Consider the following 71,273-nt stretch of genomic DNA (forward strand, 5'->3'; position numbering starts at 1 on the left):
ACAGACACCCTGTGAGGTAGGTGGGACTGAGAGAGCTCTAAGAGAGCTGTGACTAGCCCAAGGTCCCCCAGCTGGCTTCATGCGTGGGAGTGGGGAAACCAACCCGGTTCACCAGATTAGTTTCCGCCGCTCATGTGGAGGAGTGGGAAATCAAACCCGGTTCTCCAGATTAGAGTCCACTGCTCCAAACCACCGCTCTTAACCACACCACCACGCTGGCTCTCAGGCCAGCTTTCCGTGTGGGTTGGGCCTGCAGTATACAAAACTGCATCTTCTGCGCATAACGAGGTTATAGATCCCAAGTCACCATAAACTGGATGCTGCCATGGGCAAAGGAACAGCTGACATGAGCTACGTGCCGGTCATCCCTCCAGCAGTATTGGGCAGTCGTGCTTCCCATCTGGAATTAAATGTTGTGAAAGCCGTGGAAGTACCTTTAAAAAAAAAAAAAAAAAAAAAGGCCTTCTCCTTGAGTTCTTGCCTGTAACGCTTTAGTGCGGGGATCCCCAACGGTTTTGAGCCTGCATGCACCTTTGAAATTCTGACACCATGGTGGGCACAGCCATAAAATGGCTGGCACAAAATGGCTGCCACAGGAAGCAGATTATTGCCATAGCTTTACCCCAGTCACACAGTGAAGAATCTTGTGCTGTGGTGGCAGTTGCTGCCAAAAGCAACATCTTTAAAAATCTGCACCGCCAATCAAATCTCCCGTATCCATTCAGAAGCCTTGCTGGGCAAAAGCCTTACTCGGCCCCACCCTTCCTAGGCTCCAGAAAAAGTCTCGGCGGGCTCTATGGCATCATGTTGGGGACCCATGCTTTGGTGAAATTCTTCACTTGAGGGAGGCCATTGCTCTGTGAACTTCCCCATCTCAACTCTTTGGCTAGGGGTGGAAAGAAGGTTGCTGCGTGAAGAGTGACAAGGTGAGTTTGACTAGTTGTTATGGAGAACTGGTCTCAGAGATGCCATTTGGGGCAAATGATCCCATGGCATCCATAGCCCTCTCTGAACCTCAGTGTATCTTCCCAATCAATGGTTTGAAGATAATTTATGTTTTTGGAGTGGAGTGGGAATAGCCCGAGAGGGTAATTATATTATTCACACATTTCCAGTTTTACAGTATATGGATGGCTGCATTACTGCTAATGCTGAATGTGAAGGCTGATGAGTAGGCTGAAATTAAATCATATGCTGTAATGAGATTTCCTCAGTTAATACAGGAGCTAACTCCATTTCAGATCTAAATGTTCATTGCTTGTTCTGTAGTCTAAAACTCTTCTACCCAGTTCAAGTTAAAAATGGCAATGATCCAATTCTCATAGGCTAAGGAAAAATTGGGGAGGGGCTGTGGCTCAGCGGTACAGTATCTGCTCAGCATGCAGAAGGTCCCTGGTTCAATTCCTGCTATCTCCGGTTAAAAGGATTAGGCAAGAGGTGATGTGAAAGACCTCTACCTGAGATCTTGAAGACTCTGCCAGTCTGAGTGGACAATACTGATCTTGATGGACCAGTGATCTGATTCAGTATAAATCAGGTTCATGTGGTAGCATGGTTATTCACATCCTTTAGAGATGCACTGTTTTCTTCAAGACTCTTCTGGATCTTTTAATTATAAGCAAAATAGGAGTATTTATTGGTTTATTTGATATTTCTGAAGCGTGCTTGTGCCATATATTGGCAATGAGTTATGAGATGACAGTTTGATGCCACATTTCTGTGTAAGCAACAAATCTGAGAGCTTTTAAAGCCTTGTACCAAGTACTCTAAAACTGCCCCATGACTCAGCCTTTCCAGATCTCCTGATGTTTTTTATCCGTGCAGAAACTTTGCTATAGTTTAAAAAAAAATGAGTTCTAAATGCTGGCATGTGCTGTAGCATAAGGTTTTGGGGCCAATAACTCCTTTGTCAGTTACATGGAGTGAATCCTTAGCCAGCAAACGTGTGTGTGTAAAGTGCCTTCAAGTCGCAACCGACTTATAGCGACCCCTTTTTTGGGGTTTTCATGGCAAGAGACTAACAGAGGTGGTTTGCCAATGCCTTCCTCTGCACAGCAACACTGATATTCCTTGGTGGTCTCCCATCCAAATATTAACCAGGGCTGACCCTGCTTAGCTTCTGAGATCTGGCGAGATCAGGCTAGCCTGGCCCATCCAAGTCAGGGCAAGCCAGCAAACATACGCCAATAGAAATGTGAACAGTGGGATTAAAAGGCCATGCCAGGCAAGAGGGTATAGTAGCCTCTGCAGAAATTGCAGGGAAGGGGAAAAATAACCCAGTACATGCAGGAAAGAGGGCCAAGTGTTGGGAGCACCACTTTTCAAAGGGGGTGCAACAAAGGTAGAGACATTTCAAGTAGGCAAGTGCTCACGGCTAGACTGTTGAACTGGGGTCCGGAAGACCTGGGTTCCACTCCCCACTCTGCCATGGAAACTCACCTTGGGTCAGTTGCACACTAACCTACTTCACAGGATCGGGGAGAGGCTGTGGCTCAGTTTGTAGAGCATCTGCTCGGCATGCAGAAGGTCCCAGGTTCAATCCCTGGCATCTCCAGTTAAAGGGACTAGACAAGTAGGTGATGTGAAAGACCTCTGCCTGAGACCGCTGCCAGTCCGAGTAGACAATACTGACTTTGATGGAACAATGGACTGATTGAGTGTAAGGCAACTTCATGTGTTGAGAAGATAAAAAGGAGGGGAGAGTGATGTAATTATCTGCTTTGCATTCCTGGACAGGAAAGTGTGAGTATAAAATAAGTATGGGAGCCAACCAGGTTGGGCTGTGCCAATGACACGTGGGTGAGAGAGAGAAGGTGAATAAACTAGAGCGATGAGGGGTTAAGTGGCCGTGGAGAAGATAAAGGAAAGAGTGAAACCGTAGATCTTGCAGCCTGTCGGTGTATTGCCGCATTATCTATTCCCATGTCTAACTGAGACATAACTGGGCAAAACTTCCTATTGTGTAAATAAGCACAGGGTGGGGTCGTTCCTTTGCATAGTAGCAAAGCACATACATTCTTCACTATCAGGATCTGTAGCAGTTAGACTCATACCTGCAGCTGTGTGTGTGGTTTATTGGTGGGACTGTAGGACTATTCCCCATTCCCCATGGAAGAAGCTTAGAGCAGGGCATAGCAGAGTCTCCAGCCACCCTGCAGGAGGAGGAGGTGGTGGTGGTGGTGATTTGGCCTAAAGATCCCACCATTTCTCCGTGTCTCTGCAGTTCCTAAGGGGCAACGCAGGCCCTGTGGTGCCCGCAGTGCTTAAAGCCTTCTGCTGCGAGGAGGAAAGCATCTGAGTCTCCCTGAAGGAATCCTGTCTTTCCAACTTTGTATTCTTTCTCGCTCTAGGTGAGTCATGCTGGCATTTTCTCTGCAGGGGGCTACCTGGATATGGAGGTGCAGAACTCCCATCGCCATCCTCCAGCTGTGAAACTGTTCCTTGGTTTTAAACAGCTTATTGTTATTGGTTTGAAACAAAACTTGGGAGAGCTGTGATTCAAAAATATTGCTGCCTCTGTTGCTCCTGATTCTTATGGGATAGGGAGGGTTTCTTTCATCTGAAGCCAGACTTTCTGAGGAACAGAGAGAGCCTGAAATAGCTAAGATTCATAAATTAATTTGGCTTATGTTTTTGAAATGCCACAAGATACTTTTGCTGTTTCTGTAACAGGCTAATGGAGTGGTTGTTCTAGGCATATTGAAGTGGTCCCCCCTGTATAGCTGTGTGCAATAGATATTATTTGCATGCTCTCAAAAATATTCCTGTTGGTGCTGAATTCTTAATATGACGAAGCTGCTTGATACTGCAGGGGTTTTTTGGAGAACGTAGATTTAAGGTGCCCCCTAGCGGCCAAAAAAAAATGTCTTGTTTAATTGCTGATTTCATTCCGAAATCATATTTAAAAAGGCACACCTGTTTTTAGATGTTCACTGGTACCCTTCTTCTAAGTACATTAGTATTAAGTGGCACTACTGCATCTTCTTGATTTTGCTTCAATCTATTTTTACTACTGCAAATTTTCTTGCTCTCATTAGCTATGGTGTAGACCGCCTGAAAGGCCAGGCTTCTGTACAAGGTGTGGGCCTCTTGGCACGAGGGGAAGGGTGAGAGCACAAGGGCTCTTGGTCCTGGATGCACAGGTGGGAGCCAGCCGTTTCACACAATGATTAGAAAAAAATTCTGCCACTGCAGGAGGAGACACCACTCATTTACCTGTAACCCAGTAGGAGAGCTGGCGTCAAACACCTGTTGGTCAATACTAACGTACACCTACCAAGACTATAGCCCTGGACTTCTGTATGGCATTTCTGTGAATGGACGAATGCACTATTCCAATGCAGATGGGAACCGGTAGATGGGGGGTGGTGAGCTCTTCCAAAGGTGGCCAGTATTCAGCAAGGATGCTCACTGCCTATGTAACCTTCGTAGTGCCCCAAGAGAGGGCCCTTGTGTCCACCACTTCATCATTAGTATTGTGTAATATCAGATCAGTGAGGCACAAAACTGCATGCCTGTCCAAGTTGTTACGGGCAGAGAAAATTGACTTGGTTTGCATAACAGAAACATGGCTGTAAGAAATTGATGTCCCAAACATCTCTGCCCAATTCTGGGGTTTTCTATTAATCCCATACTGGTGGCCAGGGAGGAGGGGTGGTGGTTCTCCACTGTGAGTCCTTCAACTTCAGTAGAATCCTAATGCAAACTATTATTGGTATTGATTGTATGCTCCCGATGTTGGGGACTAAGGATAGGTTAGGCATATTGCTTGTGTAGCAGCCACTTAGTTCCCAGGTAGCTGCTCTCTGGTGTGGTGCTGGAGATGCCTAGACCAATTTTTCTAGGAGACTTCAACGTTCATACAGAGGATACTTCACCAGGGCTGGCCCAGGGCTTTATAGCTTCTTTGACAGCCTTGGGCATCTCTCAAATTATGACAGGCCCAACACATAAAAGAGGCTACACTTTGGATTTAATCTTTCGTACTGAGCCTTTAAGGGAGGGTCTGGTTTCAGGGTTGGAGATCGACAGTATTCAGACCATGGTTCAAACTATCTACACAGGGCATGGGTGAATGTGACCATGATACTCTGCAGGAAAAGGGTCCCAGTTGAAATTCTCTGGCCTTGGAGGCTTATGGATCCTACTGAATTCCAGAATGTTCTAGGAAATTTCAGGATTTCAAACACGTGCTCTATAAAGGCTGCAGTGGGAGCTTGGAATGTGAGGCTGTTAACAAGATTAACCCTCCTCGACCTCTTGCATCCTTGGAGCGGAACCAGGCTCTCTGGTTTACCATAGGGCTGGATGGTCTGAAGAGACATCTAGAATGGCGCTTGTGGAAAACTCATACTGAATGTGATGGGATGTTATGTAGAGCTCATTAGAAGATCTATGAAGTATCCCTGACAACAGCAAAGACAAGCTACTTCTGTACTGCTGTTGCATAAGCTAGTTCATGACCATCCCAGTTGTTGAAAGTATCTCCGTATCTGCTGACTCCTTAATCTGAGTCTTTGTCTCAGGAACAGACAGTATGCTGTTTGCTCAGGTTTTTGCTTACTTAGGGCTCCTTCCCTGGGTCACTCAAAGAGGTAATTACTATCTGTTACTTTAAAAACCATTTCTATGGAAAAACGATGTGGCCAGTTATTGCCAAGCCTGTAATCTGCCCTTTCTGGACAAAGCGATTGAGGGAACAGAAGCTGACTAACTTCAGGTGGTCTCTGATATCTCTCTGGCTTTGGTTGATGACCTCCATCTAAATGTTGGCAAAGGCCACGCCTCTTTGTTGTACCTATTGGACCTACTGGCAGCCTTTGGCATGTTGGCCCATGCCATCTTGTTGAGGTGCTTGGGGACAGAAGTAGGTGTCAGGGGATGTGCTTTGGATTGGTTCAAATCATTCTTCACATATCAGACTTAAACAGTTGCTGTCAGAGACCAGTTATCATCATTAGGTTCAATTCAAGGTATTGGCTATCACACACAAAGCCCTTTGTGGTCTTGGACCCTCATATCTGCAGGACTGCCTCTCCTCCTGATTTCTGCCATGACATCTTCACTAATCTGAGCAGGACCTTCTTCAGGTGCCATCCTGCAGATGGACAGGATCAACAACTGCCTGTACACTTGCCTTTTTTGTTGTAGCCCCCACCTTATGGAATGGCTCGCCTGATGAGGCTGGGAAGGCTCGCACTGTTCCACCAATTATGCAAAACTGAATTATTCAGGAGGACATTTTTACAAAGGTAATAGAGATTTATTATAACTGTATCCTGGGAAAAGAGTAAACTTTCCTGTGCCCTGGGAAAAAACTAGTACACTGGGAAAAAACGTACCAAATAACTAGAGAGCTCATAAAATGGCATTTACCTCTCTAAAACCTTCTAAACTAGATGCATATGAAAATAATTGCAGGTTATCTACTAATGAGCACCACAATATCACAAACTACTGGCATGTAGTTTTTGGCACATGCTGTTTTAATCAGCAAGGTTGGAATTGTACCTGAATAAAGAGTCATAGACATGTGAACACTCCTGGAATCAGGTTATGAACAGCAGCAATTTCCCAAGTGTGACAGTTTCTACAAATATTCAGAGGGCAACCTGAATAGTTCCTCCTGCTGCACTATAACGATTAGTTTCATCTATTCTTTATATCCCTAGATAAGCCCATGTTCTGTGCAAAAATGACATTTAATAGCAATTCCTGTGAGTACAGACTTATATGTACAGGCTTATCCTTTTCACTGTATCAATTGGACCCTTTCCAGAGCTGAGCATTTTTAGGTTCACAGTATCTTCCTTTCTGGCCTTGTTCATTCTCTTTGGAGAATCCTTAGGTTACTATAAAATAGTGACAGAATATTGATAAGTACCCTGTGAGTATACACACTGGTCCAGATTCACATTGTGTTCCATAGTCTTTAGACAAACTTCAACCTTAAAGTTTAAGCGCTTGCAAATGTTGCTCTTGGCTTTAGCACTGTGCTGTATTTGGACCGACGAAAGATTCCTTCAAGCTTGTTTTGAACTAGTCTCCTAGAAAAGAACCACCCAAAATTGGCTGTAGGTTTGGATTTCCTGAAGCAAGCTGAAAGTGTACAATTTCCAAGCAGACACTTAATTATACCTCTGTCTTAGCCTCTCTCCTAAACAACAGCCAACGTATCTTGCAAAAACTGCTAGTCTACTAGAAAATCCAGAACTCTGTTCTTTTCTTTCCCTGGCTCATGATTAAACCAAGAAAGATGAAGCCCTAAGTCACATCATATGCAGTACTGCCACAGATCTGTGCATCTGGGGCAGAAAAAATGATTAGCTCCATAACCAACTCCATTCTCTTTTACCGAGCTGGAAGGTCTGGATTCATTAAATAGCAGAGGCAATATTGTCCTGTCTGTATGTTACATCTGGGGTTGCCCTGTGGGCTGTGTCTGGTGAGGGGAAGGAATGTGATGCCATAGAGTCCAAAGCTGTCATTACTTCCAGAATCTGCAGTCCACAGATTAGTTGTAATTCCAGCTGAACTCCAGGCCCATTCTTGAGGTTGGTAATTCAGGGCCTCAGGAGAGTGAAATATGGCCAGACTCTAAAGGCCCTTTGTTCAGATGGCATCATTAATATTTGTTGCAGTTCTGCATGATTGGGGAGCAAAACTGAAGCTACTGTGAAAGCAACCCAAAAACTCTAATTGTGGACTTACAAACAACCTCATGCTTCTTTGGATCCTGCCATTGGGTTTTCAACATCCAAGATGCAAGTATTTGTTCCGTGTTTGTCTTGGCAATCTCTTCCTCCAGCTGTTCAAGAAAGCTAGTTAGATGTCTGATTCCAATACTCATGAAAATAAAATATACAACATTAATTCAAATAGTATTTATTGCAAAGAAGGATAGAAGTTCATGTTTCAAAAGGCACAGGTTTGCTACTGGATGTCTACTCATCTTCACCTTATTTCACAACAGCAGCACACTGGACATTTCCCAATCCCCAACTCACAGCATTGGCAGGAATGAAGAAACTCTCAGCCTAATAGATATGATGTAAGGCAAACAAAAGAGACCTGCTGTTTTCAGAAGCAGCCTACATTTGGTAGTCTTGGTCTTACCCTAAGGCATTTTGGGTCAAGATGCAAATCTGTATTGAGGATTGAAACAGCAAGAGCTTTTCACACAATTTAGTGTGCTGACCAATGCTTCTCTAAAAGAGTTCAAAGCTGCTTGTGTAGACTGGATCAAATCAGCTGTATTAAAAACACTACGTAGGAAAAAAATTAATACAGACATTAGAATATAGGATTTTTTAAAGGTAAACATAGGAGGAAAGAAAAATGCTCCTAACTTTTACTTCATAATATGCCACAACTACAACCTTCAGTCAGAATGAATCTACACTTGTCTTTTTCTTTCTCCTTGTATACAGTTAAAACAGGTATCCTCCAAGTAAGATGTTCAGATGAAACCTGTAGCTTTTTGAATGTGTGCAGTTTTAACTGACTGGCAGGCCAACACACGCAAAGTTAGGCGCACTTAAAATCACAGCCTTGTCCATGCCTAACACCACGTAGGATGAGACCGTAAAATATTAACCATTCCAACAACTGTTTTTGCCAGTACAGTTTCATGGCAACAAGATGTGTGGAAGTTCGCAGGCACTTCTCACAACATGGCTGACACATGGCCTTGTTCCGTTCCTGACGGCATTTTTCCCACCATAAAGAAAGGCACTTTTAAGTACAAGAAGGCTACAAGGCTGGTAGAATAAGCTGACAAATTTCTTTGCTATGCACACAGGCCCCCAGCAGAACCCATGTCCTTCAGGATGTACGTTGTGTGCTTGAAAACACACTATGGGTTCAATCCAGCCAGATTTTCCACTCAATCTCTCTCCTCCCCCCACCCCCCGCTTACTATAATTTTTTTTTTTTTTGCACATGGAAATCAGAGCTTTATAAGAATTGTTACTGGTATTCACTGGAAGTTTACATATTTTATTCAGGCTTTTATATGAGTGAGTGTCAACCAGCACACTGGGCACAATGCCAATACCCTCCCACCAACTGCTGGCCAGTTTTATAGATCACACCAAGATCAACACCTCATTCTGGGTTTGGTTGTTTAAAGAGATACTATACGTGATTAGTTAACTGTACTCAACAGCAAGACATTACAGTATTTACATTTTATTTGCCTTCCATTTCCAGTCACCAGTTTCTTTTCATGCACCTAATTTTGTTCCCTTAGTCAAAAGGATAATTGGATGTGAAATATGGAACATAAAATTGAATAAATTATTCCAATCCTGTAATTAAACATTCAAACAAACAAACAAAAGACATCGAACAAATGAGAGATGGCCGTTTCAAAAAGCGACAGTCTTTCAAAAGCCTTTCAGATCGTTCCTTTCAAGAACTGACAGTGCAATATGAAGTCGCTCTGTGAAAGACTCAGCATTAAAAAGGAAGTTAAATGGAAAGAGCAGTAAACGAATCACTTATTCACTCCAGCCACAACCCAACAGAGAATTAGGTGTCCCGCGTTATTTCAGCAAAAGGCATCTGCCATTTTTTCAACAATTTCATGCATTCTAGTCTGGATTTCCTCTGTCACTTTTGCAACTATATTAGAATTGGAATAGTTTAACTCAAAGAAGAAATACATGGGAGTTCCACCCTTCTATTATGTATCTTAGACAGCATTCAAAATAACAAGAATCTTGTGACACCTCAGAGACTAACACATTTACAATAGAGTTATACTGCTTGGTGCTTTATAATTCATATACCTACATAAGATTATGCTGAAGTCATCTTTCCATACATTAATGTAAAGAAGAACTGGCAACAATATCTGCATTGATATTTAAGGTGCTATGGGGTTCCCCCCCCCCCACTCCTTATGAGTGAGAAAGAAAGTATTTGCATGAAGGAAGATTTTGGACAGAAGTACAGATAACCAACAGTGTAAAATTATTTGAGGGCCTGCATTTCCTTTATGCAATCAGAGCTGAATGGGGGCCAAAATGGACCATGAATTTTTAACCACCCCAAATCGGAAAAAGCTTCTAGAAAGGAGATCCCCATTATCCCAAGGCAACTCATTCCACTGCTACACAAGAGGGGAAACTGTAGCATTCAACCTAACCTAAGCTCTACGCCATTGCTTCTACCCTTTGCAACAAACCAGTTTGGAAACATGTTTGCCCTGAGCAACAAAGCCACCATGGACTAAAGGGAAAAGAAGCTGGGGAGACTTGTAAGAATTGGGCCTCTCCCTTGCCTGCTGTTGAATCTTATTTCATGCTGACCGAGAGAAAGAGAGTCATGCAGCCTCAAGGCCAAAGGATAATACTGTGATTACCCAGTAATATAAGTCTCCTCTGGTTTCTTCAATACACACATTTTTAAAAAGCCAGAAAAGTCTATACCTGAAGAAGAAATAACCTTTCTGCTATCAGCTTGGAGTAATAATCCCAGCTCTGCTTAAAAAAAATGAACATACAAAAAGCATCAACAGCAACCAGTTTTGGTCTATATCAAACACAACTGCACTGTGCATAACACATGAAATCTGGCCATGGTGTTTGCTGTAAACCTGCGAAATACTGTTATGATGCCCAGGCTGCCAGCTGCTTCATGTCGTCGTCATCCTCCACTCTCTTCCTTGAAGATACTGTAGCAAAGGATGAGTAAAGAACAATTCACTATAAAGAAGTAAAAAGATACGAAGCCTATGACTCAACTGGAACCCTCTCAACAGAAATGTGGACATGATGCACCTTAACCTTTAACCTTGGGGAGGGGCCGTGGCTCAGTGGTAGGGCATCTGCTTGGCATGCAGAAGGTCCCAGGTTCAATGCCCGGCATCTCCAGTTAAAGGGACTAGATAGGTAGGTGATGTGAAAGACCTTTGCCTGAGACCCTGGAGAGCCGCTGCCGGTCTGAGTAGACAATACTGACTTTGATGGACCGAGGGTCTGATTCAGTATAAGGCAGCTTCATGTGTTCAACCCAAATTCCAATGAAATCAACTGAAAGTCATACCTGCCGGTATCAAAGAGCACTTAGTACAACTAAAACCATTCAAAGAGCTTTGTTCTATGAGGTGGGCCTGGATTCATTGTCAAGAACTTAGATTTGGATACCCTTACCTGTGGCCAGTTGCTGATGTTTATGCAATGTTCCTGTGCCTCCTACCTACCAGTGCCAAACTACCAGTGCAGGTCTCTATTCATATGCCTGCCAAAGGCAAAATGCCTGTTGCCATTAAGTAGACACAATGACTTAGATCCTGCAAACTGCCAGAAGAGGACGCTAATGGTCCAGGATCTCCCCCACGTCAAACTATTTCCAAGGTAGGGATTATTTCTCTTTGGTACCTCACAAACAGGCAACTCAACACAACTAGGAACTTACCAGGTTGCGAGGGCAGCGGCATGGACGGTACACTTGGTAATCGGACATTTCTCATTTTGTTGTTGAGCTCTTCTTGCTCCAGTTCCTCCAATTCTGCCAGCAGCTCATCCTGAAAGTAAGATGGTGGCCCGTTACCATTCAAGAAATAGGGTCAGTTTTAAGAGTTTGGCACCTCTGAGTAACTGCACTGAGTCAGGGGGAGAGAAATGAACTGAGACGTTTTCCCCTGTTCCAGAGTTTCCTCTCCAAGAGAGTGTAAGCTATTGTAATTACATGTTTAGAAAAAAAACAGTACTCAGCTCTATATGCAAAAATATCAGTGTATTACAAAATAGTGGGAGACAACAGTGAAGTGCAAACAGAAACTTACAATCCTAAACACAGATTATATACACATATATGGGGATATCTTCTGTAGAGTCTAACAAGATTTCAACAAGGTCTTTAGTAACAATTGTTTGTAAAGACTAAACAATATCAAAATGCGGAAGTATCGAAAGCAAGGGAAACAGTCCCGTTTATCTTGGAAGAATGGTGTGATGAGTAAAGTTGGGAAACGTCTTCTGAAATTTTCAAAACGTTTTTCGCAGAATTATGCTTCTTCATCCTGTAATAATGAAATTCATGGCGCCATGTATTGGGCTGCTTCTGTTTTCTTTCAAAGGTTCTCTTGTTGTAATTACATAGGCTTGCATGAATCAGTTTCACATCTCCGTTTCCTTTTTTGGTTTGACATTCCATGCCTTCTAAACAGCAATCAGCATGCTCAGTCTGCCTCAGGCCATGGAGGGGGGGGAGACTACTTACAAAGTCATATTTTTCTACATATTTGGGGAGTCTCCACAGAATGCGGAAACCCTGCAACCTGGAGGTACCACACTACCCTGTACTGGCAGGCTCTCAATGATCAATTTTGCCATTGGGGAAAGAATTATATCAAGAGCATCTCTACTTATACCACTCTTGTAAACAGCCACTCACATAGTTCCAGGCAACCTGGTTGCAAAGCTTTTGTGGATGGAAAGATGGGGTTCTTTTGCTCCCTTTAGGCTTTCAACATACCACAAACATATTTGGTAGGTGTGAGAGAACAGTAGTTATTTTGTAGACTAGTAATTTAAAATGAAGGAGAGAATGTTATAAAGCATTTTGGGGGCCCGTTGGGGAGAAAATGATGTAATTAAATGATGTAATTAAACCTGCAGATAATTTACTTACAGTGTAAAAAAAAAACAACCAACCACCAATACAGCAAAGAACCATTTGTATGCTCAGGCATACAACAACTGAGAGTTTGATACCAGTTCCTTCAAGAAGTTGCCTCACCAGGTGACCACCTGGTACCCCACAGCGTCAGCAGAGACATCAGAGTACCCCAGCAACCAATCTTGCCCCCCACCTCTTGAAAGAGAAACATCTTGTTAGAGGCCAAAAGCCTCTATGGAGCACGTGCAGCTTGCCACATTTGCTTTAAGAGGGAACGGGAGTTGACCAGTTAGAGCAGCTAGAAACTTAGAGAGGTTCCTCAGTGGAACAGGCTTCCTCAGGAGGTGGTAAGTTCTCCTTCCCCAGAGGTTTTTAAGAGGTTAGATGTCCATCTGTCTGCAATGCTGATTCTATAACTTTAAGCAGATGATGGGAGGCCATCTTCTGGCCATGGAGTAGGGGTCACTGGGGGTCTGGGGGGGAGGTAGTTGTGAATTTCCTGCATTGTGCAGGGGGTTGGACTAGATGACCCTGGTGGTCCCTTCCAACTCTATGATTCTATGACACGCTCAGCCGCCCATTCCCCAGATTGCAAGACAGGAGCTGAGGTTGTGGCTCTTTAGCATACCCCATTGGGGTGGGGGATGGAGTCATGGCCTTAAGGAGGCCCCACCTGCAGCACAAACAACTTATAATCCCCCCCACACACACACAAACTGCAGGACTCTTCCTTGTTCCGTTTGAAAGAGATGAGAATGTGGGAATGACTGAGGAGCATACGGGAGCTGAATGTCAGAGTTGCATGCATCTGCTCTGGAGGCAGCCATGTATGTACAGGCAGAGTATCCCTTATTCGGACTGATCCTAAAACCAGACCCTTGGAACAAGCATGCAGACAGATCCGTGCTGCCTGCTTTCAATGTTTCCTCCCAACTAAAAACATAAAATACAGTGTACACTGCATCCTAGATGGCGACTGAAAGCCTGCCGTTGTTAGTTTGTTGTTTGTTTTCGCTCTTGTTTAACAGCAGGTACAGGTATTCTGGTAAGATAGTTTCACCTTTGCTTTCTGATGGTTCAATGTATGCAAAATTATAAAAAAATATTGTTTAAAATTACAGTCTATGGGTATGAAGTTTATATAAAACGTAAATGAATTTGGGTCCCATCCCCAAGATATGCCATTATGTATATGCAAAAATTCCAAAATATTCCAATATATGGAAAGATCTGAAATTTGGACCACTTTTGGTCCCAAGCAGTCTGGATAAGGGATAACTCCACCTGTAATATCTAATTCCACTGCAATGTAGCACAGTGTGGCGGACAGACATAGGCATAATTCACTCAACTGCACTGGTGTCTTTTAAAAAAACAGTGGGAGTATTAGCCATGAGATGGAAGTCATGCTTCAGGGGGGAAAACTCTTTTAAAATATGGACCAAACGAAAGCAAATGGGAGCCAAATTTTAGATTCATTCCGAGCACCTGGCAAAACCAGGCCACAGATTTTTACTCCATTCGTACTATTAAGCTTCCTTGGGGAGAAAACTGATCTCTGGCATGGCTCTTATTCAGAGCTATGTAGTCTGAAATCTAATTTTTCACCACTTGAACACAGACGGCTTCTTAAGTCAACTGAGGTTTGAAGAGCAAACGTGCTAAGTGCTTGGAAATGAGCTTGACAAGATTTGATCAAACACAAATAAAGAATGATATTTCAGCAGCAGCCCTGCCTCCTCCTTCGTTTGGTTGCATTACTAACCTCATCGAAATCATCGCCAACTTTTCTCGTAAGGGCTTCCGTTATCTCCTGTGCAATATCTTGCTGCTCAGTGATATCTTGCATCATGTCATCAATTTTGTCCAGATCCCTGAAGAAACAAACATCCCAATTAACCAATTTCCCTGAAGGAATTCATAGGTCATAACATGACATGGAAACAGCCCACAGTGGAAGACCTAATACTTTGCATGCAAAGATCTCAGTACAGCTGCAGTGTATGAAGGAGGAGGAGGAAGGAGGAGTTGGTTTTTATATGCTGACTTTCTCTGCCACTTAAGGAAGAATCAAACCGGCTTACAATCACCTTCTCTTCCCCTCCCCACAACAGACACCCTGTGAGGTAGGTGGGGCTGAGACAGTGTGACTAGCCCAAGGTCACCTAGCTGGCTTCATGTATAGGAGTGGGGAAACCAACCCAGTTTGCCAGATTAGCCTCCGCTGCTCATGTGGAGGGGTGGGGAATCAAACCCAGTTCTCCAGATCAGACTCCACCGCTCAAAACCACTGCTCTTAACCACTACACCACGCTGACTCCTGTAGGCTTAAAGCACAGCCTTCAATGAACTATGTCCCAGGTCATCCAGAAATAAAGCTGTTAACAGTCTAGAGAAAAAAAATGTCCTATCCCCTTAACAGAGGCTTAATGGGATATTTATATTGTCTCCATGCCATGAAACATTTCAGCTGCCAATTTCTATTGAAGGACAGGGCATTATTCTCCAGGCCTGTTGACAACCCTATTCAAAGGATGAACCAAGGTTGGTAATCAGCTGGAGGCCTACCAGCATTGGGGAAGATCATTAGTGACGTAGTGAGATTTTCAGCATTGCTCTGACATAATTCCAGGCACAACCCAGAAGTAATGTCATCACGTTACCTTAGCATTCGACCCAAACTCTTAGAGCTTGGGCTGAACGAATGCTAGCGAGTCATTCCCATATGATGATGTCACTTCTGGGTTATGCCAAATAGTCATCACTGCATTTCTGTCACAGGCAATTTTCTCCTCCATCTCCCCACACCAGCCCACTGAGTAAAGGAAGAGGACTACCAGTGGGAAGTCTGCCATTCTGGGAGACCTAGTACAGGAGCGAACCAATATAATGAAGTGCAAAAAATATTTTTATGAGCTACTGTGTCTAACAATTACGCACAAACAATTACACATACATATTAACAAGAAATCTTATACATCAACTATACAACCCATCTCATGGACAGTAAGACAAGGAATATATCTGAACAAGAGTGCAATGTCTCTCACTGTATGTACATCAATCTTCTGTATAAGTATCATACAGGTAAATGAGTAGTTCTGACAATAATAGGTTCAAGGAGGATTTGCTTCAAGGAAGATACGGCCGTTTCAAATTCTTTGGATTCTTCATCAGTCTTTCAAGCATATTCCTCTGTTATTGCACATCCATAGTAATCAATTTCAAAGTGCTGCATGCATAACAGATCCCACGAAGGGTATGGTTACCCTTCGTGGGATCTGTTATGCATGCAGCACTTTGAAATTGATTACTATGGATGTGCAATAACAGAGGAATATGCTTGAAAGACTGATGAAGAATCCAAAGAATTTGAAACGGCCGTATCTTCCTTGAAGCAAATCCTCCTTGAACCTATTATTGTCAGAACTACTCATTTACCTGTATGATACTTATACAGAAGATTGATGTACATACAGTGAGAGACATTGCACTCTTGTTCAGATATATTCCTTGTCTTACTGTCCATGAGATGGGTTGTATAGTTGATGTATAAGATTTCTTGTTAATATGTATGTGTAATTGTTTGTGCGTAATTGTTAGACACAGTAGCTCATAAAAATATTTTTTGCACTTCATTATATTGGTTCGCTCCTGTACTAGTTTCCTCATCGGTTGATAATAGTACAGTGGTGTCTATTTTCTCCCCCAATTCTGGGAGACCTGGCAGCCTTAGGATGATCTGAACGTGGGACATGAAATAAAATATTGAAGCCCTGCTAATGGCAGACATAGTGAACATAACCAATGGGTACCTTGAATTGAACTGGCCCCTAGCAAAAGCCAGCCTTAATAGGAAAAATGAAACTGCTTTTGCAAGGGACTGAATTCCAGCACTTCCTTAAAAGAAAAGCTGGACAGGCCAATAGCACCCATGGCTACAATCCACAGTGCTACCACAATATCAGAGGACCTAGCCAAAAAGGAAGCCAAACTCTAACAATAGCCAAAGAATGTGGCCATAATGACAAAAGGCTATTTCCTAAAATAAAATAAAAAATTGACTCCTTCCACTTACATATTTTCATGTACTTTTTTCATTGCTTGGGCAGCATAGCCCATGTTCTTGAACACTTCGGTGTTTGTGTAGGAATTTTCAAGTGCTTCGCGCTGGAATTCAATGGTGGAAAGCGTCCCATCAATTTGGCTCAACTGTTTCTCGTATCTCTTTTTTCTCTTCAGTGCTTGCAGTGCCGCTGTTTGTAAGCAAGGAGAAGACGTCAGCTATGTATCATTTCATATTGTAATAGAAAGGCAGATGCTTCCTATATTTAGCACTGAACAAGGAAGGAAGCAGGCAAGATGGTAAACCCTGAAGGGTAAATGAAGGAGGCCTAGAAATCTCTCAGGCTCTTATGAGGGTCCTCTCTTAATTGTCCTAAAGAACCACCTGAATCTGAATTTGTATTCCATACATGTGCAAATTGGCACAGAAAATTCCATCCCAGGGTCCTTTTGGCTCAGGTAAACAGTATGGGGAAGGTGGGAGCCCTTCCTCCCTCTCACCTAGAGTTGGCAACTCTAGCTTGGGAAATTCCTGGCAATTTTGGTGTGGAGCCTGGGAAGGGGAAGGACCTTAGCAAGAAGATGATCCCATCGAGTCTTCCTCTGAAACTGCTATTCCCTGCTGCCCAAGGACAAAAATTGAAAAACCCAATTGAATGCACACAAATCTTTCATAAAATCATAGAATCATAGAGTTGGATGGGACCATACAGGCCATCTAGTCCAACCTCCTGCTCAATGCAGATTAGCCTAAAGCATCCCTTACATGTAATATCCATTACATTTCTATTCCATTCCCACCCTCCATCCAACGAGTTCAAGGGTCCATGGTACCTGACACCCCCGCTTTGCCCTCAGGATTACTTTGCCCAAGGTCATCCAGTGAGAGTGTGGATTGTCCCAGTCCAACACTGTAACTGCTATACCACACTGTCTCCCATTACAACATATCAGAAATCCTAGGCTCTTCATGGTACCATAAGTCTCACAAACTAACACCGTTCCCAGAACTGGTCAAACATGACAAAGCTAGTCGCTCAGTGCGATTTGCTAGAATCAGTGTGGATTCAGCAGCACTAAAAAAAGTTCCACTTCCAATAACATAATTCAAATCAATGTAACTATGGGGCAGAGGAGATACACTGCATGGCATCCAATTATGCTCAGACTCTTAAATCTGTCCTTCTTGCGGTAATTTACTCCCATACTTAAGGCCTACACCCCACGAGAACATATTCAATCTCATGTCTTCATTTAAATTTCCTGTCTATAACATCTCTCAATCCAGACTCTGCAGCACAAACAGGCTTCTTGCACATCAGTAAAATAAAGCAAACCACTGCCGAATGCATACATGCCCTGACTACAGTGCAAAGGCCAGTCATTTCCAAGTGCTTGGATTCAGCAAGCTGTGCGTTGCCCCCGCTAAATTTAGAAACACATACTTGAAATGTAGACGATTATGGCTGTTCCTAACAGGCCGCCGAAAAGATGACAAAGTGCTCAACTGCAACCATCGTCCTCTCATCTTGCAAACAACCAGTGGTGCGGCAGGTAAATAACAACCTTGTATTGAGCCAAAAAGGTGTTGACCGGCAGCAGCACAAAAGCCACGGATAGAGGGAGCTCTCAGGAACAAAGCAGCCATACTCTGAGGACTCTATAAACTTCAAGATCCACCCAGTCTTGTTTGACTGGCTGGGCCACTGCAAGGCGTTCCAGGTACACATCATGAACCTCACTTCAACACCTTACGTCATTGGAAATGCACATTTTTAGTAAGAGCGAGGCCACTCTCTCTGATTTTTATCCTGAATCTAGACAGATTTTAAAAAACACACACATTTTTTTGATGCACATAAAAGATTGTCCTTCGTTTAGGAAAACTTAATATTGTTCGGCATTAATACAGTAACAACAAGAGTTTGGCAGTCTCAGAACGCATCCTTAATTACCAACCAAATTAATAAAATTATATCCCATATTGTTTTAGGTATGCCACCTGTATTCCTTAAATTCAAGGCAGCAAAAAAAAGAGAGCCCCTTAGGGTCAGAAATATGCTTGCTTGGTAGCACACTTGTGGGGTCGGAGCTAGTTCTCTCATGGCCAGTGAGGAATCTTTGAGTAGCAGTCGTTGAAGCAAGAGGACATTTTCTGTCATAAACCCCAGTACCATTATAACCTTTTTTAAAGTTCTTCTGTTCATTCGATCTTGTTTTCTGTTGTTCTAATTAGACACCTAAATATTTAGATGTGATATATCCACACAACAACCACCTTAGAGGTAGGTTTGGCTGAGAGTGTGTGACTGGCACAAGGTTGCACAACAGAGTAAGGATTTGAACCTGGGTGGCCTGCATGATCAGATTCTAGTCCAACACTCCAACTCGAGGCTCCCCAATGTGGTGCCCATGGTTGCCATGGGGCCATCCAGTACTTCCATTGGTGCCCGCCAAGCTTGTCAGAAAGTGGGTGAGGCCATTGTAAGGAAGGGCTTGTCATAGAAAAAGAGTTGGTTTTTATATGCCGACCTTCTCTACAACTTAAGGAAGACTCAAACCATCTTACAATCACCTTCCCTTCCCCTCCCCACTAGAGACACCCTGTGAGGTAGGTGGGGCTGAGTGTGACTAACCCAAGGTCACCCAGCTGGCTTCATGTGGAGGAGTGGGGAAACCAACCTGGTTCACCAGATTAGCGTCCGCTGCTCATGTGGAGGAGTGGGGAATCAAACCCGGTTCTCCAGATCAGACTCCATCGTTCCAAACCACCGCTCTTAACCACTACATCACGCTGGCTGAAATGAAAGGGTTTTCCACTGGAGGGTCAGGGGGACCGGTAAGCACCGGGGCTTTCCTTAGTCAGTGTGTGACTCTATTTTTCCTTCAGGCTTTCCTTCTTCCCTGGAGGTATGAGGAGGGAGGTATTCCATTTAGGCCCACCTCCTATGGCAGCTAGGGTTGCCTGGTCACCCCTGGCAACCATGAGGAGGCAGGGAGGACTTACCAGGTGGTGGGATCCCTCTGACACACTGACATCACCAGTGACGTGCTGACATCTCTTCCTGTGCGCACCAGAAGTCATGTCAGTACATTACTAGCAAGCCAGTGACGTTCTAGCATTTGGGCAAAACTCTATGGCTTAACCATCGAATTTTGCCCAAATACCAAAGTGCCCCAGCATCCCCCAGCAGTGCACTGATGTCACTCAGGTCAGGATGCTGATGTCTTCCCCATTTTGGTGCCATTCCCCCCTCCATTGGTCAGGTGAGCATCACGGGGGAGTGCCCCCTGGGGGCAGGAGATCCCTCATCCCCAGCAGGGGCATGTCAACCCTAATGGCAGCCATTTTGGGGTGGTGCTCACCACCCCCTCTCAAAACTCCAAATGTACTCACAGGCTCAAGAAAGTCGGGTGCCCCTACTCTAACTTCAACACCACACTGGCTTGCCAACCAGAAGCAATGATCAGGCAGAAAGGTGGCTTATGCATGCATCAAATCAATCAGGATGTACACAGAAATAATCGGAATTGTTAAAACTTGTAGGCTCTTCAGCCTCAATGTGTAATGCATTGTTACTTGTAAGTAAATTCCACCACCTCATTTAAACAAGATGAAGTTGTCAGGAACCACCATAGCCCTTGCCCAAGGGATCCTCCCTGGCAAATTGTGGTTGAAGGTGAAAAGGAGTTCCCATTTTGCAGGCCATTCACATCTTTCCTTTCAGAGCAGCCACACGGAACCACAGTGATGAGTTGTTGTTTTTTGCTATCTTTTCCTACTACCAGGATCCTTGATTTGAATAGGATGGGGGCTTATTTTTAAACTAAAACAATCGGGGTGCTGCTAAACCCTGGACACATACAATCCCTGTGCTGGGTTCCTGCATTTCAGCATGTTTTTCCAGCATTTTGTCTGATTGGAGCCTTAGCAAGGAGCCTTTAAACAACAGCATTTGTTCGTTCAGTACATGCAGGTTTGTATTCATTTGCTGCACTGTCAACATTCCTTAATCATGAGGCTGTATTGTAGAGAATATGAACTTACTTCACAGGCACTCATAAAGACTTGGAAGAAGAAGACTGGAAGAAGATTTCCATTCCAAAGAGTTCAGAAAAAGAAGAGGGCCAGTTAAGAGTCAAAGAGTAATCTGAGGAAATAAACATAATACCACAGGTCATGTAATCTCAAGACTGCTATTATTCTTACTTCAGAACTATGATAGAGAAGCACCTAAGCTCTTGACTAGAGTTCTGTGGAGACTTGTGTTAAGGTAAGTACCCATTATGTACATTCCTGTTGTAATCTAAAATAAAGGGAAAAAAAGATTTCCCTAAGAGAATGGAGATAAAGCAAGCGTAAAGCCTACAAGGCATGCCACAGTTGCTGACACATGCATTGCTCAAATTCAGAGCTAGAAGCCAAATAAAATTTGCAGTACTCTCTACTAATGTCTCCAAGTATCAAAACACTATTTATTTCAGCAATGCACAATGATCACTGCATGTGTAATATCTGCAGGCGTAGACTGCATTCTCTTTCTTTTACAGTTTTTAAAAAGTGGGCATGCAAAATATTCATCACGTGCAATTAGTGCAGATGAACACGGGGTGCCGCCTAGGCCTGCTGCTCCTTGCCACTTTTCACCACCTATCCCACCTAGGGACAGCTTGGGAACCCCACTGGGCATGCACAGCTCCGAACACTCTCTTTAAAGTTGGAGCATTAGGTGGTCCAACTCCTAGACAGAGGTGGTGGGTGGGTGAGGGGCTAAGACCTAGAAGCAGCAAGGCTTGGGTTGGAGGAGGAAGCGAGGCGATGACTGTTGTCCTTCCAGGGTTGACATCTCTGGCTTGGGAAATTCCTGGAGATTTGGGAATGGTTCCCAGGGAATAGGGTTACCAGCCTCCAGGGGGAATGTGGAGTTCTCCCAGAATTACAATTGATCTCCAGACTCAAGAGATCAGTTCCCCACAAGAAATGACAGCTTTCAAGAGTGGACTCCACGGCGATACATCCCTGCTGAGCTCACTGCCTCTCCAAACTCCACCCTCCCCAGACTACACCCCCAACTTTCCAGGAAGTTCCAAACTCAGAGCTGGGAAATTATCCAACCTACCTGAAAAGGCAGTGGTAAGGTGTCAGCTCTGGAACAGGGAGAAGTGTACCGATGTCATGCCAGCACACGATGACATTTCCAACAGAAAACAGAAGTGACATTATGACGTTTGTGGAGGATGCTCCAGGCGTCAGCCAAAACTAAAGTGTCCCCCACAACATCATAACACCACTTCCAGTTTTCACTGGAAAACTATGCTGGCGTGCATCTCCTGTATCCCCACTTTTCTCCCCAAATTAAGGGTACTACGTAGAAAGCCTATCATATCAAATAAAACACAATAATACCAATATACATATACATGAAAGAATATTGTTGAAGCTCATAACTTGTGGAATAAAGAGGTCTCTTTCCCTGTAAGGAGAACATATTTTGCAGATGCAGTGAGAATATGCAAATCTCAGGGCTTCCTTTACTTTTTTTAGTATGAAAATTCAACCCAGGTAGGGGCAGCCAGGTTGTCCATCCTTGACCTTTGTTCCTTACCACCCTCAATAGGGTGGTGGAGGGATTGGGCGGTGTGTGTGTGTGTGTGTGTGTGTGTGTGTGTGTGTGTGTGTGTGTGAGAAACAGCCTCTGGTGATGCCATGACATCCCTTCCAGCTGCATAACCAGAAATAACATCACAGTGCTGTGGGACGCTGAAGGATTCACCCAAAATTTGAAGGTTGTTACAATAGAGTTTTGGGTGAACCCTAGAGTGCCTCACAATGAGGTGATGTTACTTCCATTTATGCAGCAGCATCATGGGATGCCAATTTGGTACGTCTCTTTCGTCCTCTTCCCCCCGCCCCCCAGTCCTTGCCAGGGCTCTAGTGCTGGCAAACTCTACAACCAACATAGATTAACTGCACTTCATGAATAAAAAACAAATGCTGTCTAATATGTGTTCAAATTCTCAAGAACTGTTCATCAAGAAAATAAAGAAGGTCAGAGATCAGTTCCCCTGGATAAAATGGCTCCTTTGGAGGATGGACTCTATGGCACTGCACCCCACTGAGGTCCATCATCCCAAGCCCTGCGCTCCCAGACTCCACCTCCAAATCGCCAGAAATTTCCATCCCAGATCTGGCAATCCTATAACATGGAGCATTCTGTAGTGCTGTGGTAATAGCAAGTGCCTCACAGACACTGATATACATACTCCTCACTTAACAAATGTGGTAAGTTCTAAGGACAACACTGGCCAGGTTTGGTTTCCTTTGGCTTAGAGTAGTAGACTTCTCATGACCTTTCAAACAATTTGACAAATTTCTGTGCTCAACAAAGAATTATATATTTATTGCAAAACTTCTGAAAGAAAAATACTTGGGTTGCTGCAGTCAGCTTTTTAAAATATCAATTGTTTTCGGCATGGCAATCTCCTTTGTGCAAAAGATTATGATGCCACAATTAACTGAACAAATCCTGCAAAAATTACATTAAATGCTTAAATTCGGTAGTGTTGGCATCTGCCAGAATGCACTACTACTGAAAATGAGGCCATATGCAATACAGCTAGGATTGCCAGCTCCAGGTTGGGAAAGACCGGCAGATTTTGGGGGTGGAGCCTGAGGAGGGACTTCAATGCTATAGAGTCCAATTGCCAAAGAGGCCATTTTCTCCAGGGGAACTGATCTTTATCTCCTGGAGATCAGTTGTAATAGCGGGAGATCTCCAGCCACCACCTGGAGGTTGGAAAAGATCCAAACAGCACTACAAAGTAATATCAACACAAGATAAATTTATAAAGGTGCAGGTAAGTGCAAGGAGTGAACATATGTACAGAAATTAAGGGAAACACAATCAGGATTTTTTTGCAATTAGCATAAATAGTCCAGCAAGATATGCAAAATGACAAAAGAAATTGTCCAATGGATCACATAAAAACAATATAGCTGTCCATGAAAGACTTTCCTTTACTTCTCGGTAGCTGGACACAAAATGTCAAGAATGAGGACCACAGCGAGGAGGTGCCAGAAGAGGTGCCCGGACGTGTCGTCTAGATCATGCACACGTTTCGCACATGGCTTCATCAGCTACACATATCAGAAAAGTTTATAACAATCATATCAATTTCAAAGAGGGACCGAGAGGATTTCTGTATAGGTCTCCAAAGCATATAATGAAAATTCATTATATGCTTTGGAGACCTATACAGAAATCCTCTCGGTCCCTCTTTGAAATTGATATGATTGTTATAAACTTTTCTGATATGTGTAGCTGATGAAGCCATGTGCGAAACGTGTGCATGATCTAGACGACACGTCCGGGCACCTCTTCTGGCACCTCCTCGCTGTGGTCCTCATTCTTGACATTTTGTGTCCAGCTACCGAGAAGTAAAGGAAAGTCTTTCATGGATAGCTATATTGTTTTTATGTGATCCATTGGACAATTTCTTTTGTCATTTTGCATATCTTGCTGGACTATTTATGCTAATTGCAAAAAAATCCTGATTGTGTTTCCCTTAATTTCTGTACATATGTTCACTCCTTGCACTTACCTGCACCTTTATAAATTTATCTTGTGTTGATATTACTTTGTAGTGCTGTTTGGATCTTTTCCATCATCTATACAGCACTGAGCCTTCATTCTCTCCAGGACCACCTGGAGGTTGGCAACCCTAAACATAGCCCATTGCTGAAACTTTACCTATTTGTACAGGGCATGGCAAAATTTAAGAGAGAAAACTAGAATGGGCTGAAGACTCATGGACATGGGAGCCAAAATATACTGAATGGACATATTTGATCCACAAAGAAAGCCAGATCTGTAATACAGTTATTTATTTGATTTCTAGGCCGCTCTTTCCTTGCCAAGGCCAGACTCAGAGCGGCTCTAGTTACATTTAGAGCTGTACATACTGTGTGCTTAAACACACGCATAAAAATCCTATGCCAATAAACGCACCTTTCCCCTTATATCTCAGCAATGGGAAGGGATAAGGGCTTTTTAAAAATTAAAGCTGGAAATTCAGAGAACGGGCAGTTCATGGCAAAAGATTGTTATTAACAATTTTATTTAAAACCCTAAAAAAGCCTTCTGGTAGTCCAATGGAGGGAAATGGCACCTGATAGAATAAACTGCACACAAAACTCCCATATGGATGCCTCTGCATTCACAGTAGCAATAACAGGGAAATAGAATCCTCATCGTGTTATTTTGGCTGCAGTTGACTAGCACAGCTACACTTCTGGTATATTGTTGTGGCCACTGTAACAAGCTAGTTATGACGGTCAGCACAACATACAGAAACCTCAGTTTGTCACAGACTTCAGAGACCCAATTGCATGGTTTGCATTAAGAAATTTAAAAGTTTTTCCTTTCATTTTTTTTAAAGTAAAGTTAACAAGCCGTTCCCTAGAAGGTGAAAGCAACTGCATAAGTAATAAGATTTTCCCAGCCAGCCAGCCAGCCCAGATCACTTCAGCCTTGATGCAAGGTTCTTGAAACCAGGCTTCTAGGCTTGTGCTGTGCTAACATGAAACTCTTGCATCACTGCCCAAATGTAAACAACAAAGCCATCACAATAGCCAGATCATACACATGGAATGCTGAGACATCACCAGGAGATGTACACAAGAGAACATGAGCAGTCCGGGCATTTTAAAGACGCATCAGCAGCTGCCAGAACTAGTTACCCCACATTTTCCTAGAGTTCACACCATCAGCTTGTCACAGTCCTTTTGGGAGACTACAATGGTTATGTATTCTCTGAGCAAGAATAAATATTTTCTGTTAACAGATTCATTCCTCCCCAATAATGGGGCTGGACTAGTGTCAGAGGCAAACCATATTTAGTAATCAGTAGGGAGGATGTTAAGCATGGTTTAGTGGTTAAGAGCGGCAGACTATAGAGAACTGGGTTCGATTCCCTACTCCTCCACGTGAAGCCTGCTGGGTGACCTTAAGCCAGTCACAGTTCTCTCAGAACTCAGCCCACCTGGAGGCCGGCAATGGCAATCCACCTCTGAACATCTCTTGCCTTGAAAACCTCACAGGGTCACCATAAGTCGGCTGCGGCTTGACGGCACTTTACACATACGCAGGGAGGATATTGCCAAGTCAAACATTTTGCTCAAATATTTTAACTTCTTTCCACCCACCCCAATGACTCAAGCAGCATGGGTACAACCATGGTCCATTTTGGGGATTAGAATGGTTCTGTATTTTCTGAGCACTCCAAGAATATATTTTTTTCAGTTAGTGGATACATTCCTCCCCAATAATGTGGCTAGACTAGCCACCAGATAGTGCCCTATTGCCAATGCCATCCCCTTGGGCCCAGGCAGTGCAGACGTGTGTAGAGCACACTTTCCCTCCCTGGTCATTCATGACTTAGATAAGGGCAGCTTGGGTATAGGTCTGGGAAGATTGAGTGTGTGTGTCCCTCTCCGTTGCCCATTCTGCTACCTTGGACACAGGTAGCATGGGTCTGGGAAGCTTGTACCTCATCAACTACAGCACTGCTTTGGATCCCCCCACACGCACACAGCTGTAGCTCTGGGAAGCAAGAACAGCCTCCCCCGATCACCCACGCTTATTCCCTTGTCCCCAGACAGCACTGGCTTGGGTCAGGAAAGCGCACATTCCCCCTCCCCCACCCCCAACCATGCTGCTATGAGCAGGGAGACAGTGTAGCTCACAGACGTGAACCCGGGCAGTGTAGGAGTGGGTCTAGGAGGCACGTGCCACCCTGCCATCACCCATACTGCTGCCTTGGTTGCTGGTCTGGGTGACACCTGTCCCGGTCGCTCATCTAGTTGGCAGCAGGGGCAAGGCGAGCTTCAGAAGGAGGGCTGGTAGAGTTCACCATCTTATATCTAGTCCTAAGCACCCCTGGCTAATGTAGCACACCGAGTGGCTACTTCAGTCACTTTAGCGTCCCTGAACCAGGATTAATGATGCTTCAGCGCCCACACCATTCTGTGGATGTTGCTTTTATTTAACATGTTAATTCTTTGGAGATAGTGTGCTTCCCTCCTTTATAAAATCCATTTTCGAAGCTCCCATGCAATAGTTCCTTTAAAGGGAGAGGTAGCCACAGCCACTGGGATTCCCACCAAGTGATCTGCTGCCATTTTCATTGTTTACAAACTATCTACGCTCCTGTGCTGAAGTGTGCATTGAAGGTTTAAATGAAGACTGGGGGGTGAGACAGCTTAGCTCTATCCTGTCCCCCACTGCCTATTACAGGCAAGCATCGTGGGCAGCATCGCGAAAAGGCTACTACAGGCTTCAGCAGGCTGCGTAGAAAGAGGTCCAACAAAAACTTCATTATTCAACTGAGAAATCTGAAGGCTGCTTCCCTATTTTAAAGGCTGCTCCCAAAGAAAACATAGATGTTAACATGGCTCTCCTCTAGCTCCTTTTCTCATTGGCACAATAAAAGACTTCTTATCTCTAGCATGCACACCCAAATCAATTTCCTGTATCCCATTTCCTAGGGAAAAAAACCTTGTGAAGTCTCCTCAGATTTGGACTCTTCCTTCCCACATCTGCAGCAGTACATTCAAAAGTTGTCCTACTATTAACGACTTAATTACTTAACTGATGGTTGAAGAAAAGATAAAATGTAGGGATTGTTCCAGTTACTTTTACATGCATGCAAGAACAGAGTATAATTTTTCAGCACTGCCTGTACCACCTCTGGATCCCACCAGACACACACACACCCTTGTCTTAGACATGTACAGCATGATTTACCACCAATATTTATGGCATGCTCTTCTAAGTACTGTGCTGCCACAGCACTTACAATGGAAACACTATGCAGATGATGTACAGACTTGGGTATGGTGCAGGGATAAGTTTCCTGAGATTAAGGGGGTTACCGCACTTTGTATTCCCAGTAATGTATTAAGAGTTTGAAAATGTTATAAAAAACATCGCTTTAAAAGGGTTTTTGGATACCACGGCTAATAAATGGTTGGAAGACGTCTTCACAGTTAAAGGGGCCAAACAAAGTGCAAACAGTATTTTTATAACGTTTTCAAACTCTTAATACATCGCTGGGAATACAAGTGCAGTAACCCCTAAGTCTAATAAGGCCAGCCCTCTTTCCTCAGCATTTGGTTCCCCCTTGTCCACCGGTACAACACCATACGTGGCTGGGTCCTAACCTGTGCTAACAACATTTCACAAAGCTGCGGTGGAAATAAATCCAGACAAATATTTAGGACATCATAAAAAGGGAGTGCTTCCCACACAGGCAAAGTGAAATGGACAAAGGGGGACATAGCCCAATTCTGTGCATATTTACTCAGAATTAAGCCACGTTGGATGCGTCAAGATTTACACCTAAGGAAGTGTAAAGAGAGCCTTGCTATGCAATCCTAGGTACATTTATTAAGCCCTGCTGTATTTAGTTTATGCTGACTCCCAGATAAAGCAATAAGGAGTTTCAGTTTTCTAGCCAACATACAAGTTAAAGATAGAACATGAGCACCTTCACCAAGCAGAAAACCATTCTCATATTGTACTCTTAGGTAAATTTAGAACACACCTACATGACTTTATGCAGAAACTTTTATTGGTTAACTAGGGTGGGTCTCCAACCATGAAGCCTTAAACAGATTCACTCCTTTCTACATCCACTGAAGGCAATGGATGTAGAAGGGTGCAACTCTGTTTAGGACTGCACTGCAAATGCAAACACATCACAACCAGCACACACAGATCTACATCTAGATTAGCTCTACATCAACCCTAAAATGTAACAGTCTGAAGACTGAAAACAAATCCATTTGGAGAAGACGGTGACTTAAACCACATAATGCTCTTCAGTTTATGTTTAAACAGAATAAGTTTTATACATAAAGTATTTTCTCTGTATTTTACAATGACAATGAAATGTGCAGCATTAAGGTCGAAAACACATGAGATTCTTTAAGGCAGTAAGAAAGCTATATTTTAATTCATTTACTCAGGATATTTCTATCATGCCAGTGCGAGTCACACCTGACTCGAGGGCACCTGCATCCTGGTCTTCAGGTTATTTGCAAACCCTGACTAGTTTAGCCTGGACAGAAACATAACAGCAGAATGTGTAAGTAATGTGATTTGTATTCATATGCCTCACACTAATTAACAGTATCATGTTCCTTTTAGTCTTTAAAGTGATCTAGTTCGAGAAACTTTAAAGAAGAATTCATAGTGTAGTTCTTTTGCAGTAGTAATTTATTAAAAAGCAAGCAAGGCACAACCTGCCAGATTCCTAATGGGTATAAGGTTCACAGTATTATACAAGCAGGAAACAAGGGCTGTAAACAGAGTCAGTCCATGGGAACGGATATTGTAAAAATAATGGAGTCTTCTGTTGGGGACTGTGGGCGGAAAGCATAGGTAAGAGTCCTTTTGTTGAAACAAAAAGGATTTTCATGTAATACTGTGATCACATGTTAGGCTCACAAACATCGGGGGCTTGCTTTGGGTATATGGGGGGGGGGAGCCGTTGCCCAAAAGGCCTCCAAGTTCACCTACATGGATTGAAAAGTCCACCCGCACAGTCACCGCACATGATGAACTCAGGTTTACTTGCTTTTTTTTTTTTTTTACATTCTTTGACAAGCAGGGCCGTTCTTTCAACTTCACAGAGAGAGTCATTCCGACAGAGAAAATGTCCCACATCTGGACAACTGGGGTAAACTCTGATGAGCGATAATTCACAGTGGGTTGCCGGGTTAGTCTGTCTGCAGTAGCAGAAAAGGGCAAGAGCCCAGTAGCACCTTAAAGACTCATGAAAATGTTTCCTGGCAGGGTATGAGCTTTTGTGAGCCACAGAGTCTGTCTGCAGTAGTAGAAAAGGGCAAGAGTCCAGTAGCACCTTAAAGACTCACAAGAATATTTCCTGGCAGGGTATGAGCTTTTGTGAGCCATAGCTCACGCTGTGGCTCACGAAAGCTCATACCCTGCCAGGAAATATTTTTGTGAGTCTTTAAGTTGCTACTGGACTTTTGCCCTTTTCCACTTCTGATGAGCGAGACATGCCACCCATGCGCAGAAATCCAGGGTTCAGCATTTTGGCACCGACGGCAGATCTGGAGCGGGACTTCCCAGCCCCCAGTTGACTGGAGAAGGCCCTGGCAAACCACCCCATGAACAAAGTCTGCCTTGGAAACGTCGGGATGCGACATCACCCCATGGGTCAGGAATGACCCGGTGCTTGCACAGGGGACCTTTACCTTTAATAAAAGAGAAAGAGAATGAGGACACTCTTTGCACATCGACAAAAACCTCTGCCACTGAAAAAAAAAAGAGTGGTTTGGAGCCAGTAAAAAAAAACACACCATCTCATATTTCACTATGGGGTGTGACTTTTGAAGGGGCAGATTCTGTCTCAATTATAGGGCAAGTGGCCAGGCTCAATCCGGACTCACCCCGCTTGTCTCTGGTGCCGTGTTTCTTGGCCACGGCCAGCTCCTTTTGGATCCTGGCTTCCAGGTACTCCTGCTTCTTGGTCAGCATCTCCTCCGTCTCCCGCAGGCGGGCCAAGGCCTCCTGGGGCGTGGGCCCCCCCTTGCCTTTGCCCTTGGAGTAGCCGCCGCCGCCGCCCTTGAAAAACTTGTGGATCTTGCTCATCTTGGCCCCGGTCGCGAGTTCGGTCCCCCCCACCCCGCGGCAAAGGATCCCGTCCGAGGCAGGGCCGAGCAAGGAAAGCCGCCCAGCTGGCGCGGCCCCAAACTCTCTCCCGGGGCTCAGCTCAAAGCCGGGAGCGGCGCGGGCGGCATTGCGTCCGTCCCTCCGGCCGCGAAACTCCTGCAGGGAAGGAAGGAAGCGGCTGGTGCGGAGGCGGATCACGTGACTGGCACGCACCTGCCGCAGGTGTGGCTACCTGAGGAATGTGCTCGGCCGGTCGGAGCCGCTTCGGGAGCGCGCTCTGCACATGCCCAGGTGCACGATCCTTTTGCAGAAACCTCCGCCTCGCCTTTCTGGGGCCATTGAGGCACCGGTGGTTTCGCCTCGGATGCGCCGCTCTCCAGATGCGGATTTTCCCCATCTGAATTTTCCAGACTCAAAAAAAAAAAATGACCCCCCCCCCCCCACTGCAGTTTTGAGAATTTGGATGGGGGAAATGTGCATCTTTTTTTGACCAGGATCTTTTTTGTTCGGGGCAGGGACCCCAAGGTTCAAAATAAAAATTCCGAGAATTTGAAAATAAACTTCAATCATAACTGTTGGTTAAACATTAAACTTAGAATAATATTTGAATATATATTTTTATAATGGAGAACTTTTAATTGAAAATATTAATTAATTTTTAACTTTGTTTCGCTGACCTTAATTTAGTTCTCGCGGACCCCTGGGGGTCCACAGAACCAGTGGCAAAACCTCCCATGCATCAATGGTCTGGGAGTCAGGGAGCACTCGATAGAGCCAAGTCAAGGCTAAAAGGGAGACTAATAAAATTGATTAATGAGTCCTTCTCTTGGAGAGTTAAACGCTGGAAGAGCGAGGCCTTAAAATTGTCAGGAAATCACCACCTCTGGCTGGAACTGAAGTGCCCTGGATGTCTTATAAGAGTCCAATGAAGACAACTAGGAGGAGGTTAAAAAGAGCAACAGTTCTTTATTTAGCTAAACACAGACCTGGGGTGAACTAACCCACAAATAAGATGCAGAGTCACTCACCAGAGAAACAAAGGAAAGTCAGTATCATTTATGCATTCGCATGGGGCAGGCCCATGGCTGCTGACAAGCAGATTGATACACAAAAGCACCAATGCCCATTAAGGGTCTACTTCACTCTAATTAGCATAACCTATAGATATTGGCCGAAGGCGTCACTTAGTGAGTGCCTGATCTTGTGAGTTCGGTAACCAGAAACCACATTCCTGAAGATGAACGTAATTCAGAGCTCTCTACTGGTGAAAGGCCGTACCAAGCACAGAGAGCATGATTTTTTGGTTCATGGCTCCCAGATGCAAACTTCCCAAAGCTTCCATGTGTGTGCGTATGAATACATAGTGTTCTAAACCAGCCCTTATATCTGGGCATTACAGAACTTCCTTAGGGTTGCCAATCTCCAGGTGAAGTCTGAAGAACTCCTGGAATTGCAGCTGATCCCCAGACTACAAAAATCAGTTCCCTGGAGAAAACCGCTGCTTTGGATGGTGGCGTCTATGGCATTATATCCTGCTGAGGCCCCTCCCTTACCCAAGCCCTGCCCAGGTTCCACTCACAAGTCTCCAGGAATTTCCAAACCCGGAGTTGGCAACTCTAAGCCTTCCTATGTGTCTTGTGAAGCCCATAATTGTTGCTGGAGGTGGTGGTGGGGGCGTCACAAAATATAAGGAGCCGAGACCCTTCCTCCTCCTCAGATGAAGGCAGCTGTTCTTAAATTATACGTTGTGCAGGCCCAAAAGCGATGCTTCCTCAATTTTTCCTGCAGCTCCACCTGCTCCACGGAAGTGAAGGAAAGCTGGGATGGGAGCTCTGCGGGAGAAAGAAGTGAAGATCACCTGATCTGGAGAGCATCGAGGGCTTTTGCCAAAGGATGTGATGTTTCTGGAAGGGGGAATTTGCCTGCAGACGTAGGAAGCTAGTGTATAAACTACCCTTCAGAGCTGTCTAGTGAGATCATTCACAGCAATGGTTGAATTCGAACTGGGAACCCCAGCCCATGCTAGAACACGCCTCTCACGGTTAGGAGAGGAAACCTCTAGCGGTTTAATACGTCTTGTCGATGGGAGAGTGACTTTTCCCGTCCGCTTTATCTCACGTTATGCATGCACGTTTACCTAGAAGAAATGCCTGCTAGCTCAATGGGAATAAAACCGTGTAAGATTTTGCAAGCACTTGCTGCATGCAAGAGAAAGCTGGAATATACTAAAGCAGCAGAAGGAAAATGGGAGATGACGCTGCACGGCTTTTGTAAATTCCAAACCCCCGAGCCAAAGAAAACAAGGCAGAGATGAAAAAGGAAGGAAGAAAAGAAGGAAGAGTGAAAAAGAAGAGATTAAAAATAAAGGAAGGAAGTGGGAGAACAGAAGGAAGACAGAAAGAAGAGATGAAAAGGAAGGAAGGAAGGAAGGAAGGAAGGAAGGAAGGAAGGAAGGAAGGAAGGAGAATAAAAGGAAGAGAGAAAAAGAAGAGATGAAAAAAGGAAGGAAGGAAGTGGAAGAAAAGAAAGAAGAGAAAAAGAAGAGATGGAAAAGGAAGGAAGTGGAAGAAAAGAGAAAAAAGAAAAGATGAAAGAGAAATAAAAGAAAGAAAGAAAGAAGAGGGAAAAGAAGAGGAAAAAAATGGAAGAGTGGAGTGGAAGTGGAAGAAAAGATGAAAAAGAAACCAAGTGAGAAAGGAAGTGGAAGAAAAGAAGGAAAAGAAAAGATTTTAAAAAAGTGGGGTGCAGAGAGGGAAAAGAGGAAAGTGATAATTCCTAGGGAAGGAAGGGTGAAAGTGTTTCAGTCTTTGGCCCCTCCTGCTCCTTTGATTAAGAAAGCTTAAGGGTGGGGGGGGGGGAAGATTTTAGAAGCTATCTTTGGATCACTCCGCGGTGCAGCTCACGGGGGCCAAGCCACAGAGGGCGCGGTCTTCCACCGTCCCGGCAGCATCCGGACAGGACGAGTTTGAGAGAGCGGCGTGCGCATGCGCGTTACGCAGACATGGCGGAAGTGGAGATAGGGCAGCACTGCGGCGTAGAACACTGTGGGCAGTTGGGTAAGAGGGCCGGGGGCCGCGCGCGCTCCGCGGAGGGAGCAGCCGGGCAAGCGACCGACGCCTACTGAATAGAAATGGGAGGTCTTGATGCTTTGGGAACACGTGGGTCTCGCGACAGTTCCTAAGTGGCTGCGGTCTTTCGGCAACCGTAGAACTTCCGGTTCTCTTTTGAATGGGGGTTTTCAGGCCATTTATGCATGGGAGGATTTGCCAGATGCACCTTTGACCCTGACCTGGATGGCCCAGGCGAGCCTGATCTCGTCAGATCTCAGAAGCTAAGCAGGGTCAGCCCTGGTTAGTATTTGGATGGGAGACCACCAAGGAATACCAGGGTTGCTGTGCAGAGGAAGGCCCTGGCAAACCACCTCTGTTAGTCTCTTGCCATGAAAACCCCCAAAAGGGGTCGCCATAAGTCGGCTGCGACTTGAAGGCACTTTACACACACGCACACAGACGCACCTTTTCCCCATCCAAATTCTCAGACCTCTGCATGGGGGCTTATGGTTGAGTTTGGAGAATTTGGGTGGGGGAAAGGTGCATCTAGAGAGCGGCAAATCCAAGTCAAAACCTGTATATAAATGGCTTCAGTGTGAAGGTGCAAGACGCGGTATCATGGAGCCGTGTTCTGTTTTGAGGGCTTTGCCCCACTGGTGGATTGGCATTCAAATGAAAACCGGAAACAAATGCATGGGTTTTAAAAAAAAAACTCTTAGGTCATAAAAACTCTCTATGGCTGATTCCAAAACAGGAGGAAACAATATGCAATTAAAGGGCGTAGCTTGTGAGGAAGTGGAGGGGTAGATCTTGTCTGCTAGCCATTGCTTGGTTCCTCTAGTTTGTCCAGGTCCTCGTTGCAACTGTAGGCATTTATCCTGTGGCAAACATGAAAAGGAGAGAGATCAGGATGGGTAGCCGTGTTAGTCTGTTAATAGCAGTAGAAAAGAGCAAGAGTCCAGTAGCCCCTTATAGACTAACAACATTTCTAGTTGGGTATGAGCTTTCATGAGCCACAGCTCACTTCTTCAGATGAAAAGGCGAGAGAAGGTGTCAGAGCTCATGGCTGCTTGGCCCCTTGTGTAGAGGAGGTGCTGGTTGTTTGCTCAAGAGATGCTTAATTTCTAAGATTAACATAATATGTTTGCAATCGTTTTTAATTCCAGGGTACATGGAAATAGGCTAGAGCAGATCATCGGTGAGTGAAAGACACTCTGTATGTGCAGAGGCACTCTATTTTATACTTCTATGACTCAGATCAAGAAACTTGGTGTAGAGTGTCAAACTAGGATTGGGGAGACCAGGTTCAAATCCCTATTCATCCGTTGCTGGTGTCACCTTCCTCAGGGGTGTTGTGAAGAACAGAAAAACAACATGCACCTCCTTGATATCCTTGGAGGAAGGGCACCATAAACACAGGGTTGATAGCAACTGTTATTGATGAATGGCACAACCTACGCCTTAATGATAACAAGGCAAAAGCATTCAGAAGCTTCTCTTCTGGTCTTTATGTTCTCTTGCTGAGACGGTTAGGAATCAGTTTCTGCTACTCAGATTCTTGAATCTGAGGCAGACCAGGAAAGCTTGGCTGCAAAAGACTAACACAGCTAGTGTTCTGGCATCAAAATACTTGATGTAACTGCTGCCAAGTTGCACCAGTCACAGTACTGCTACTTAACTCTCAAACTAAAAAGGAGCTAATTTTTGCAAGCTGTATAATGAAGCTAAAGCTGTATGCTGCAGTTTTACAATGTGTGTATTGTGCGGCCCAAAGGAAACAAGCAGCCGCCTATGCTCATGACCAGAACACCAAATAGCCAGGGGACTCAAAGGTAATCTAATCTGGAGTGATAGTCTACCTTTGTATTAGATGTTCATAGTTAATACATTGTTCCATGTGCTCTTCAGTGTCAAATCTCTTATCTTTCCCTGCACTGTTTGCAAATGTTGGCAGGGAGAGAACAGCTCTTACAATAAGCAGTGCTGGATGCTGATTTTAAATCCATTTGATGGATTGCTATTACTGTCGCAGAAGTAGGTTCTTTGTTTTTAGGTTCTTTTTAACTATGGCTGTTTTTTTAAATAAAGGTTGACTTTGACAAATGTAAGTGCTTTTTGTGTTGCCATTGTTGCAGTTAAATCTTACTCATTAAGTGCACAGCTTGTGCTTATAGAATGGAGTGTGTGCTGGAAGTGTGTGAATGGAAGTACCCCCTCCCTTTCCCACAACAGTCTGTTGTGGGCATTGAAAACCTGCTCGTAGGTGGGCCTTCTGGAACAGCATGGGGTACATTGGGGGGGGGTCTGCCTTGGGAGGGGACGTGGCAGATATCTTGCAAGGGTAATAAGATGCAATTTGGCATCAGAAATGAACATACAGGATCATCATTGTTCACATTACATTTAGGGTATATTTCCATAAAATATGTATCACCCATCATTCTGATAGCTCAAGGCATCTTACAGAATCAGGTTTAAAACATACTGAACACAGTAACGCTCCATGTAGGCCCCTCCCCACTCCTAGAGCAATGATTTTGCTCAACCCTCCTTTCCATATGCTGTGCAAACTCAGACCATCCTCCCAATCCTCTGTTTTATTAGAGTTGTGATTTGGCTTTTCTAAATATGCACTGATGTAAACAGCTAAAAAATACCATCTTTTTCATTTCAGATTTTCTACCTTTTGTGTGTGATAGCTGCTCCCAAGTTTTCTGGTATGAAGCAATTAAATATTATTATTTATGAAATGTGATCACTTTTCTTGGAGCTTAATAGTAATACAGCTTAAATATTGTCACAGCCCTGAGGAACCTAAAATCAGTGGGCGCAGAGATGTGAGGCAACTGAGGTAGTGGTAGAAAGGCAGGGCTACTAAAGTCATAGAGAAAAGCAAGTATTAGTAGATGGAAAGGAAACAAGGGGTCCCTATGAGAAAAAGCAAATACTTGTAGCAAATATGTATTGTTCTTTTTGGGAGGGGGGGAAGGGGTACACCATTTAGCACAACTTCATTGGAAAAACTGCCAAGTCTCTCTCCAGTAATCTCAGTGTGATGTAGTGGTTAGACCAGCAATCCCCCAACATAACACCTATGTGCACCGTGCTTGCCCATCAGTGTGTTTCATGGTATCCACATGCATCTCCCTCAAAGCAAAGAACAAGTCAAGGCTTTCCTCTACTTGACTGGAATAAAAAGAATGTCAGAAGATCCAGGAGGTGCCTTGAGTCTACAAGGAGCATCAACTTGGGAATAGCTGTCCCTACCATAGGAGGATGCTTAGTTTAGAACCTCCCAACATTTTGTGACTGCCTCCTCCACAGTAGCCATTTTGTGTTTTATCTTGCCTCCCATGAAAGTCATTTTGTAGTTGATTCCGCTACCCTTCCTTTAAGTTCCCAATGTGACCAAAGTCTCAACAGGTTTGGTGATCCCAGATCAGAGAGTTGCACTAGGATCTGGGAGACCTAGGTTTAAATGCTTATTCAGTGAAGCTGAAGGTAACTTTGTATAAGCCCCACAATGTCAGGTTTCTGTCAGGACAAAATTTGTAAAGAATAATCACTGCTCTGAGGTTACTGGAGGAAGAGCAGGATAAAATTTTTCAAGATTGTTGTGTTCTCTTGATTTTTTATGTTAGATATCTTAATTGTTATGTCTCTTAAGTCTTCAGCATAGAAGCCGGTCTGCTCATGGTTGCTCCGAGGTAAGTTGGCCATTCTTATTGTAGCATGTAACATCTCTATGACTTGTAGGAAGTTCAGTTCCTGTTACCCCATTTGGGGTAACTTTGTAAGTAATATTTTACAAGCTGAAAGCACACCAACTTATATCTTTGCAAGAGATCTTGCGTGTAAGCAGCCAACATCTGCATCTGGCCCATGTATTGGGATTCTGTGGAGAAAACTCAGCGTTAACAGGTGGTTTGGGGAAGTAGCATGAAATTCCGGTCATCATAGTGGCCCAAATAAATGTTCCTATTAATGGTGGAACTATGCAACCAGTTGTCTTGTGGACAGCTAGTTCACACTGAGCTTTCTTCACACAATCTTGTTCAAAGGGGGAACAGTGTGCATTTTAAAAGGAACCGGTTAGCGTGTGTAAGCCATTTCTTGAAATATTGAAATAAGCTGCTTTGCTGTAATTCTGCTGTTAATTTGTTTAAAATAATTTTTTATTAAGTTTTTAGAGTACAGAATAAAAAAGGAGAATGGGAAGGGAATTGGGAAAGGAGTAAAAAGTTGTTTTCTGTGTCCAGGTATATTTAGTACATTTGTTTTCATTTAATGTATTAACACATATAGCAACTAAAATGATCAATTTTGTCCATACTTAATATACGCTAAAGCTTTGTCGCAGTCACAATTCTGCTGTTAATTTGAAGTGGAAAAATGGATTTAAATGTCCCACTCTGGTTTCTGTTGCTTTATATTGGTTTATTTCGTTTGAACTTTAAACTGTCTTAAGGTTTCTGGTTTTACTACTATCCTTTCCTTTACCCATTCATTGCTACTCTGCCTGTGGTAATAATGTATTTATGGCTTCAGTATTCATAAGATAGATTAATTGCTTATTTTAGACTACTTCTCTACTGATTTAGTTTTGCTAACTTCACTGGTTGAGGATATATTACTTTACTTATCTCACATTACCCATGGGATGTATTGTTGGGGGCATTTTTTATTCAGAAAGGGCTATAAATTGGGTGTGTATATCATTGAAGAAAATGCCAGTATTAAGCTACCATTTCAGAAACTATGTAGATTTCAGTACAACTGCAGTGTGTATTTGTAAATAAGTCATTTCTGACCAACATACTCTTATATGGCATATTTAAAATTGGCTTAGGTAAACCTGAAAAGCGAGGAAGTGAAACCGGATCATCACAAATCTTTCTTGTGCATGTACAAAGATTGTGATGGGAAAGAACTTGTACCAGTACTGTGCTCGTTTTGTGAAAAGCAGTTTTGCTTAAGGTGAGCAAAAGAATTACTCTCACCCCTGTCATTACTCTGTCCGTGCGTTAAGCTGTTGGTTGGCTAGTGAATGTTTCCTCAACCGTTATTGTTCACAGGCACCGTCATCAGTCGGACCATGAATGTGAGAAACTGGAAACCCCTAAACCTCGCATGGCTGTCACCCAACAACTTGTTAAAAATATTGTAGGCAAGTATAGTAGAGGTTTTTCTTTCAAGTGCTGTTTTCTGCAGAATACTGTTTGGAGCTAGGCAGTAGAACAGAATACTAATCCATAAGTGTTAACAGGAAATATTTAGATTTGAGTCCAGTAGCACCTTAGAGAGAAACGAGTTTTAGGGTATAAGCTTTTGAAAAACTCTTGTAGGTCTCTAAGGTGCCACTAGACTTGAATCGGACTGTTCTACTGCAGACCAACAGGGCTACCCTCTGAAAATAGGAAATATGAAAGTAATGACATTATTTATATAAACCCCAGCCTCTGAATGATTAGTTTGCCTAATTGCCTGCCTTCTACAGACGAAAGCACACACCATGTGCTTCTTGTTTTGACAGGGTCTTGAAAAGGAGGCTGTATCTCTAACATCTATTTCTCCGCAACCACTTTCTGCGGGGGTTACCGCATTATGTATTCCCAGCAATGCATTAAGAGTTTGAAAACAATATAAAAAATACTGTTCGCACTTTCTATGTATTCCTGCCGATGTATTAAGAGTTTGAAAATGTTATAAAAAATACTGTTCGCACTTTGTTTGGCCCCTTTAGCTGTGAAGACGTCTTCCAATCATTTTTTAGCCGTGGTATCCAAAAACCCTTTTAAAGCTATGTTTTTTATAACATTTTCAAACTCTTAATACATTGCTGGGAATACATAATGCGGTAACCCCCAGTGCCATATCACATCAGATGAATGCGTCTCTGCTAGTGGGCTTGGGTTACAATTCAGTATATTTGTTTATTTAATTAATTTATACGCTGCTTTCCCCCCACATGGACTACATTTTCCTCTTCTCTTCACAACAACCGTGTGAAGTAAGCTAGGCCGAGGGTGTGTGTCCAGTGAGCTTCTGCAGCAGAGAGAGGATTCAAACTTGGGTCTCCGAGATGCTAGTCCAACACTCTAACCGAAACACCATGCTGGCTCTGTCTGCTTGATGAGCTTTTGAGTCTATTCCTATTACTTTTTAAAAGGGGAAAGAGTATGTGGGAACAGATCATCCTATGCATTATATTTTCCCAGTGACAAAATATTACAATTTTAATGCTGTGAAAATACAGTGCAGAGACATCTGTATCCCTTGTAACAATAGATAAGCAATTATGCATGTATAGTACTAAGAAATTATGGTCTTGGAAAGTCCCTTAGAAACAAGTTGGTTCTTATGTGTCTGTGCCGTCCCAGGCATCTACAATTTTAGATTTAATGTTGTGCAGTCTTTATTGAGTATATAGAATGAAGGCAGGCACACAGTGATCAGAGGTTAAATAAAAGGTTCCATTCTACATATGAAAGTGAATGGAGGCTGTGTGTTCTCCCAATATGCCATTTATGAAGCACTTTGAAAAGTTACACTAGTGTATCTGTGTAGCAATATAAGAGGGAACATAAGAAAAGCCATGCGGAATCGGACCAAGGTCCATCAAGTACAGCAGTGTGTTCACACAGTGGACAACCAGGTGCTTCTAGTAAGCCCACAAGCAAGGGAAATGTGATTCTTGTTAAAACTGGTAAATGCAATCTACCTTAGATTCCAAGAAAGAAACCGTGGTGACAAAAAGATGCAAAGGAGCCAAGAACGCCGAAACAGCAGCAAAAGTGGCCTTAATGAAACTAAAAATGCATGCATGCGGGGATAAGTCCTTGCCACTGGTGAGTCATGATTGCGAATTCCAACCACATTTGTGATTCCCCCCCCCCGTCATATTTAATTCAACAAAGGGGTGTGCATGGTTAATGTACATGGAATTAGGGCCTTAATCATTGTGGTAATTCTTATTTCCTGTATCCTAGTACAGTCCTAATTCCCTTCTTTATTATTGCTGATCAGTAGGAATATTGTTTTCCATTAGCATTTTAAAAAGAAATATTTATATATAGGTTTCCTCTTTTGCAATTTAGCAGGCAAGGAGGATTCAAGTGAAACACAGCCTTCTAGTAGGAAGTCTATCTTTACTAATGGGGTTCTGCATTTGAAAGACCTTCTCCTTCCATATGTCCCTATGCACCAACTAGCTGAATGAGGTTTTTTTCCTTTCTGAGCTTCACTGTGAGCATAATAAAGTGCTTTTGCCTAGAGATTGAAATGCAGCATGTAAATGTTATTTAAAAAGCCACCTTGAACCACGAGGAAAGGGGGTATAAATGTTTTAATAAATAAAAATTAATAAAAATGTCTTGTTACTTCAGATCATTGCAGTTGTCTTGGACTTTTAGACTTGATTATAATTCTCATTATTTTACATGTGAATGGAGGAATGAGCCTGGCAGGATGCAGATGAGACACTGAATGTCTTTAAGATACACACAAAGCTGCCTTATGCTGAATCTGACCCTTGGTCGATCAAGGTCAATCTTGTCTACTCAGACTGGCAGCAGCTCTCCAGGGTCTCAAGCAGAGAAAGGTCTTTCACATCACCTACTACCTGATCCTTTTAACTGGAGATGCTAGGGATTGAACCTGGAACCTTTTGCATGCCAAGCAGATGCTGCATCACTGAGCCACAGCCCTCCTTAACTACCTTCTGCCTTACTCCAAAACGTAGGAAGAAGAAAGATGAATTCTCAAATATAAAATTGCTTATTGGGATACTTTGCTGGGCAGTTGTTTCTCTCCACCTGGATTCATGTTAAAATTGCAGTGCTCTTCAGAAGGTGTTTTTTTAAAGTAGCTTGAAAGGAGAGTTGAAATGAAAGAAAACTGTGGGTTGGATCCCACAGATTTATTTCAATGCCAGAGGGATTTTTTAAAGCATTTTGCATCAGCCGAAAACTCCTTCAACCAGAGGGAAGCACCTTTGCTAGCTGTATCCAGCCCAGAGTTGTTGTTGGAAGGACAAAAGTGTCTAAATAGAAGAAGAGGAAGGAAGGGGAATCGTTAGGGAAATAGCTGACATGATAAGCCCATTGACAATGAAAGCCCACTGAAGCAGTGTTAAAAATATTAAAAATCTGGATATGGATTTAAGCATTTATTTTGTAACCTCATAACTTTCTACTTCAATGCAGCATGTCTGCACGGCATAAGATAGTATCTCTGCAGAGGAAACAGCTGTGAATAGAAAGCCCTGGAACTGTGGGGGAAATGTATTTTGTCCACTCCTAGCCAGTTCCCAGATACACTCTGAATGATGTTGTCTTCTGTCATTCCTGTGGGACTAGAAACTTGTATTTTTAATACAAGATATTTGGTTTCTTCTGTTGTAGACTGAGAGAACCTACTTCCAAGTATTTTTACCTAAAGGAAACAAGGAGAAAAGCAAGCCCATGTTCTTTTGTAGTAAATGGAGCATTGGTAAAGTAATTGACTCAGCAGCTTCCTTGGCAAACCTTAAAAATGACAACAACAAAACCACGGCCAAGGTAATTCAACTGAACCATCTTCCTGTATCCCGTATTTTTATTTGATTTATAATTCAGTAATGCCAGGATGTCTTTTTAATTTTTTCAGAAATTAAGACTCTGCCACACAGCATCTGGAGAAGCCTTACCTTTGGATCACACCCTAGCATCTTGGATAAGCAACAAAGAATATCCACTCTATAATGGTGGAAATGTTATCTTAGAATATCTTGATAATGAAGCTCAGTTTTTAGAAGATGCAAATTTGTATCTAGAATAATTGTAGAGAATTCTGGATATGTAATAATCAGTATAAAACAAACTTCTTGGTCTGTTTAAAACTGTATGCTATAAGAAGGTGTTCATTCACAGCAGTCAGTTTTAGAAACAGACAGAATATAGTGTACTCCATTACGCAGTAGGACAAGAGAGTGAATCACTTATACATGTTTGTCTCTTGGTGCTTCTTGGTTCAAAGTGTAGACTGTCTTTATTGAAAAGTATTGAGTCTTGAGTTGACATCAGATGCTCTAAAAATTCAACCTGTGATCATTGATTTGCACTGCCTCATTAATACACACTATTCATCACAAAATCAGTAGCTGCTTTCTGATAAGCAATAGGAAGAGAATCTGAAGGAGAGTAAAAATCTTACTGGGATTCCCATCAACTCTACAGAGAAGCTGGCGTTCAGAGCAACTTTTCGAACAGTGAAGATTGTAAAATGTGCACATGCAAGTTGGTTTGTGAAAGGTTTGCACTTCCGTGTCACCAAGATTTCTTTTATCCTTGCTGCAGTAAACCTTGCCATTTCTTAATACAGACATCTTGGTGATGAAAATTTTCCTAGAAATGAAGATGTAATCAAACTAGGAACTACATCGTTACAAAGACCCTTATCTTCACCACCTTAAATCCTCTGCTCCTGTGGTATTCTCCTGGTTACCAGGAATAGCACCATGCACACAGCCTTCGGAACACTTTATTTTTTATCACACGATGCAGTTACGAAGACAGCATGTGCAGTACTTTATCATCTTACTTAAAAGCTAGCAGCTCTTCAGAGCCAGAAGAAAGAGTTGAGGTTATAAACACTGTTCTTACACACAAGTGTATGATCTGCATAGCGAGACTGGTAGTCAAAGCCATTCTAAAGAGTGTCGGTGCAGTCTGTTACAGCATGCAGCAGAGACTTTTCTGCAGTGGCCCTAGTTGTATGGCATTCCCTGCTGAAGGAAAGGTGATTAAGCATAAACTTGCTGACATATGCATCTTATTTATCTTGAAGATGGGCTTTTGGGGACTCTAGGGTTTTAAACTGTTGTATGTTTCATACTTACAGTACTAATATTTTACATTGGAATAGCATTTGGAGTTTCGCATTTTAATCAGCGTTTTAATAGTGTTTCTGAAATCTGTTCTATGCTCATGAATAATGGAAATACAGAATGATCACCCTCCTCCATCTGACCAAAAGTTCATCTTGTCCAGCAGGGGTACATGAAGGCTGTTGGTATCACCCAGGAACTGGCATTCAGTGACATGGTGCTTTTGACTGTGGACGTTCTATTTTGCTGTCATAGCTATTGAGAGATCTGGTCTTGATTAATGAATAGCTTTTTTAAAAGGATCATCCAAAGCCAGTGGCCATAAAAGGTGAGGTAGCAGAATGATCATATTGCCATATTATCAGCATGTAACCAGGTGAGAACTAAATTGAAAAGATAGTTAAATGTACAGCAGAAGTAGAATCCACTTTGAGTGCTGATGCAGCACTAAGACTACTACAGATTAGCCCCCTTTTTTAGGTGAACAATTTTCAGATGTGCTGTAGAAGCACATCTTAAAATTATCCATCTAATTAAAAGGCAAAGCATTCCTGTTCCATTTCAAACCCAGTAGCTCAAAGTGGATGGGTTTTTCATACCAGTAAGCTACTGGAGGAAAAATCTTCCCCTTTCGACTTAGGGTAGTTCACAAGTATTTAAACAGATGTAACTGGTGTGTCTAAATGGAACATTGCAGCCTGAGAATGTACCCTCAACCATTTTTTAAACAAATGTGTGTGAAATTAAGGTTCATTAAACTACAGTACCCCTGACTTTATAATCCAGCCTAGCCTAATCTCAGATCTTGGATGCTAAACAGGGTCAGCTCTGGCCAGTATTTGGATGGAAGACCACCAAGGAATACCAGGGTCCGAGCGCAGAGGCAGGCAATGGCAAACTATATATGAATGTCTTTTGCCTTGAAAACCGTAAAGGGTCAGCTGTGACTTGATAGCAAAAAAGTACACTAATCGGGTGACAAGGAACCTCAGATACTTGTATCATTAACGTTATGATAATTCCAGATGGGTAGCCACATTAGTCTGACCACAAAATGAAACGAATCCTGGGGCACCTTAAAGATTTATAAGATTTATTCCAGCATAATTTTTGTGAGTCAAGATTTCATTTCATCAGATGCACTGGAATATATATATCCATTAGGTTGATGCTTTTATTTTCATAATAGAAAGGTGTATGCGTGAAAGATGACCTAGAGAGAGGCGGAATTACAACAACTACAACCAGTTTATTCAGAGTGGAGGGGGTGGTTTTGTTAATGCATTTGAATTCAGTAATTTTGTATTGAAGTTGCTTTTTCTGAGAACAGTAGCTTTTAGCTTTAGGTAAGCAATAGAAGGCCCTGTAAGACTAAACTGTAACCCATCATACGTTGCCTAGCTATCAACAGATGTGGCTTGCCTTCACCCACTAAGCATGAACTCTTCTTTACTGGCCCTTTAAAGAAAAAAACAGCCTCCCTTTGTTGCCAACTTCCAGGTATTAGCTGGAGATCTCCTGCTATTACAACTGATCTCCAGGTGATGGAGATCAGTTCACCTGGAGAAAATAGCTGCATTGGCAATTGGACGCTATGGCGTTGAAGTCCCTCCCCTCCCCAAACCCCGCCCTCCTCAGGCTCTGCCCTAAAAACTCCCCCCCCCCGGGTGGCAAAGAAGGACCTGGCAGCCCTATCCCCACCCCCGCCTTTGGTGATTAAAAAAACATCAGCCTAACAGACTCCAGTGCAGCTGATGAAGTCAACTGTGGTTCACAACATCTCACGCCGAGATAAATTTTGTTGGCCTTTGAAGTGACACTGGACTCCTTGTGCAGATGAAATTGCCCCTTTTCTCGTTCTTCGTACGAGTGTGCGTGTGAATTATTTCAGCCGGGAAATGCGGATCTGTGTGTGTGTTAAGTGCTGTCAAGTCGCTTCCGACTCATGGCGACCCTATGAATGAAAGTCCTCCAAAATGTCCTATTTTTGACAGCCCCGCTCAGATCCTGCAAATTGAAGGCCGTGGCTTCCTTTATTGAGTCAATCTTGTTGGATCTTCCTCTTTTCCTGCTGCCCTCAACTTTTCCTAGCATGATTGTCTTTTCCAGTGACTCTTGTCTCATGACATGACGAAAATACGACAGCCTCAGTTTAGTCATTTTAGCTTCTTGGGTCAGTTCAGGCTTGAATTGATTTTTTTGGGCAGTCCATGGTATCCGTCACACTCTCCTCCAACACCACATTTCAAAGGAATCTATTTTCTTCCTATCAGCTTTCTTCACTGTCCAGCTTTCATACCCATACATAGTAACAGGGAATACGATGGCATGAATTAATCTAGTCTTGGTGGCCAGTGACGCATCCTTACACTTCAAAATCTTTTCTAGCTCCTCCATGGCTGCCCTTCCCAGTCTCAATCTCCTTCTGATGCGGATCTACCTTTCCTTTCCCCCCCCTCACCTTTTATCCCTTAGAAGTTCCTTGATTCATTGCTCTTGAGCAGCGTATACCTAGTGCGTGCGGATCTACCAGCTCCGTCCTCTTCTTTTGATCCCTCCTTTCCAACGAGGCGCTTCATCCGCCTCCAGGACACCAGAGGGCGCGCGAGATCCAAAGGGACGCGAGCGGTCTTCCGGTTCCCTTCAAGGGCGCGGGGGGGTGAGAGAGAGAGGAGGAAAAGACCAGGGCGCGCCTGCGCAGTGGAGCCGCTGAGGCTGTCACGTGCCAGACTCCGGACCCGGCTTAGATAGTACGGTGGCCGCCGGAGGGCAAAGTCTGCTGGGGATGCTGTTGCGTCCGAGCGTCTCTCTGGCTCTCAGGCGGTTGTCGTCTTCCCCCCCCCCCTTCAACGGTAAGTTGCCGCTTTGGTTGGCAGGCCCGCCGTCGAAGCAGCTACGGGTGTTTTTGCAGAGGAAGGCGGATGGGATGACCTTCGCTGGGAAAGGGAACACACGGGACGAGGCGCAGGCTGTTCGGGACGGGCCGCGCCCCTTTCCCGTCGCCACGCCCCCTTCCGGTCGCCACGCCCCTTTCCCGTCGCCACGCCCCTTTCCCATCGCCACGCCCTCCTGCACAGGACCAAAGGGCGGGCTGCAGGGGAAAGAGCTACTTCCGGTGCCTCCTGGCTAACCGTGCCAGGCAGGCCTCTGCATACACGACGCATAGTTAAACTGTGGAACTCCCTGCCCCAGGATGGGGTGATGGCTGCCAACTTGGAAGGCTTTAAGAGGGGAGCGGACATGGTCATGGAGGAGAGGGCTATCCATGGCTATTAGTTAGAACGGATACTAGTCATGTGTGTGTGTTAAGGGCCGTCAAGTCGCTTCCGACTCATGGCGACCCCATGAATGAAAGTCCTCCAAAATGTCCTGTCTTTGACAGCCTTGTTCAGATCTTGCAAACTGAAGGCTGTGGCTTCCTTGATGGAGTCAGTCCATCTCTTGTTGGGTCTTCCTCTTTTCCTGCTGCCTTCAACTTTTCCTAGCATGACTGTCTTTTCCAGTGACTCTTGTCTTCTCATAATGTGACCAAAATACGATAGCCACAGTTTAGTCATTTTAGCTTCTTGGGTCAGTTCAGGCCTGATTTGATCTATAACCCACTGATTTGTTTTTTTGGCAGTCTACGGAATCCGTAACACTCTCTTCCAACATCACATTTCAGAGGAATCTATTTTCTTCCTATCAGCTTTCTTCACTGTCCAGGTTTCACACCCATACATAGTGATAGGGAATACAATGGCATGAATTAATCTAGTCTTGGTGGCCAGTGACACATCCTTACACTTCAGAATATTTTTTGACTCCTTCATGGCTGCCCTTCTCAGTCTCAATCTCCTTCTGATTTCTTGGCTGCAGTCTCCCTTTTGGTTGACTAATCATGATGCATCCCTATTCTCTCCAGCATCAGAGGAGCATGCCTATTATCTTGGGTGCTGTGGAACACAGGCAGGACGGTGCTGCTGCAGTCGTCTTGTTTGTGGCTTCCTAGAGGCACCTGGTTGGCCACTGTGTGAACAGACTGCTGGACTTGATGGGCCTGGGTTTGATCCAGCAGGGCTTTTCTTATGTTCTTATACTTGGGCTAGTGCCCGTCTCAGCATGCATATATACATTTCTATTTTGCCCCGTGCTCGTAGGGGAATTCTTACTATTGCTCATTCTGTTTCGAGCTAAAAGTAATGACAATTGCACGCTTGATCTGGATAGTAGAAAAGAGCAAGAGTCCAGTAGCACCTTAAAGACTAACAAAAATATTTTCTGGCAGGGTGTGAGCTTTCGTGAGCCACAGCTCACTTCTTCACTTCTTGCTCTTTTCTGCTACTGCAGACAGACTAACATGGCTACCCACTGTGAATTGATCTGGATAGTGCAAGATCCTTGTGGCTTGGAAGCGTTCCTGCGTCGCTCCTCCTCCACCTTTCTACCAGACATTTTTGCAGGGAAAAGGGCCACATCCTTCCCTGGCCGTGCCCCCAAAGGCGGAAGGGCTAGCTGGTGCTGAGGAAGCCTGGACAAGGCGAGACAGACCCTGCAGAGGACTTTCCCAGGTGGCCTTACCGACGAGGCAGCACCTCCCCACTACTCATACACAATTGAGGAATTAGAGATATTTTTGTTATTTTACTAATAGGCATCACCTTTATGTCATTAAAGAAAAGAAGGGGAATAAGGAAGCAATCAAAACGCATGAAATGATAGTACATTGATGTGTAGGGATATGGTAGCTTTTAAGAAATACACCAGTGCTTGCCTGCCTGAGATGTTTTGAGGAAAGAAGGCAAATTTATTTCTTTTTAGAAAAAAACACAATCTTTTTAAAAAGCTTTTAAATGTTCACTCAGTGGTAATAGTGGATGTGAATGGGGGGTGATGATTGTCATTAAATCAGTAGGCATTATCTATTAGATGTCTTTGATGCTCACAGCCAAGTTTCATGCAGCAGTGACAATTACTGTCACATAAAATACCTGGGGAAAGGAAAGTTATATTTTTGCAGAAGCAAAATATTGCTATTTTGAGTGCTAGGAAAATGCGGCATCCACACAGCAATGTGTTGGCTTCTCCAGAACAAATGCATATTTGCTAAACAATTGTAGTACTTTAAATTGATTGGCTGGAAAACAGTTTGGTTCAGCTTCAACAACTAACTGTGTTTGTCATTACATGAACGAGACTGGGGTTCTCTGGTTTAATTTCTGATTTGGTAGGAAGAAAGCCCTGACCTTGATGGCTCAGGCTAGCCTGATCTCATCAGATCTCAGAAGCTAAGCAGGGTTAGCCTTGGTTAATACTTGGATGGGAGACCACCAAGGAAGTTTAGAAAAGTGGCACAAACACATCTTATCAGACACAGAAACAACTTTCTGTTTAGAGGTGCCATCCCAGTGATACTTGGGCTTCCGGCTAGGTAAGATGAAAAAACAGCATTGCCTGCTTCTGCTCTTAACAGAAGTTTGGTATTCAGGGGGTGAAGCTTTTCATGGAATGAGCTAGAAGTTGTCGCCTGATAGTTGCTGTTATTGAAGGATTACAGGGGCAGGATGTAAACGTTCTCTAAATCTACTCTAAATGACTGTTTAAAGTTTGGTTGCACTCAGTGATTGTCACTTATACAAAATACACTTGCAAAAGAAAGTGCAAACAGGGTGAATGTTGCTGGCATTGCAGCAACAGAATCTTAAAAATGGAAGGCAGCTATGTGTCGGCCCTGACCTGGATGGCCCAGGCTAGCCTGATCTCATCAGATCTCAGAAGATAAGCAGGGTCAACCCTGGTTAGTATTTGGATGGGAGACCACCGAGCAATACCAGGGTTGCTGTGCAGAGGAAGGCACTGGCAAACCACCTCTGTTAGTCTCTTGCCATGAAAACCCCAAAAAGGGGTCGCCATAAGTCGGCTGCAACTTGACAGCACTTTACACACGCACACACACACACACACACACACACTCAGCTATGTGTCACTGTAGTCTTTCAGTGGAGGAGATTTGCTGAGATATTCTAAATGATTCATATTAATTTCCAGGAGCAAGACTAGAGCAGCTGTCCGGATTGCTGGGAACCAAACCCTGAAGAGAATACATTTAGACTAGTAGACATCTTTTTTTAAGACAATCAGGTGGATTTCTCCAGTTCTTTCGGGATAAAGGTAATTTATTCTTCGCTCTTGCCCTTCCGCTGTTTCTTGTATTATAATGTTGTCATTGCATATTCCACTAATAGCAATGTCATGTTACAATTTGGGTTATCCTCTTTCTCTTGCTTGTTACTGAAACAGGCTGCCTTTTAATTTGATATTGCAGCTTTTAGAAGCAAATAGACCCCTCATTTCTTAGCACTTGAAATTGACCACTATTACTTGACAGTTCTGGTCGTCTAAAAACTTTGCAAATATAGAATGCAGCGGCATGGGCCCTTACAGGGACCCCATGGAAAGCACATATAAAACCTCTGCTCTGCAAGCTGCCCTGGCTTCAGTACAGGATTAGGTTCAAGCTTTTGGTATGTGATAAAGTTTTCATTTGTTTGTTTTTTAGGGTAAGACACAAACTTGGGGAGAATCTTAACCAGTGAGCGGGCTGGAAAGGAAACTGGTTTTTGGGAAGGGTGGGGTGGGAGACCTGGCAGTTGGGGAGAAGAAGGAAGGAATGGATGGTTTGGGGATGGGTGTGACTGGAGTGGATGAGGCAATAAGTTATGTGGTCAAGAGGGAAACAGAGGCAGAACTGGGGGGGAGGCAAAGATGGTATTTCCCTGGGGGCCACTTCCTTTTTATACTATGTTTGAAATGACCAGTAATAGTACTGAAATATCTTTTCTGTCTAAAACTTGAATTTTAGTAAGTATATAATGAGCCAAAGCATCTACAGTCTATTTGTGATCATGCTTACTCACATGTTTTAATGTATTCTCTGACTGGGTTTGCAGCTATACTTGGAGGCAAACCCCATTGAAAACAGTGGAGTTTAACTTCAAATCCAGAAGGTTTAAAATCAGAATGACAGACTGCAGCCCTAAACTGAGGGCAGCTAAGGTGGGGGGACACAACCAGGGCAATAGCATTTTTGTGGTCCTGATCACCCAGGGGGTCCATTCAGTTGAGTAAATCATGTAGTTTTCTTTCATATAATGTTTGAGTTGGTGGGTGGTATACCTGGGTGGTATGGGAGGGCAGAGATCAAGGTACATGTTGGCTGTGATTAATTATGCCTAAGAACACTCCACGGGGGCTTCCTTGTGAGTAAATATGTTTAGGCATGTAGTGCAGCTAATTTATTATGTTCCGTCATTTCAGTGACTGCTGGGAAAGCTTGACCATCTCCATTTACATTTTTACAGAAACGTTTCCCGGATTAAAGAAATTTAAGTGTGTGGCTGCGTGCTATTTCCACTGGCCTTGTATGCTGGCCACATAGTAGTTTTCCCATTTGAACACTTTAAGAATATTTGCAGCCTGGCTGTACGAATGCCAAGAGATACGGGGATGAGATGGTTGACTTGCTAAGTGTAGTATGTAATACCATTACACAAGGCTGTCTGGAATTATGCCTCTTAGACTATGTTCAGCTGTACCCAGTTCAGTTTCAGGTCATTCTGTTATATGTGATTACTTCAGGCCAAGTTTGTCTTAGCAAGACATTGGAAATTTAAAAAGTGCCCAACCCTTTTGTAGTGGTTTGATAAAGTAAATTATATTTTCTTCTTGGTTAAAATAACAATGCTTCTGAGAGGTCAGTGTCTGAAACAGCTGGAAAAGACTTGGCAGGCAATAATCGATCCTATCAAAATTTATGTGTAGTTTTTCCTTTTTATTGTATTAAGAATATAATTTTGACTATAAATAAATAAAATTAAAATTTTGGGGGGGAATATTTGCTGCTCAACTCTCTGACTTCCCTCCCCCAGCTTAGTGTTACTAAGTCCCATAAGAGTGCCATCTTGAAACAGTTCTGAAATAAAACAAGTCAAGCAACCTATGAGAAGTAAGTGTTAGAGGTGTGCATTCTGCTAAAGCCAGACTGAAAAAACCCCAAAAAAAATACCTTATTGGTATTTGGGGGGGCGGTTACTGGGGGGAAATGGCAGCAAGTAAAGGGAGCCAAAAAGCAGATCCTGAATAATGCTGACCTTTGGGGGCATTATTTGGAGCCACTAATGCCCCCTCTGCCATTTTTAAAAATCCCCCTCCCTCCTTCTCCCCCTCACTTACCTGCTGGCTGGATCCGCTGCTGCCTCTGAGGTCCATGTGGACTTTGGAGGCAGTGGCACAGAACTGAATGCTGGGCTTCTCAGCATTCAGCTCTGCACCACATATTTTTTGGGTTCAGGTTTAATAAACCCGAAAATTTTCAACTATCCCGGGAAAGCTGATATTTCCATTTAACGTTTTCTGGATTTGTTGAAAATTTATGAGTCTATTAAACACAAATCCGAAAAATACCAGGGGGGAAATGGTGCACAGCCCTAGTAAGTGTAGTTAAATCACCAGTGAGACAGTAGTATTTTTTGTGGAATTAATCTTATTTATAAGGTGGGTATGTCAACAGGAATGAACCAAACTACTAAAGAAAGCAATTGGTCAAAATTTCATCACATAATCAGTGTTTTGTTGTATATAAGATATTTTTACTTCTGCACATTGTAAAATATGTACTTTTACCTAGGTAACGATGGCTGATCCTTGTCAAGAATGCATGGACTATGCAGTTACTTTAGCAAGAAAAGCTGGAGAGGTAAGAATTATTTACCTTTCTGAAGGAAAATTTTGATTGAAGCTGTCATTTTAATATCTATATAGACTTACTGCAAAGCACATTGTGTTTTTATCTGCATTATTGAAGACCATATTATCTGCTCCTTTCTAAAAAGTCACATAAAGAATTTACTTACAGATAATCCGTGAGGCACTGAAGGAGGAAATAGCTGTCATGGTTAAAAGCTCTCCTGCAGATCTAGTGACAGTCACCGATCAGAAAGTGGAAAACATGATTATTTCTTCTATAAAAGAAAAATATCCTTCTCACAGGTACAGAATATTTTAGAAATCAAGTTTTATTATCAGTGAGATGCATCTGAAAAGCATGAATTATTATGAAGGATGTGCAGAATAACACAGTGAAAGCAACATCCTTAAAGTTGCACTTAACAGAATGTTCTAGTTTGCTGCTTGCAAGCCATTTTCCTACAAATATATCCTAGAAACAATCTTCTGAGCTGATTTAGCAACTATCTCTTCTACTGCTTTGGGCTTTTTCTGTTATCTCTGCTGATTTGCTTCATGACACAAAAAGTTTATATTTTGATTTTGTGGCCCTATTTATTTTTTTAAAAATTCCTCTAGTATAATTATATGAAAAAGTTTGCATAGTTGGCATTTATGCAACACTTTATATCAGTGAAAAGAAGCAAGGTGCGTAAAAAGAGAGAGAGGGTGGGTCAGATAGCCAGAAGAGGCAGAGTAATTTTATAGCAGCCAGCACTTGGATTCCCCAGTTTTCTAGAAGAAAGACTGGCCTTGAGTGTTGTACAAGATCAGAAATGGTCACATTAAAAAAGAGAAGTAGCCAGGAGAGAGACATCTCTGAGCAGTCAGGCATCTGAAGTTGTGAAATTGGTTTCTTACTGTCCAAGTTCGGTGTTCCTAGCTATTTGACTCAGGGCTAAATTGTTAATACTGTTATCTGTTAGAGTAGAGGCTTGCCCATATGCCTGGATTCACCCGGCAAAAAAGCCAAATTGCTATCCCTTTGTTCCACATCTCTTGGAGTAGAATTTAAATTAATGGTCTGTTGGACAGATCTTGACAAAATTTGGATGTATTTGCACTATTTGGACAAAAACTTGATTCAACTAGAATTACATTCATACAGTCAGGAGGACTCTGGTAATGGGGAGAAGGGAGCCATTGTGGTGTAGTGGTTAGGAGCGGCAGACTCTAATCTGGAGAATCAGGTTTGATTCCCCGCTCCTTCACATGATCAGCGGACTCTACTCTGGAGAACCAGGTTTGATTTCCCACTCCTCCACAATGAAGCCTGCTTGATCTGCAGTGAACACCCTTCCCTCGTTCCTCTTTTCTAAGTATGCAACATTTTATTGAGGGTCACCTCCCATTTTATAGGGGTCAGACTAATTCAGACCATTTTTTTGCAAGCTTGGATGGGGGCCTTGACCTTCTTGCCTTTGGCTAGTGCTCAGCGAGGATTCACCTGACATATCCCAGTTGCAAAGTCTTGTGTAAGGGCCCATGTAGGATTCCAAACAATCAGCTCAGCACAGTAAGAAGAGATGTTTGTATTTTTGCAGATTTAGTTGGATGGTACAGCCCTGTGTGAATTAATCTTTGCACTCTCACGGCATGACTTTACATTCCCATGGCATATAAGAAATGTATATGTGCTGGATGAGCGCTGGTTGTTGGAGTTGGCTTTACATTTTCGGGGATCTGAATGGCTCATGTGAAAAAGACTTGTGTGTTATACACGCTTCCAGATAAAGTATCTTAAACTCTTTTTAAAAATATTTGTTCATTCTAGTTTTATTGGCGAAGAATCTGTTGCAGCTGGTGCAGGAAGTATTTTAACTGATAAGCCCACTTGGATTATTGACCCTATTGATGGAACTACTAACTTTGTTCACAGGTATGTTTCTGCAACTGCCACGACATGTCCAGGGGAAACAATATTTGTGTAACTTACCTTATTTCACAAGAGTTTAGGGCTGTGCTGTGGAATGATCTTGTTTTCTTGATTTGTTCTTAGTATGGAGGAGCTATTTAAGGTTTTGTCAGAGCTGCAATAATTCCATAATTGACACTTAAACAATACCTGACTCATTTTTCTTACAAATTCAAAGACTTAATTTCAATAGTATGTGCAGTATACTTAACTCTTTTTTATTTTCAGATTTCCCTTTGTAGCAGTTTCCATTGGCTTTGTAGTAAATAAAAAGGTAACTACCTGTGTTATTTTAATATTAAGTATAAAAAAGTTGCCATTTTATTGCCAGAATACACACCAGTGTATCACTAAACCTTGGCATTTCCTTGGTGGCAGATGGAATTTGGAGTTGTGTTTAGCTGTGTGGAAGACAAGATGTACACTGCTAGGAAAGGGAAAGGTGCATTTTGCAATGGGCAGAAGCTCCATGTATCACGACAACAAGGTGAGGCTTCTGTTTTGTGTTTATTGTTATTTTATAAAATGTGAAAGGAGGATTGACGGAATAATGGATTCAGAGCCAAGTATGGATAAAATACATTTCAGATGTCATTGGAATTGAGCTAATGACTTCAGTAGGTGGCTATCAACCAGGGAAGTGTGAGATTTCCAGATAAGCATGCCATTGGCAGGACTGTTTTTCCCTCCTCTAAACTGCCTCTCAACACTGAGTAGTTTCTAATAATTAAAACAGCACACAACACAGTTGCATGTTTTTAGTCTCTGTTTTAATAATTGGTTCAGAATAAAGTTGAAAAATCTGTGCAGAAGGGCAGGTTGTGATATTACTGGCTCCAGCCACGTCTCTATACACAGCCAGCATCAGGGGCTGATAGGCAGAACTGGTTTTTCTGAGCTTGATGCTGGATAGAAAATGGCTTGTGTGAACAAAATATAGTGAGTGCAAATTCTGCAGCAGCAGCACATCAATTTATGGGTGTCTGTCTGCAGACCAACACAGATTTTCATTACAATGGAAAAATAGCCAGAATCCTGTGGAATATAATTCTGGATCTGTAAGTCAAATTGGTACAATAGGACTGGTTCTTATTAAGACACTGTTAAATCAGTCTTGGTTTCCTCTTCAGATCCTTGTTGAATTACAAGTTGGATTATGGCAATAATGTAGATGACAGTAGGTCATGGCAATCCAGATAAGTCTGTCAGCAGGACAAACCATGTTCCTGACAGCTCTCATGGTATTATGCACAAAATGGAACTATATTTTGTTGATACCTTACTTAAAATGAACAGCTAGCAAAAGCAAATCAAAATTAAGGATACAGTAGATACCTTTATTTTTGCCATTTTCCCCCACCCCAGATATTACAAAAGCACTCATAGTGACCGAATTGGGATCCAGCCGTGAACCGGAGGTTTTAAAAACTGTTCTTTCTAATATGCAAAGGCTTCTCAGCATTGGTATACATGGGTATGTCATTTATAAAATTTCTTTTGAAAAATCTTAACTTGTACTTAATTTATTCTTTTAATAGTGCCATCCTAAGTAGTGTTACACCCTTATAAGCCCATAGAACTCAAGGGGCGTAGAAGGGAGTAATTGAACTAAGGATAACACAGCAAGTTGCTCCTTAATTAACAAGTTTGCCCCATGAATAGTACTGAAAGGTACTTCTCAGGGTGTAAAAGAATGGCCCCCTCCCATGCACTCAGGGACCCAAAGACAAATCTTTCCAGTTTCAGTATGCTGCTTGCAGAAGCAAAGGGAACTTCTTGTGCTTGAGCCGGAACAGGAGCAGAGGTATTGTGTGAGGCTGTTACCACTTTGTAAGTTGCCTCCAGGAATGGTTTTTGATTGAAAGAGTTGGCTAGAAATACCTTACTGAAAATAAAAGCCACATGCCTCCTATCTTCAAGGTTTTTTTTGGGGGGGGGGTTGCCGTCAGGTGACAGCTGACTTATGGCGGCCGGTAGGGTTTTCAAGGCAAGAGACGTTCAGAGGTGGCTTGCCATTGCCTGCCTCCGCATCATGCCCCTGGTATTCCTTGGAGGTCTCCCATCCAAATACTAGCCAGGGTCAGGTCTGAGAGTGTGTGACTGGCTCAATGTCATCCAGCAAGTTTCCATGGCAGAGTGGGGATTCAAACCTGGGTTTCCCAGGTCCTAGTCCAACACCTTAACCCTTACACTACTCGGGCTCTTCAAGGTATTGGGGCGGGGGGTTTACACAGGAACAAAGAATAGAGGTATGTGAGATAGGAGGCAAGTGAGAAGCAGCAGAGAAAGTATTGCTAAAGGGACTTTGACTACCTAAAATGTTTTGAATGAGCTCCTTCTTTTCTTGCATCTCTCTGGGAAGTAGGTTGCTTATTGGCAGCACCATTAGACCCATATCTCAAAGTGGTTTGTTTCAAGTATGACAATGTGGTTCTAAAAGTAAAATTTAAGGTTGCGTTGTCGGTATATTAATATTTTATGATTTCCAAAAATGAATGAATGATTTGATCACTGTGGTTGCTGCTGTGACCAATAGCATGGTCATAGTGGGTTGAAATCAAATGTCTGTTTCCACCAGTATGGGACACCTCTGCTAAGGGAGAGGGGAGAGGGTTTTTCTTTTGCCAAGTCCTGCAACAGATCCCCAGTTCACTCCTGTCCCCAAAAGGAGGATTCCTGGGGGTTCATGGGGCTACTGAGCGGGTGGTCTTATTCCATTGGCAGAGTTTGGCTGAGAGTACTTCGGATCATTTTTCACATCAGTATCGCAGATGACATCCACGGGTATAGTAATTCTTCGGTAATATACGTTCTCTGTTGTAGGATTAGAGCAGTTGGGACAGCAGCTGTAAATATGTGTCTGGTGGCAACAGGAGGAGCAGATGCCTATTATGAGATGGGGATTCATTGCTGGGATATGGCAGGAGCTGGAATCATTATTACTGAAGCTGGTGGAGTTCTGCTTGACATCTCAGGTAAAATGTGTGAGAAACAAAACCAAAAATATTGGAAAGGACACCTGGCATATGCAGGTAATCTCTTATGAACAGTTAGCTAACAACAAGAGGTTGGATCCTATGCTTTGTTCCACTGGTTCATCTGGCTGTTGGATTTGTGCAAGGTTTCAACCCATTCTAAACGCTCTGCAGCCCCCTCCCCCACTGTTCGCCAGCATCCACTGACACACACACGCACATCCTGAGCAGCATTTTGGTAAGCACAGCAGGCTGCTTGGGGTAAGGACAGCTGAGAAAGTTCTGTTCTATGAGTTCTGTTGTGCTTGTACCATTTAAGATTTAACCCGTTTAATATCAGGTGACACCTATGCATTTAACCGTATCTTGGTTCCATTCAGTGGGATTTCGACACATCTGATTTGTGTAGATTGCAACCATTTGTGTGTCCAGCAAAATGCTTCAGGTTTGTAGTGGTTGTATGGGAAATGGTTGCTTTTCTGTGTCAGTGTATAAATGCATCTTTGTATGCTGAATGTTGAAGATGCTCCCTTCTTATAATGTCATGTTACTCCTTTCCAATTCTGCAGACTGTAGAGCTTCAGGTAGTAACAAGTCGAGCCCGTGAAACTTGTGGGGGGAATTCCATCTCCCCCCCCCCAATCACCACCGCAGATGACCCCGGCCCAGCAAGGCTCCCAGCCTCTGCTGCAGAGCCCTCTGCGACTTTCTCCCGCTCCCCCCATCACCACCACAGAGGACCCAGGCCCAATAATACCCCCCCAATATATATTTTTAATTTCTGATATTTCTGCAGATCTAGCAGGTCCCTTAAGTCGGCAGAAAAGCCTGTTGGGGTCAGTCTGCCCCCAGTCTGCAGATTTAAGTATCTGCAGTGTAGCGGTCAGTGCTGTGTAGGCAAATAGGTTTCTAGGTCTTGTATCTCACTAAGAAATACGTTACCTTGCTTAACCAGATGCCCCATAAGCAGTGATACAAGCTTTGAACTTTTCTAAGAAAAATTGCTTTTTATTGTAAATGCTTCAGAATATAAAAAGAATGTGGGATCAGGACATAGTGTACATCCATTCCAAGCACAATTCAAGTCAGTTACAGTTACATTGTAAGAAAAAATCTTAACAGAATATTTCAAAGTATAAGCAAATCATCTTAAGTAAGAGTTACAGTGGAAATACAGTAGAAATACCAAGTTCATCATACCTCTGGGAGTGCCATGCTTCTGGGGAGATTCTCTAGACAGGCTGGCAGCATGTCTGCTAGTGAACTCCCAATTTCTGAACAATTTAAGACCCCTTAAATACCTTTTTTCAAGGAGAACTTGAATCTATGTTTATGTTAGCCCCCAGCATCATATCTGATATCAAGACTTTTTTTCAAAACAATAATTGTCCTTCAGAACTTACCTCAAGGTTTCAGATATCTTCAAGGATTGTTTAGTCTAAACATATGTTGATATCTTCAATGTCAAAATAATATATCATAAGAAAATGACAGGTCAATGATGGCAGCAAGGCTATCTAACGTCATATAATGAAATCCAGTCACCCCCCATGTAGGCACTGTTCCAGTATTCAATAGGCTAGAATTAAGTGCTCTTATCTCTAGGTATATTAGGCAAAGGTTGCTGGCTCGAGCCCCACGTTGGGTTGTGTCAAACTACAGCCAGTTTCTAAGCAAGAGATCCTATAATTATCATTCATAGCAAACATTATACAATTTAAAGTAGCTATTCTATATGGTTCCTGACTATATGAGCCTGTAATACTGTCTGCCAACAACAGCAGGCAGGGGGCAGAGTTGGGAATTAGATATATAGATGCTTGACTTGTCTGGAGTGATTTGAAGATTACAGCCAAAGTCTTTTTTTTTCCTCACTGTGGATTAGATCCTGTGGATCTGTTCCACTGGTGGTGGCACTTTCCAATTTAACATTTATTTATTTATTTCTCACTGAAACTCAACGCAGATTTATGCCATTAAAACAATGCAATGAACAGTATAAAACTTACAGCAAATAGTGAATGATACTGGATTACAAAATTAGAGAACAGCGCAAAATAGCATGTATAATATATGTAATATAACAAACAATGCAATAGAGCTTTAGTTGAACCTAAGGCCACAAATCATTTTTTCTTTCTCTGTTCTCCCCTAGGCGGACCATTTGATCTGATGTCAAGAAGAATAATTGCAGCAAACAGCCAAGTTCTAGCAGAGAGGATAGCCAGAGAGATTCAGATTATCCCTTTGCAAAGGGATGATGCAACAAATTAAATGTCATCCTTTCACCCTACCTTTGATAGGCAGTTGGTCTGTGTCCATAAAAATACCTTTCAAGGACATAGTTTTGCACTTGAGTAGAATAGCAGACAAATATAAGTTTGGTCTGAACATTTCAAAGCCTGATACTTGAATTCCTCTTTCTTCTCATCTCCCCCCAAACTCCACATACATCCTGGATTTTAACTGTTGTCCAGTTTAGAAAGCACTTAAAAATATTACTGAGTGTAATTGTGTTGCTTACAGGAAGTGGGGTGGATTTGATGCTTTTTCATAAATATTATGTATAGCATATATGTGATTAAGAGTCTCTTCATTTCCAGAGTGTTCTAGAACTCAGGACTATGCTGATAACAGTGCATGAAAGAGGAATTCATGTTCTCAGAAATTGGTCAAAAATTTCTCAAGAAGAAATGACACACTTTGTGTAGCAGGAAGGCCAGCTAGACAGTACCTCAGTAAAGAATGATCCCAACTCTGTTTTTTACTGGTACAAACAAAAATGCTAGAGAGGGTAATAGTGGTGGAGAATTGGCCTGTAGGTGGCAGAAGCGCTTGACCCTTTTCTTGTCCAGTGATTCTCCCCTGCAAATGCCTGTTCTTTCTTCCCTTCCCATCCCCTGAGCTGTCTTACCTCAAGCTGTCTTACCTTCCTGTTTTGAAAGCCAGCTGGGAGTTAAACTCCCGCCTGCCGAGTCTCCTTGAAAGATGTCCTTCACAATACCCAAATTCTACATGTACCAGCTTTGTTCATTTTCCCCATGTTCCTGATGTTTATTTGGTATCTTATATAAAACTCTGATTATTGATGCAGGCCCATTCTAATGGTCCTCAGTCTACAAAGGGACATCATATTGTTACACTTGAAGATGTGGCCCTTCCAAAGTCAAGCGCTTTGAAATCAACGGGAGTAAAACGTCAGAGCAGAACATATGCTCACTTACTGTACATGGATATCTTATTTGTTGTAAAATAATGATTTGTGCCATTGAATTATACATTGGAGAGTTGACTGAGGAGAGCTTTGCAGTATTCAGTAAAGTTCAGTTGAATCGTATATTCTATGTTTAGACTGGTGTAACTGAATCTTTGCAGTTGAATCATATATTCTATGTTTAGACTGGTGTAACTGGATCTTTGCCATCAAAATGCTTTCAATGTCCCACATGCAGCCACACTTTGTCACAAACCAGTTTGCGTTGTTATGATTCCTCTGAGGACAGTGATCGTTCCAGATGGACCCACAACCTGTTCACAAAACTGGTGGGTTTGTAATATTACAAAATACTCTACATTTGTATACTAGCCAATTGAGCTTTGTGTTGGATCTTCTATTACATTTCAGGCTCAGCCATAACCATCCCATCACTGCAAATGTACAGTCTCCTCTAAAGATTATAATAACGGGTGGTTGATTTCAATGGAACAATAAGGTTAATTTTTAAATCTTCATTTCTTTTAAAATTACATGGATGTATAAATTAGTCACCGTAACGTTAAACTGCTCATAGGCCAAGGCTCAGTTTCTTACCATGTTAACTTGAGTAGCAGCTGCATCCTTGGAGCTGAGCAATGGTGGAAATCAAATAAGGACTCTGGCACCGGTGCCAGTGAGTAGCTGCATAAAGTGCCAAAATTCACAGAATCTATTCTAAATGTTGATCAAATTGTCTCTAGATGCCTCATCAGCCTTTTCTTTTTTCTGAAGTGTCAGAGTAATTCCTAAGTGTATCAGGTCAAATAAATGACTTCTGGGCTTCTGTATGAACCTGTAGATAAGGGGGGGTCCAATATGAGGAAGATTTGTTTTGTAAAATTAAAATTGTTCTGAAATGTTCTAACTGTACAATTACAATAAAGTTTATCTTTATTTAGACAGTTGGCCTTGAGAAAGCCTGAATATTTTCCCCTCAATCAAACCGTATGTGTGTTTTACTTCAGAAGCAGAAATTGGAAGGTAATAACTATCAAGCTCGGGCGGCCCATCCCTGAAAGGGGGGTAGATCCGTGGTTGCTGGGAGCAGCGGCGCCACGCCACCCCTGAGGCTTCCCGGCCGCTGGAGAGAGAAAAAAAGGAATTTTTTTTTTAAATGGGGGAATTCCACCCCCAGGAACATCTCCTGCACACGGGCACGGCTTTTCTCTTTTGAGATTTAGATCCCAGACTGGCCACACTGGTGACAAGGGCCAGTGGAGCTCTGTTGCTCCCAGATGCCGGCATGTTTGCCACTTTATCCCATGATAAACTGGCACTTAGGCCAAAGCGGGGTCACGCTGGCTCCTATAGAGATTCACCCCCCCCCAGATTGCAGCCTGAGTCTGTTAAAAAAAAAAATCACAAGTGTGATGGTTTTATAAGAGTCAGTAGAGTCATCCAGTAACAACTTATTAGCGGTCCCCAGCCCGAGAAGTATCTGGCTGCGCTCAGCCACAGCTTTTTCAGCTCTGGCCTCGGCCTGGTGGAACTCTCTGCCTAATGAGACCCAGAGCCTGCGGGACTTGGCTCAATTCCGCAGGGCCTGCAAGGTGGAGATATTCTGCCAGGCCTATGGGCAGCAACGGGTCCATCATAGCTGGCCTCCTACTCCATCCCACTCCCATCTTATTGCACCCTGCGTCGACGTCTCACCTGACTGCTAGTTGTCAGTACTGATGTGTAAGCACCATCTGAATTTTGGGTTTTAAGCTGTTTAATGTTGGGATATCATAGGTTTTAATTTGTAACTATATATTATTCTGATATTGTTTTAACTGGAATACTGTTGGATGTGAGCCGCCCTGAGCCTGACCTTGGTCGAGAAAGGGAAGGATAAAAATCTAATAACAAATAATTTAAAAATAGTGGTTAGACTGTGAAATTACGATCTAGTCCCCATTGTCTTGACCCATACTGGGCGATCTGGGCCAATCACTTTCTCACATAGCCATACCTACATCATTAGGTTGTTATAAGGAGGGGAGGGAAATGTGGACACCACTTTGGCCTCCTTGGAGCAAAGGTGAGATAAAGATGTGATGTAAATAAAACTGTACATCCAGTGTTAGCAACCTGCCATCTGGTTCCCCTCTAACAATCAAAGGAGCTGCTTTGCTGCAACTCTCCTGTGTTAATCTAGGACTGGAGAGACCTAGGTTCAAATCCCCATTCAGTCCAGTTCAATCTCTCTCAACCGAACCTACCTTTCATGGTTGTTGTGAGGATCATATGGAGAAGAGGAGAAGCCCATGTTTCTCTGAGTTCCTAGAAGGAGGGACGGTGGGGGGGGGGATGTAACAGAAATATTTGTCTTTTTTTAAAAAACCAAAAGAAAAATTGTGCTGGAGAGTACTTCACTGTATTTAAACAAATTAGTTTAAAAACATGAAGAAAAGGGTCAAAACTGTGGAATGTGAGTGAGAGGGAAGAGAGACCATCTGTACTTGTGTGGATCATATTTTTAAACATACAGCTGGACTGGAAGGTGTGCAGATGTTACTTCAAAGCCACTAGAGGGACTCCGTTCACTGAGCTGAAAAGCAATGCACTCATGGTATTATTATATTCTTGATCTCTATATACAGGCGACACTTTGTTGTTATAAAACAGAAAAATGTAACCAGCAAATTTATTTCCTTGACTCTTGTGCTGTAGAAATTGCAAGCAATTAAAGCTTTCTTTCTAGAGTCTGGCATGGTTCATTCTTTGTTGCTCTTTCTATAAGCCTCCTAAGATGCCTTTGCAGAAATGATGATAATAGTATGTTAAGGAAATGTGTCTTGAATCCAAGGACTTCCTTTTACTCAGCAGGCCGTAAACCTGGTGTAGTGGTTAAAGTGTTGGACTAGGATCGGAGAAACCCAGGTTCAGATCTCTACTCTGCCAAGGAAGCTCACTGGGTGACCCTTGGTCCAGTCACACACTCTCAGCCTAAGCTACTTCACAGGGTTGTTGTTAGGATCACATGGAAGAGGGGAGAATGATGAAGGTGCTTTTTGTTCCCATTGGAGAGAAAGGTGGTACGTAAATAAAGAATAATCTCACCTATACAATAGTGAAGTATGGTCCCCATTTGTGAATATCTAAATCTACAGATTGGGGCCACACTGACACTAAACAGATTTTCCTGCACACTTGGAGGGACCCCCCCCCCATTTATAGAAAAATCTGAAGTATTTAAAAAAAATACATTGGGGGGTGAAATTCCCCCCCCCCCAATAAAAATGTCTGCACATGTGCAGACAACACACACACACCTCCTCCATGAGTTGTTGGCAATGTAGGGGTGGCTGGGAGAGGCAGCGGCAATGGGGGAAGAAGAAGCTGTGGCTGTCCCAACAGAGAGGCTGGGAGGCATGTCTGGCTGCTTTGGCAGCAATAGGGGGGCTGGAACCATGGGGACCCTGGTGACATTCGCTGAGACGGTGAGAGGAGTGTGCTGGAGACAGGACAATTCTTCACTCCCACTCGCCCATCTCCAGCACTGCTTCTCACCATAGTCTGGCCAGTTAGAAGCTGGTGGGAAAGTTTAAAGAGGGCAACTGAGCTAGCAGCTATGGAAGTGGGGCTGAGAAGGCGTCTCCTCCCTCACCCCGCATGCTTCCATAGCCCCCCCCCCCCCAAAACTGCCCTCTTTAAACTTTCCCACCAGCTTCTAACTGGCCAGACTGCAGAGATCAGTGCTGAAGGGAGGAGCAAGGAAACTAAACTGAAAATAAACCACAACATAACATGCAACATTTTGTTGTGAGTCCCCGCTTGTATTTCCTATAACTGAAGAACCCCATGCTGTGACACAAGCTGCTTTTAAAATTTTCCCAACCTTCAGATATTAACCATTTATAGCAGAGGGGCTTTGGGACATGAAGCAGAGAGACAGGCCTGATGATCAATGCCTGTGCAGTCTATGGACGGCTGCAGCGTCAAAGGGTTCTTGCGAGACTTCTCAGGTAGTTGTTCTTTCTATGGAACTTTTCCACAGCTGTGTGGAATGTGATAGCGGGTAGAAGAAGAGGAAGAGTTGGTTTTTATATGCCAACTTTCTCTACCTTTTAAGGAGAATCAAACCAGCTTACAATCTCCTTCCCTTCCTCTCCCTACAACAGATACCTTGTGAGGTAGGTGGGGCTGAGAGAATTTGGATAGAACTGTGACTAGCCCAAGGTCACCCCGCTGGCTTCATGTGTAGGAGTGGGAAAACCAACCTGTTTCACCAGATTAGAGTCCACTGCTGATGTGGAGGAGTGGGGAATCAAACCCGATTTTCCAGATTAGAGTCCACTGCTCTTAACCACTACACCATGCTGGCTCTCAAATCACATGACAAGTCATTCTACCCGCTCTACAGGCTAGTCGGAGAAGATGCCCTGTAGATTATATTTCAAGCAAAAATTACCATCTGTAGCCCTGAGTTTCGCTGGAATGTGACTACTTTCTCCAAGACAGTAGGACATTGCTGCAATACATCTATGACTCTCTTGTGGGCTCAACATTAGCAACAGAAAGAAAGGGATGACTTTTGGAAGGGAGGAAATTCCTGCAAAGGAACGGCTAGAAAAAGGTAGTCTTTTCCATCAGCTATTGCAGAAATGCCCTGACCTGGATGGCCCAGGTTAGCTTGATCTCGTCAGATCCCAGAAGCTAAGCAAGGTCAGCCCTGGCAAGTTTTGGATGGGAGATCTACAAGGAATACCAGGTAGTGAATAGCAGAAAAGGTCATCTATCCCACTATGTTAAGACTAGCCCTGTGTGGCCAGCTAAACTCCATCTACACCAGCTAAACCCAAACAAATCAACTTTGATCTTCTGTTAGGGCAGAGATTGGTGGTTAAGCTCAAGAAAAGCATTACTCCATTTCATCAAGCATGAGAACTGAGACATGCCGAGGTGGCAGGAGCTCCTCGTCGAGCTGTAGGCCTATGCAGTAGTCATATGCTATTGAACAAGGGACAAGGAGAATTTCCCAATCGTTTGCTCTCCCCATGATTCATGTGCCTTCAGAAGATGACAGCAAAATTGGAGGTCAAATGCTTATCAGCAGAGCCAGATAGAAACAAGATAGGCACAATCACTTCTGAAGAATTTTTAGTATCCTCCTGAAAGGGGCTGGGATTTAAGCTTTTTCTGCCCGGCTTTTGCTTGTGGATCCCCAACATCTGACCTAATCCAGGAGCATTACCTGTAGTTAGTTGGTTTCTGAACCAATATTTCATTTTTTTGTACTATGGGGGAGGCCAGATGTTAGAAGAATAATGACTGCCTGCGCCTGCTACTGTTGAATCACATCGTCAGCTGTAGCTCCTTCACACGCTAAATATGATGTTAACATTTTAAAGACAGGTAAAGCGGCAAGGTCCAGCCTGAAGAATGGAAATGTCACTCCAGTGAGATGCTTCTAATAAGTTAATTTTTCTTATCTAGCTGAGTCAAAAAGTCCCATCCACATGGACTTACAATGATGTGGAAACGGTTTCCCTGTGGTACAGTCTCACACTGCTGCAGCATATATGTAGGGTTACCAACCTCCAGGTACTAGCTGGAGATCTCCTGCTATTACAACTGATCTCCAGCCGATATAGATCAGTTCACCTGGCGAAAATGGCCGCTTTGGCAATTGGACTCTATGGCATTGAAGTCCCTCCCCCCCAAAACCATGTCCTCCTCAGGTTCCGCCCCTGGCAACCCTACATATATGTGAATGGAGGTTGAAGGTGCTGTCAAGTTGCAGCCAACATATGGCAATCCTGTAGGGTATCCAAGGCAAGAGATGAACAGATGTGGTTTTCCATTGCCTGCCTCTGCATAGCAGCCCTGGACTTTCATAGGGTTCTCCCATCCGAGTACTCACGAGGCAGACAATGACAAGATCAGGCTAGCCTGGGCCATCCTGATCAGGACACATATGCAAATACCAGAACTGTACCAGCAGATTCAGCCATGTAGCTCTTTCCCACTTGATCGTTGCTTGGCCAGAAGACAGAATGGTTGGGTGGGAAAGACCTACATGATTATCTTCACCCATGAAGAGAGGCAGAGTGATGAAGTGGGTAGAGAAGGCTCCTAAATGGAGGTTTTTCTCTGGTTTCCTGGAGTGTGCTGAAACAAAGGGTAGCTTGAATATAGCGCAGCATTTCCATGGGGGAAGGAGATTTCACAGACAAACCAGGATGTCATTATGAACAGAATATTTGCATAGCTTGCCTCATGTATGCAAAACAAGCATTGCTCTCCTACAAGTTTCACAAAATTGCACAATTTAATATTTCATTACATTAAAAACTACTTTTTAATCTTGCTGTAATCAAAAGGAAGCCCAGGTAAACTGCCACTAATGGTATGATTTCTAATATTCTAAGTTTTCTCAGTGGAATCAAATTGTGACTATGTTTATATCTGATTGATGAATAGCAACGCCTAGCCCAAGACAGTTGACATTCATGATTTTAATCCTGCTGTACTCTGTACTATGCGTACCACCTCCCACCTCTCATTTGACAAAAGGATTTTGAAAAGAGATTAGAAACTCAAAAACCTTACTGATAAATCCAAAAGAAGTACTATGTAGTCAAGCTACTTAATTAGCTGTTTCTATCTATTCTAAATTGCCACTGACATATACGCATACAGTACACAGTACACAGGATTATTATTTTTTCATATCACCAGGATCTTATATTTAATACTAACTTTTTAATGGACTCCAAAAAGTCAGCAGTTAGTCAGATGGAGTTGAAAATGGGGAAAGATGGACCATTATTAAGTTGGGTTTGGCTCAGCTTGATGGTTATCTGAAGTCCTGTTCACATGTTACAGTGAACACACATACTATATAGATACATCTGTTTTTAAGAAAGCAACAGTGCATATTCACTTTATATATGAAACTAGGGACCGATACCTGGGTATATGTGGAATTTAAATCCCCCATGTATATGCATCGAATGTAACATGAGAATTACTTGAAGCAGAAAGAAAAATCAAGAGTACACTATACATGGATTGTATTTATGTTTACTGTGACTTGCAAATAATTATATGGCTGTCTTGCTATGCTGTCAAAAGGGCTCTGAAGATCCATTTGTATTTGAAGACAAGTCAGAGCCCCGTGGCGCAGAGTAGTAAGCTGCAGTACTGCAGTCAAAAGCTCTGCTCACGACCTGAGTTCAATCCCGATGGGAGTCAGTTTCAGGTAGCCGGCTCAAGGTTGACTCAGCCTTCCATCCTTCCGAGGTCAGTAAAATGAGTACCCAGCTTGCTGGGGGTAAAGTGTAGATGACTGGGGAAGTGACATCACCCCATGGGTCAGGAATGACCCAGTGCTTGCACAGGGGACTACCTTTACCTGTTGGTAACCTGGACTATGAATATTTAATAAAATCCTAAATTTATATCTGAGCACTCTTTGGTTTGGGGTATAATGTAGGACAATATTAGATCAAAGGACAGCAATTCAAAATTGGCATTAGATGCCTCAAAAACATATTTTGGGAATGGATGTAGTGCTGGTAGAACTTGCTTTTCTATAAAGGCAAATGTTCCCACGGAAGCGTTCCATATACCACATGTGTGTGTGTGGGGTGGGGGGGATGGGTACTCATAGAACATAATAGCTATGCAGTGACAACTTAAAACTTTAAAATGTCATGGGAGCTGTTCCTCATGTCTCCTTGCTCTATTGCAAACTGTTCCTTCCTGTAGTTTAACATCTTCAATTGTATGTGGCTACTTCTGCCATATACGATGTAGGGACAAATTCTTAATGTACCCCTATAGTTGCCCATCACAGTTTATACTTGTCAATCAAACTAATCTGCCCTGTCTTCTTTTCCTCCCCGATACCTGTCCTTTTTGCCAAGCACAAAAAGTGGTGGTATACATAAATGGCCTTTTCAGTTCCCAGCCAGGTGTTAAAAGTGTACAGATCTGTAATCCTGGGAGTCTTGCTGTGTTGTTGGCAAGCATGATGATAATTCTATGATGCAAACTTTGCCAGGCTGGCCCAAGCTAGTGCACAAACATCTCCCAATGCTGTGGCCAAGAGTGTTTAATTTAAGCTTATTGCAGCTATGCTGTCAATAAGGAAGATAAGAGGAACCTTTGCTATGAGTACATCTGTAACAACTCTCTAAATTGCTACTGCTGACATCATGGTCTACTTTTCTTCCCATCCATGATTCATGTGGCATGTCAATAGTCAAACACCCCTTCTGTCCCACAGGTATTGTTTCCCAAGAAGCTCTTGCTTAGGGAGTGGCCTTCCTCTTTCTTACAGCTCTGAAAGATGTGGAAATCATTGGTCTTTGTGTACTGAAAAGACATGCCTTTAATCTGAATATCCTGTCAGGTATGGGGGGGGTCATCCACAAAGCAGGGCGTTTCTGTTCCCTATATAACCTGGCTCCCTAAGAATGAGACTAACTACAGGCTTTTGTTTGATAGCATGTTAGTTACTTAAATATATGGTGTTGGCAGTCCTTACTGGTCTGTTAATGAAAAGGCACTGCAGGCAGGGAGCAAAGAAATAGCAAGACAGCTATTTCAGGCCCATAAGTTTTCTCCAAGCCGAGTGCTTTCTAGATTGTATGTGATGTAGTGGCATGAAATGCTGCTGGCCCAGAGGGTTGCAGCAAAGAAACAGTGGGTGAGCTAATTCCCCCCTTCACTTCGCAATATGTCAAACCTTCTTCCCTATTGCTGTTTTTTTGGCTGTTTGTGCTCTCAAAGTAGCCTCATCACAGCAAGATGTCACAGGAGCAGCATCAAGAAATAAAGCTTGGGTTGGAATAGATAATAGGATGTTGTTGTTGTTGAATGGACTTTGAAAGCATTTGGCTAAATAGGGTTGCCAGTCTCTAGGAGGGGCCTGAAGACCTCCTGGAATTCCGACTTATCTCCAGGTGACAGACAACTGTTCCATTGGAGAAAACGACTGCTTTGGAGCGTAGCCTGTAAGACATCCTATCCCTGCTGATGTCCCTCCCCTAGCCAAACACCGCCCTCTCCAGGCTCCAAATATCTAGGAACCTCCCAACTCAGAGCTGGCAGCCCTATGACTAAATGAGATTGTCCTTGACATTCAGTATGTCATGAATTTATAAGCAGAACTGACTGATTTACATCATGGGACAAACCTTTGCAGAATAAAGTTAAGGGGGAAAGCTCACCACACCATTTTCCCCTGTACTAATTTTCTTTTGATGGTAGTACGGTTGCCATTTCATTTCTGCTCATGAATCAGACCGTCATGACTCTCTGGTTACAGACCGGCATGACTCTCTGGTTTTGCTATTCCAATAAACCTCTATCCCCAGTAGCTGTTAATTGTAGAGTGAGAGTCTTTTATATTTGACTTAGATGAACACATTGTTATAGAATTCAGTGTTTTGCATTGTACTGCTTAGGAGGAAGCCTGAAACAATGTCACTTTGCCTAATTGCTTTTAATTAAACAACTGAGCATCAAGACTGAAGCAGCTGCAGTTTAAGATCTTTAGAGCCAGGAAGACAACCGATTGTGTGATCTGCAGGCATGTTAGAGCTGGCATCTCAAATATAAACAAAAATGGTGGTGTTTACTTGTACTGTTTTATCCACTTCTCCAAGACCAAGGTCAAACATTATGAGGTAAGTTCCATTTTCCAAGCAATAGGATGCTGTTGTCTTCTTAATGGTATCTTGTTGCAGAATAACACTTTATTATTTCTAGAGGAACATTCAACAGAGAAAAGATAAACAGGTGTACTAGTCACAAGTAAGATTGCTAACTGCCTGGGGGGAAAGGTGTCCTGTCCCCTTAATAGAGACAGAAGGAGAATCTTTTTCACACATCAAGAGTTGGTTTGAGTGCTCAGCAGTACAATTCCAAACAGAGTTACAGACTTTTAAGTCCATTGAAGTCAATGGGCTTTAAAAATGCAACTGCTTAAGACTACACTGCAAAAGACTGTTGCAAACTAGGGTTTGGCCAGATATTCTCATGCATCAGGTTTTCATGCCCCTCTCTCTTTTCTTCCTCATATACTCCAATTTCCTCCTGTGTTCTTTCAACTGCATCATACTTTAGTTTACGCACCACTGACCCAGGTAAGGTTGCCAGGTCCCTCTTCACCACCGGCGGGAGGTTTTGGGGGCAGAGCCTGAGGAGGGCGGGGTTTGGGGAGGGACTTCAATGCCATCGAATCCAATTGCCAAAGCAGCCATTTTCTCCAGGTGAACTGATCTCTATCTGCTGGAGATCAGTTGTAATAGCAGGAGCTCTCCAGGTAACACCTGGAGGTTGACAACCCTAGGCCCAGGCAAGCTGTGGTTTGTGCAGGCCGTAGTTTCTCTGCAACTCAGAATAGAATCTGATTATAAATCTTGAGTTCTGGTTTACAAGCTGCAATTTGTGTGACAAGCTACAGTTTGGATATAACAATACTTGCCATAAAAAAGAGGAAACATGGGAGGAGGAGAATGATCTACTAGCTGAGCTAGTGATTCAAATAGCTGAAAAATGTAGCTTGCTGATATCATTCAATGCATTCTTTCTTCTAGCTAAATTTGCCAGCCCTGTTGCACATCACATTGCCATTTTGTTGGAGGCAGAAATGCCACAGAAGAAAGTTCTCTCCATCACTCTAGCTCTGTAAGAGGAAAAAACTTCACATGCTGAATTTCCCAGGTCATGAAATTGTTAAACTCACAGGAGCTCTGCCAGAAAAAAAAAATTGAACCACACTCCAGCTGAGGCTGTCCCCCAGGTCTCTTTAACCTTTGTTTGTTCCAAAGAATAATAGGCATCATTTCCCCCTCTAGAAGCACAGTGATTAAAAAACTGAAATCTCATTTCCCCTCTAACAAAATGACAAGGGGGGGGGGACCAGCAAGAGTCAGAGGTAAAAGCCAAAAAAAGGAAAATTTCCAGGAACAAAGTTCAGATAGACCTTTTTTTTCTAAAGTGAAAGGTTCAAGCTCTTACCAGTGATGTACAATCATTCAAACTGAAAATCACCTGTGTGCAAATTGGAATTTGATCATGAATTGCAAGTAGCATCCTCACAGTGTTTTTAAAAACTT

The 71,273-nt window shown here is 43.1% G+C and overlaps 3 protein-coding genes across 3 annotated transcripts; 2 read left to right on the forward strand and 1 right to left on the reverse strand.

The window, feature by feature from the left end:
- Positions 1–10,594: 10,594 nt before the first annotated feature.
- Positions 10,595–30,371, reverse strand: CHMP4C (charged multivesicular body protein 4C). Its single transcript, XM_056854576.1, has 5 exons — positions 30,170–30,371; positions 16,706–16,883; positions 14,393–14,501; positions 11,422–11,530; positions 10,595–10,678 (listed from the first exon to the last, which is right to left on the reverse strand). Exons 1-5 carry the CDS (start codon positions 30,369–30,371, stop codon positions 10,614–10,616), a joined length of 663 nt encoding a protein of 220 aa, XP_056710554.1. The 3' UTR covers positions 10,595–10,613.
- A 3,002-nt stretch (positions 30,372–33,373) lies between these two features.
- On the forward strand, positions 33,374–42,264 carry ZFAND1 (zinc finger AN1-type containing 1). Its single transcript, XM_056854495.1, has 8 exons — positions 33,374–33,448; positions 36,117–36,159; positions 37,110–37,149; positions 38,292–38,419; positions 38,518–38,609; positions 40,169–40,290; positions 41,845–42,000; positions 42,089–42,264. The coding sequence occupies exons 1-8, from the start codon at positions 33,394–33,396 to the stop codon at positions 42,257–42,259; spliced, it is 807 nt and encodes a 268-aa protein (XP_056710473.1). The 5' UTR covers positions 33,374–33,393; the 3' UTR covers positions 42,260–42,264.
- Positions 42,265–51,966: 9,702 nt separating this feature from the next.
- Positions 51,967–59,290, forward strand: IMPA1 (inositol monophosphatase 1). Its single transcript, XM_056854329.1, has 8 exons — positions 51,967–52,041; positions 52,201–52,334; positions 53,845–53,949; positions 54,214–54,259; positions 54,364–54,472; positions 55,351–55,459; positions 56,809–56,960; positions 59,116–59,290. Exons 1-8 carry the CDS (start codon positions 51,979–51,981, stop codon positions 59,232–59,234), a joined length of 837 nt encoding a protein of 278 aa, XP_056710307.1. The 5' UTR covers positions 51,967–51,978; the 3' UTR covers positions 59,235–59,290.
- Positions 59,291–71,273: the final 11,983 nt, after the last annotated feature.

The sequence above is a fragment of the Euleptes europaea genome, chromosome 8 (assembly GCF_029931775.1).
Source record: "Euleptes europaea isolate rEulEur1 chromosome 8, rEulEur1.hap1, whole genome shotgun sequence".
Classification (NCBI taxonomy): Eukaryota; Metazoa; Chordata; class Lepidosauria; order Squamata; family Sphaerodactylidae; genus Euleptes; species Euleptes europaea.

What these genes read in the sequence shown, in the direction of transcription:
- CHMP4C (XM_056854576.1), bottom strand. Translation starts at nt 30,371, where the DNA reads ATGAGCAAGATCCACAAGTTTTTCAAGGGCGGCGGCGGCGGCTACTCC. An exon ending in AAAAAAGTACATGAAAATAT is followed by an intron (nt 14,502 to 16,705) that starts GTAAGTGGAAGG and finishes TTGTTTCTTCAG; the next exon opens with GGATCTGGACAAAATTGATG. An exon ending in TTGGCGATGATTTCGATGAG is followed by an intron (nt 11,531 to 14,392) that starts GTTAGTAATGCA and finishes TCTTACTTTCAG; the next exon opens with GATGAGCTGCTGGCAGAATT.
- ZFAND1 (XM_056854495.1), top strand. Translation starts at nt 33,394, where the DNA reads ATGGCGGAAGTGGAGATAGGGCAGCACTGCGGCGTAGAACACTGTGGG. An exon ending in CTGCTCATGGTTGCTCCGAG is followed by an intron (nt 37,150 to 38,291) that starts GTAAGTTGGCCA and finishes AAATTGGCTTAG; the next exon opens with GTAAACCTGAAAAGCGAGGA. An exon ending in GGGATAAGTCCTTGCCACTG is followed by an intron (nt 40,291 to 41,844) that starts GTGAGTCATGAT and finishes CTTCTGTTGTAG; the next exon opens with ACTGAGAGAACCTACTTCCA.
- IMPA1 (XM_056854329.1), top strand. Translation starts at nt 51,979, where the DNA reads ATGGCTGATCCTTGTCAAGAATGCATGGACTATGCAGTTACTTTAGCA. An exon ending in GAAAAATATCCTTCTCACAG is followed by an intron (nt 52,335 to 53,844) that starts GTACAGAATATT and finishes TGTTCATTCTAG; the next exon opens with TTTTATTGGCGAAGAATCTG. An exon ending in CTCAGCATTGGTATACATGG is followed by an intron (nt 55,460 to 56,808) that starts GTATGTCATTTA and finishes TCTCTGTTGTAG; the next exon opens with GATTAGAGCAGTTGGGACAG.